General features: G+C 38.0%; 2 protein-coding genes across 3 annotated transcripts in view; one reads left to right on the forward strand and one right to left on the reverse strand.

Annotated features, from left to right (window-relative positions):
* Positions 1–19,375: 19,375 nt before the first annotated feature.
* zmp:0000000881 (CBL-interacting protein kinase 24) lies at positions 19,376–27,261 on the reverse strand. Its single transcript, XM_037676790.1, has 5 exons — positions 27,224–27,261; positions 25,540–25,704; positions 22,979–23,117; positions 21,206–21,313; positions 19,376–20,428 (listed from the first exon to the last, which is right to left on the reverse strand). Exons 2-5 carry the CDS (start codon positions 25,683–25,685, stop codon positions 19,562–19,564), a joined length of 1,260 nt encoding a protein of 419 aa, XP_037532718.1. The 5' UTR covers positions 25,686–25,704; positions 27,224–27,261; the 3' UTR covers positions 19,376–19,561.
* Positions 27,262–59,505: 32,244 nt separating this feature from the next.
* Positions 59,506–72,089, forward strand: part of lsr (lipolysis stimulated lipoprotein receptor) — a 20,555-nt gene continuing 7,971 nt past the window's right edge. The window contains exons 1-7 of one of the 2 annotated variants that reach the window (XM_037676791.1): positions 59,506–59,721; positions 61,823–62,152; positions 65,620–65,739; positions 66,038–66,094; positions 67,953–68,099; positions 69,483–69,653; positions 69,818–69,871. In XM_037676791.1, coding sequence (XP_037532719.1) covers positions 59,682–59,721; positions 61,823–62,152; positions 65,620–65,739; positions 66,038–66,094; positions 67,953–68,099; positions 69,483–69,653; positions 69,818–69,871 — 919 coding nt within the window. In that variant the 5' untranslated portion in view covers positions 59,506–59,681. The remainder of the gene's footprint in view (positions 59,722–61,822; positions 62,153–65,619; positions 65,740–66,037; positions 66,095–67,952; positions 68,100–69,482; positions 69,654–69,817; positions 69,872–72,089) is intronic. The other variant, XM_037676792.1, reaches the window with a different exon arrangement.

Raw genomic sequence — 72,089 nt, forward strand, 5'->3', positions numbered from 1 at the left:
GGGCTCAGATGCATTCACTGTGCATGCAGCGTCTGCAGGATCACATTCAAACTGGTGAACACCAACATCTCTTTGGAACTGGATTTTATTAGTTTTTTACCTTTTGCTCCTACAAGCTGAAAAAGGGTGAGTAGCACAAAAACAATCTGCTCTCTGTCATTTATTATAACTGTTGTTAGTGCAGAAAGACTTTGGACTGCAGCCGCCTGTAGTGCACATGTGCGACTTCACTAGTGGAGCATTTCACACCTCCACTCTGAGACCTGGATTCAGAAACCTTCGGCTTAAGAGAGAGCGAGGGCTGTTGTCTTTAAATGAACGGCCGAACATTTCACATCAAATTAACGGGGTCTCAAACTGGCTGCCCTGTCTGTCAATCAAGTGACACATTTCATAGTGAGAATGGATGATAGGCTGACGTCTAGTTATATTTTTTATGCCATGTGATTTACCCATATTACCTTTGCAATTGACCAGTAGGTCATGATCTACCAGTAGATCGTGATCGACATATTGGGCACCCCTGTCTAAAATGTTTGAAGTAACTGACAAACTAATATTACCATAAAAATGTAAAACATTTAGTTTCCTTCCTATAGCTTTCACACAATAATGAAACTAGAGAGTGTAAACAGGATAGTGAAAACTGGGGAGGGCACTGTATGTTTTACTAATTCAATGCTAAACTAAATATTTGATGAGCTGACAGGCAAATACAATTATTTATAAAAGTTGAATCCATGCCAGTTTTTGCTCCTGAGTAAAACAGTAGAAATATATACACGGCAGATTGCCAACGGCACTGTCACATGTACAACGATAATAATAAAAAAACTGCTCTTGCTGCATGAGAACAGATGGATTTGTTTGGCAGTTTTGATTTATGTAAGTACAAAGACTTTTGTTCCTTAATCTAACTAATGTTTACTTGTGCAATTGTATCTTTTTTTATGTACTTCATGAATAAAATTATACACAAAAACTATTTCTGTCAGTTGGTGTTTAAGTACAAAAAGTTTAAATGTGTCTCAGACCAACTTGAAACTTTTTTTGCTTTACTTTTTTAAAGATTTTACTTGACAAGCTCCAAGTTTTGTTTCAGTTCTTCCCCAAAATGGAATATAAAAGCACTTTGGCTGAGAATAATTTGGGAGCTCCGCCTGGCAGTGCACTACTTGAAGCTACCTGACTGTTTCGTGGTCGGCACGGCATCAGGCTGACAAGGGGAAAGCGGAAGCCTCCATAAACTGGGTCGCAGAGGGTAAAACTGCCTGAGGGTAACTTGGCTGACACCCCACATCTAAATCAGCACGTTAGGCACCAGTGCACGACAAAGAATTATGGGGGGAAAAAATGCAAGAGAGGAGAAACTGCTTGCATTATGTGTTTTAATATTCTGTGTTTGGAGAGTGGATGAGATCAGTGCAGTGGAGCTGAGCCATTTGGCTTCCCTTCAAAGCAACGGACGCATGGAGGGTACTTAACTGCTAAAGTTCAACCAAGAACCGCTTTTTAGATCCCAGAGGAAACCTTACCTGAAGGTCATCAAACTGCTCAACACAAAGTTGAAGTTAAAGAACGACATAAAGCCATTGTTAGTATTTTATTCACTTTGAGCTTCAGATCTCTAATGAATCTGTTGTTTTTAGACGTCCGTTTTTCTCTTTTTATTACTTACAGCCAGTTTATAAGAGGTAGAATGAGATTATTGGCAGGCTCTGTTATTTTTTGTTCATGGTCTTCTGTTTAAGGATTATATTTATGCATGTCTTGTGATTCTTGTGCTTAGTTATATTACTTGTGTTTTCTATTTATCAGTCCTTTGTGTTTTCTTTTCAAGGATTCAAGGTTCTTTCATTGTCATATGCACCATGTGTGATGCAGAGAGTGGTGAAGGCTGCACAGACGACTGTTGGAGTCAGCCTCCCCACCATTGCATACATCTACACCTCCAGATGTAGGAGAAGGGCCACCTGCATCATGAAGGACCCCACTCATCCAGCACGAACATGAGTCTGTGTGAGCAGATGAGTACGAACGGACACAGCAGCATAAAACAGACCAGCAGCTTCATGATGTGATTTTCCACAGTGACTGTTGTGGTCAGAGACCCATGAGTACAATAGCTCCAGGGCAGCAGCCACTTTCTTTGTGCCATCACTCACTCCACCTGTCAATCTGCCATGCCCACTTTTCCCTGTTACCGATCAACATCAGGGAGCGATGGTGCAGATGTTAGAGAAGATGGGCCTGTGATCGGAAAGTTGCAGGTTCAATTTCCTGGACTGACAACATCAAAATGTGGGTGGAAAAGGTGAAACACCCACACCTGCCTCCACCCTCATTTGCCCCACTCTGGGCTCATGAGCAAGGCCCTCAACCCCCACCATCTGCCCCCAAACAGGTCTCTCTTGAAAACGAGTTCTCGTGACTCGGGAGGGAGCATGCCAAAGACACCATCTTAGCACCAACATAACTGGTTTGTTCCACTTTGGAGTAAGCTGTTTGGGGGAAGAATCAGTTTTGTGTTGTGTGTTTCCTTGACTGATGAAGCCTTCTGGATGGAAGGTGAAACATTTCAGCACAAAAAAGAAACTGTCCAGATGACCTGACTGAAATTGTTGTATTCAGTCCAGGTGTTTCCACTTGTTCATCAGATCCTGTAGTTTCATTCTGTTTTCCCTCATCAGCAGAGCATTATTGTTTTTCATGCCACAGTTCAGTTTCCCTTGAGCCTAATTGTGTTTCTTCATGCCTCCTTATATTCATCCAGAGAGTTTCTGCCACATGACTTTTTTTTTGGTTTGGTTTTTAAATAAAGTTTAGTTTTATTCTTGAGCTCTTGGAGTCTGTCTACATTTCTGGGTCCAATCCTCCTGCCACCGTGACAATTATGTTTTATTAAGCTGACATGCTTTCTAGTCAGACTCATTAGTTGTTTGCTCTTCATTATTTTTTTAATTTTCAATTTTCGCTTTGTTAAATGGTTTTTCCTTTTCTTGTAGTAACTGATTGCTTGCCTGTGCTTGTGGCCATAATGCTTCCAACTTCAGTCAACATAATTGTATGATATGAGGTCCTGTATCTATTTTTGTTTTTTTTAGTCTGTTCATCACTTTGTGTGACAAAAGTGTGATTCTATCAAATCGTGTTCTTTTTGATGCCTAGCTTTCTATTTAACTGTGAATTTTGTCAAATTCTGCTGGTTTCTATCACCTCCAACCTTTTGTTTTGCCTGTATTTTATTCTCAAACTCCTGTTTATTATAAGAGAGACACTTTAATAAGTCACAGTTTTTGAGAAGGAAATTAAACAATACAAATAAAATAACTAAAAATGTATTTCAAGAAACTTTTAAATGTTCAAGATAATCCCAAACAAAAACAATTTCATCTAAGATGATACTTGCTGTTTCTTTTATCCTGGCTTGTCTATATGTGCCATCACATCAACGCACCGATGTGTATTTCTGTGGAGAGCTCTTATTTTGTGATAAACTTTTCAAAAGCATTAAACCAGTGTTGAGGTTGTATCTATTTTTTTCCCATTTAAAAAAGTTTAAATGCATTCTAACCTAATTCGCAGAAGAGAAGGAATAAAGTTTTCTTTTGTTTGCCCAAAGACACACAATGACACGAAACACTCCATCAAATTCAGACACGTAAAGGAGCGCAGTGTTTTGAAAATGAGGTCAGTATCAATGTTTCCTGCACATTCCTCTGTCACTGTCTAACCTTTGGAGAATCCTGCTGACACTCAGATTAACTCTCAGTGAGACTAAATCCTGGATGACAGCTAACACACACACTCAGATGTGCACAAAGCACAGTAATACCTCACAGACACACACAAACACAAAGGGTTGATTTCATTCTCAATCTCTTGCATGCGCTCGCACACACACGTAGAATGAAGAATGCATAAAGTTACATCTTACGCAGACACACACCGAGTCAGTCTTTAATTCTCTGGTGAACACACACACACACACACACTGCTGCTTTTAGACAATCGCTTTTCAAATGTGCGTAAGGCCTCTTTAGTTTCTTCGATCCAGCACTAACACACACATATATAGGAATACACACACACACACACAGACCCATCCTGAACTTTTGGGATCTGTGGGTAAAAAGCTGACTTGATGTGATGGGAGGTGTGCAGACTCGGCAGAACTGCTTTTCTGCAGATGGTTGATGTGAACCTGCAGCAGCTGTCAGATCTCTGTCAGAAACTGTCACCATGCTCTTTATTCTACAAGCTCTGCCTCTCCCTGCACCCACCCTCCATCCTGCCTCTCCCCACAGGAGTTTGTCAAACATCAACCTCATCCTCCATGTGGGCCCCAGAAAAAAATGGAAGAAAAACACACAAAAAAATCAGTTTGAGTGCTGAACTAGATCATTTTGCTCTGCAAAGGCATTAAGAGAGAAGACTTTACAAACGTACAACTTATTGGCATCAAAAATAGCTTTAGTCATAATAAGTATGAGATAAAAAAGTATTTTGCAGCTATGAATCCATGGAGTGTTCAACATTTTTTTTAAACTTATTGGGTTTTATTATTGTTATTGTTACTTTTGGTGTTAAGCCCAAACCATTATTTTTTTCAGGGTATTTTTATGTATTAGGTGAATATGTTTCAAAACGACACCGTAAAATATACACTGAGCACAAATATTAGCAGATTATTAACATGAAGGAGCTTGATTTCTGATTCCACTAACTTGACTTGGATTCACCAAATTATAATGTTCTGTTTTTGTTGATATTCTCATATCTAGATTTAAAGTAAACATTGTTTTAAAAATTTGTAAAGTGTGGGGTTTTGTGTTGTTGCGTATAGAAAATGTATGGGTTACATGTTTAAATATCTCTAAAGATATTTTCGATTTTCCTCTGAGCTTTTCTTGACAGTTCATTTGCCTTATGCCACAAATTAAAAGCCACTTGAATGGCTTTATTACTCCATGTCCATCTCCATCCTCTGCTGCTTGTCCCTGGTCAGGTCGTAAGGCAACAGGTGCTGGAGAGAAATCCAGACCTCCCTTTCTCCAGTGACACTGTCCAGCTCCCCCTGGGGGGTTCCAAAGTGTTCCCAGGGCAGAAAAGATATTTAATCCCTCCATTGAGTTGCAGGTCTGGCCTGAGATCTTGTCCCAGTGTGACATGCCCAAAAAAACTCCAAAGGGACGGGAGGTGCCCAGGAGGCCTGGTAATCAGAACTACTTCAACTGACTCCTCTTGATACAGAGGAGCAGTGGCTCTACTCTGAGCTCCCCCTGGATGATGCAGCTTCTCACCCTATCTCTAAGGCTGATCCTGCTTTAAGCTCATTTCAGTCGTTTGTGTATAGGATATCATTCTTTTGATAATAAGCCAAACCTCATCAGCACTGGTGAGAGTTGGAATGTAGGCGGCTCAGTAAAATTGAGGGCTTTGCCTTTCGACGTCTCTTTCTTCACCCTGACGCCCAGATAGTTTAATTTCTCTACCTCAGGTGAAGATTACACCAACCTAGAGGGGGCGTTCCACTTGTTTCTGGTTGAGAAGCATGGCCTCGAACATCCCAGCTTCACACAGAACCATATGATCCACATAGGATACCACACACATGGGGGTAGAACATTAGATGTACTTTTGACTTGTGAGCCACATAGGTGTGAAGTACTTATGTAGTACTTTTGAGGCACGTGAATCATACAACCATGTCTGTTGCTCATGTGTCTTACTATCATTGCAAAGCCCCAACAAGCAAAGTTCCGGACTTGGATTAGGCATATACAAGAAGTACAGATTCCAAAAGCTTTCTTGAATTTTGCAAGGCCTGTAGAATGTGCATGTGCATTACCAAAGCTCTCCACAGCCAGTCTGCAACCTTCAACACACACATACGATGCTCAAGTCTCAAGAACGGGTTTGACAAATGATTCCTTTCAGACCTGCCTGTAGCAGCATAATAATAGTTGGTGATAGGATCAGCAACAGTCATATACTTTTAATTCATAGTTGTTGTTGTTTTAAATATTCAAGACACATCTCAAACGTGTGAAAGTGTGAAACATCTTTAAAGCATTAAAGGGGTTCAAGGTTCAACATTTTAAGATCTCTAATAGTAATTGATTGTGGACTGTATTTGTAATCAGGCAACAACAGTGTCCATGCATATAATTCTGTCCTTGGTAAAATCTCTGGAAGACGTCAACGTGATGTATGAATCATTCATTTACAGGACTCTAAATGTGCATTCTGGTTAGAACTGCCATGGACTGATGACTGACAATAACATTAGGTTTGTTCACATCCTTTGTTCCTCTCAACTTCTCGCTCCATCCTGTTCCACCTGATCATTCCATTTGGTTTCATTTTGCATTCTCATCACAATAAACCAGGTTTTCAGTGTCAGAGTAAAAGGATTTTACAACTCCGACCCCTGCAGAGGAAGACTAGGAACATTTTTATCATTCGAACATACACACTCACACATGCACACACTCATACATCGCAGAAGGTAAATACTATACTAGGGATTTCTCTGCTCAAAATTTGCCAGTAAGACGCGTGCAGCTGCCTTACTAATATACTCACACTCACCACACGCATATACATTTAAAGCACGCATATATTGTGAATAAACACTTACAAAAGGAGATTATTATTTTTATAAACACACACATGTGCAGGGAGCTTAAAAACGAGTTTTTTTTACTCACACATTTGGGTTCACAAATCATGGCATATACAAACACACACTGACACATGACAGGGCTTATAAGTGACTTTTGCACACACATACATATCCCTAATCTGAGGGAAATGGAAGCAGACTGAATATGTTAGGCAGCAGCTGCAAATGGGGATTTACAGCATCTTCTTCCTTTTTCTAAACGGTGTTCTTCATAATACACACAGCAGAAGGTAAACTATGTATGACCGAAATATGGTTCCTCTGCGGAGGAACACAGCTCGGACAAGGACAAGTATTATAAATGGACAGTTTTAAATGCCTTTCACAATTGCAGAATGATTTTATTTCCATTCATCCTTATGATCTAGTTCTGACTGAATTTAGCCAAGTTTAGCTTAATTTCTAGTAGTTGACAGTGTGAAAAATAAATTAACAATGGCATCCCCAAATCAATAAATGCAAAGGAGTTGTAACTCCCTGTGATTAGCAAACACCAGTATCATCATCATCGTTATTGTCTTCTTCTTCTTCTTCTTTTGGATGTTTCAAGTTACATAACACCAATTTTATTTTCTCTCTCTGTCCTCCGGTGCAGCCAGACGTGTTCCATCAGAGGAACATTTACCAGCGAGACTTTAAAAAGGCAGAAACAGCAATTCACAAGTTCTGCCTGACCCAAACTGTGCCCTTGAGGCGGACTTATCTCAACTCCTCCTAGCATGTGTTGAAAATAACAAAGATGCTTTGCCTGTCTCCTCACCCCTCCCTTCTCCAAGGCCGTGGACATGTGACAGAGCCTCATCCGAGCTGATGATAAATGACACCTCTTATCTGGACATTGGCTGAGAGGAGGGGCTCTGGACTATGCTACGACTTTCCTTTAAAAATTCAATGTCTTCACCGCCTATATGTATATGTATAACATCTGTTTATGTTGCTTTGCTGTAGTAGGTTTTTTTTATGCCTCAAATGGTGCCCTGTCTAGGACATGGCGTGAGAGATCTTTATTTTATACTGTCCATCCTCATGTTTCCTTCCCTTTTCTCATCTAAGCACAATATTATTCTGAATAAGAATAAGAGGGCCGCGCATTTTATAGTAGCAGCTTCGTGCACTCCACCCATCTTTCAGATGACTGTACGTACATGTTCTCGTTGAATCTCGGTGCAATGATAATAAAGTTTATTCTGATTCTTAAAGTGGTATCACAGTGATTATCATGGTCAGGGATTTATGAGTCTAACAGCTTCAGGGTAGAAGCTGTTCCTCAGTCTAGTGGTTCTACATTTAATGCGCCACAACCTTCTGCCTGAGGGGAATGGGGCAAAACGTGCGTGTGCTGGATGAGTGGGGTCCTTCATGATGCAGGTGGCCATCTTCCTGCATCTGGAGGTGTAGATGTCTTTGATGGTGGGGAGACTGACTCCAACAGACTTCTGTGCAGCCTTCACCACTCTCTGCAGAGCTTTCCTTTTTGCAGCTGTGCAGCCTCCATGCCACACGTTGATGCTGAAGGATGCTCTCTACTGCACACCTGTAGAAGGAGGTGAGGACTAAGCTTCCCAGTCCAGATCACCCCAGCCACCTGAGGAAGTACAGTTGCTGATGTGCTTTTTGGGGTTGCCACAATGAATTATCTTCGTCCGTCTCACTCTGTCCTCTATCCAGCTACCTCCACGTCCTCTCTGACTGCATCCATATATCTGTGGCCAAGCACAGGATGTCCTGTTAGGCCTTCCTCTTTTTCTTTTCATGGCAGCTGCATTTCTAACATTCTTCTACCATCTCATTCCTAATCTTATCCATCCTTGTCACTCCCAAGCAAAACCTTAACATCTTCATTTCTGCCACTTCCAGTTCTTTCTCTTGTCTTTTTGTCAATGCCACTGTCTCCAGATCCCTCCTGCGTTCCTGTGAATCAAGCATTGTAAATAAACATTTACCTGTTTGTAAAACTATCTGGTCACTTGTGTCTTGGTTGAAGCTCTGGGTATTAAAAACACTAAATGTGATCAACAAAGGATCAAATCCATTCTCTGAGCCTGTTTAGAAAAGAGAAAAATCTGTTATCTTTATCATATTTTACTTCTGTTACTTTATCTTGGTTGCCATATTGAGCCATTACCAATGACAATTTGTTTTATATGAATCATGCAGTTTTCAAACTGTTGTGTTAAGATGCATAAACAGTTACAACTCTTTAGATCAAGCCTTAGCAATAACATTATGTGCATTTTGTATTAATATTCTTATTGTATCATCCTTCATGATCTATTAGTGGTATGAACAAGGTTTGCAAATGACTGTCAGCCGCTTACACACCAAAGTTCAGCTGATTGTCTGTAAAATCCATTGAGGTATTGAGACAGTTTTTATTTAGACTAAAGCTGGTTAGCTGTAGCAATCATCTTGGATTTGGTTGACTTCCAGTGTTAGTTAGTTGTAAACGTACAGTGACAATATTTTAGCTCACTCAAAGCACTCTTGCGCTATAAGTAACACTCACCCCTGAACACACAGCAGTATCAATATCGGAGACAACTTGAGGTTCAAGCAACATTTAAGTCAAATAAATTGTGTGTGCCACAAACAGCATGAAGGTGTGAATCAAACAACTGACCCCTGATCAGTTTGTTCACCCATCTGTCAGTCGGCACTGGTGTAAACATTGAAACTGCAGCTATTTAATAAACAAGCACACGCTAAACTTTAGCCTCTGTTTTTGCAAACAGGCAGCTAGTGCAAGCCAGCTGTGTGTGCATGATTGTGTGTGTGCTTGCTTCAGTGTCACTTATGGACCAGTGTGAGGGATAATACAGCACCGAGTTGTCACAACATTACAGTTTAGGCCTGGTTTAAGTTTTCAAACTATAGTTTAAGCCCTGCTATAATAAGTTGAAGCTGGAGAGATGGAGTTCCTTTTGGTGCTAAAATGATAAGAAGGAGGTAAGGCATTATTACAATGATGGTTCTCGCAAATAAATATGAGTGTGTCTAGTCACGAGCAGCTCTGCGCATCTTGAGATTAAAATTGGTGAATGTTTATTTTGCCATTAAGGCTAGCTTAGCTCCAGAGAGAGAGAGAGAGTGTGTGTGTGTGTCTGGCAGTGTTTTAGTCAGGAAGATTAAATAGCTCCCCCTTCAGACAAGTAGCAGTGAGACAAGAAGTTCAATATTTAGTTTCAAAACAAGGCCAGTTTTTTTATTTTTTTATTTTTTAAATAGAACTGTGAGTGTTTGTTCAGTCATATGAATTGATTATAGTGTATCATTAATGAGCATAATGTGTGATCACTTCACTTCTATACTGTACATGTTACAACAAGTTAGTGTCTTAGACAGTGTTGCCAGATAGAGTCAAGGTTTTCCAGCCCAAAAATCTGTTAAAAAAAAAGCCCAATCACACAAAAACCCGCCCAGTCAATATATTGTTATATTTACTGTTTGAACACACACACACACACATACAGTACCCCCCACCCTCTGTAAAGATATATTGGTGTATATATGTTTATCAGTGTGATTAATCAAAATCTGTTAAATGTGAATGTTAGTGCTCTTTATTCAATAAATCTGCACGTCACATTTCAGGATCTGGTTATTAGACACAGATTAAATGTTCAGTATGAATATTGCTATATTCATCACCACAGTAATAGTGTTATATACGTTAGTAGTTGTAAACACTCTGAATATGTTGGTTTAGTTCTTACCTTTAACCTTAACATTTAAGGAGTAAACATTTTTAACAATCACTTTAAAAGTTATAAATGTTGTCTTTGGTGCCTGTTTGTTTTCCAAATAAATTAGTGAGTGAATGACAGGCATTAACATAAAACACTTTGTAGAACGGCACTTTATAAAGTTCAGTCTATTTCCTTCTAACAGTTGACCGGCAATTCTGCCACATCCAATATGGCGGCCGCTTCGACCTACTGCCGCAACGGGCCAGTCCACACAACGAGGCCTCACCAGTTCTCTGTTGTGAATGTCCAGTCAGATGACAATAGCCAATCAGTGTAGGAGAAAGGTCAGAGGAGCATTGCTATGAAATAATGATGAATGATGTTTGAAATGTGTTTAATAACTTAAAACCGCTGATCTGACTCCAAATCCGCCCAAATTATCCCCACCCGCCCAAAGCAATTTTTACCTGCAAAATCAGAATGAAAACCGCCCAAATGGCGGTAAACAGCCCAATCTGGCAACACTGGTCTTAGAAATCTACTAATATATTCAACAGGCAGTTTTATACCCAATCACAATTATCAGAGAGAGTACCACACTTTCTTCTGCTGTGCATCTCACTAGTAATACCCTTCATGGCAACTTTTTTTTTTTTTTTTTTAAATTCTAGACAAAAAACATGAGCTTCCCCTCTCTGACTCTCGTTGGATAGTGGTAATATCCTATCGCTACAGGCCACGTTACTTAGGTTGAGGTATTAACAATAAACACAAATGATGAAGGCTAACCCTAACCACAGACTGAGTAGAAATTCATAATAAAAATAAACTATCCTGCCTAAACAATAGACTGTGCATTGATAGATTTGTGACATCAACACAGAAGTTCAAGTTCAAGGTTCTTTATTATCATTCGCATCACATGTGGTACATGAGATGGAAGGAAACTGTGTACACAAGGTCCCAGTTACACCCAAAAATAGCAAAATATAAAGTAATAAAAGAAACAGTATATAAGGACCTAAGATATTCACTAAGATATACGGTAAATGGAAGCTAAACAATACGCTAAAAGATCTAAGATATACACTAAACACTAATAATATAAAATAATATGTTGAATTAAACAGCAGCCCGAACATGAGTCTGTAGTGAGTAGATAGGAAGGAATACAGCAGCATGGATGATCTGTTAATAATAAATTAAATAATCATAATATATAATCAATAATAATAATAATAGCCAATTAAAGTGGCATTGCAGTGATTTTTTTTTCTTTCTTCGTCCTCTTTCATATGATTACAGCGATGATCCTGGTTAGGGATTTGTTGAAGCAGAACACACTTTCCCACATGCTGGTGGCCGTACAAATCTTAACATCCACTCTCTCTGTGTAAAAAAAAAAAAGATTGTCTTTAGTAAAATAAACAACAAAATAAATGATAAACATCTTGGGTAATTTTCTCACGTGTTTAATTTTATTGATTCACACAGTAATGAATATGTATTTTTCTATTAGCTAATGTGAGAATCTGTGTTTTGCTTCATGTTTTTTCTTACTTGTGTTTCCTGCCTCCCCCCGTGTTTCTTCTTTCACGCTGTCAGCTCCTGCTTCACCTGTTTCCAATCCCAATCACCTCAGGTGTTCATCATTGTGTCTCAATGGTGTCCCTTTAAGTCCAGCGTCTTTGTGTTTCCGTCTTGTTTGTGCTTCTCATGTTCTGTCCCTTCGTGTGTTTCCTATCCTGGATTTCAACAAGGCAGAATAGAAATCTATGTTTTAGAGCTTGCTGGTCTGAAGAAAGTCAGTGATCTGAAACATCACACTAATAAATTACACAATGGGAGCTCTTCTGGAGTGCTACAGTCCCACCATCATCAAATCAATTGTAAAAACAATGTTACTTGTTTCACATTAGTGTCAGCAGACCCATACAAAAAAAAAAACTGATGAATATGTGAAGTTTAAAGGACAAGGCAGTTTAAACTTTTCTTTTCTAAGAAAGCTAATATAGGCTATCAATAAAGTTTTTTTTTTTTTTTTTTACTTCGGCCTAGCATTTATTGTTTGTATATTGAGCCTGCACTGATGAATGACTATGGAGATAAATCAAACATTTCTATAAATTAGATTTTTTTTCTCTCTATTTTAATATTTTGATATTTGTGTGAAAGAAGCAAATATAACTACATTCTTGATTTAAACCAAATATATTGCATAGGACACTGTAGCAAAATATTGACTGACCAACAGACACCCATACAAAATGTGATTTTTCAACATAAATTAACATTACCCTGCAGGTAGATATGAAAACACACATCTAGTGTTTTTACACAAGCTTCACCTAAAGCCAGATGTTGGAGACAGACGGTAAAGAATCTGTGAGCAGAAAAGTCAGATCTGTTCAATGAGAGGAGACAGACTGCCGGCGAGCAACTCGCACAGACACACAGTGATGTGACAGAACTGCACACGCATCGCACATTCCTCACTTCCACACATTTGTCACATTGAGCATCTGAAGCACATGCATGATCGCCTAACTGTGCACGGATGTGAAAGTGCGGCGAATGAACTTCGATTTGACACTTTCAGGCATGAAACGGCCAAATCTGACAGAAATGTGTCCAATCAGCTGGGACTTGTGTGTGTATGTGTAGCATGACGTTGTGACAACAGCTTGTTAATTTAGCTTATTCTGCATTTATTTTAGAAAAAAAAAAAGTCATTGAAAACATAACTTTCAAGCTAGAACTTATATATATTTTTTTTAATTAATGTTGGGAATTAATGTATACATTTAAACATATTTCCCATTTTTATACTTAATTTGTACTTTGATAATAATATTGCCTAAATTTAATTTTATGATGGTTGTTATGATAATTTGTTTAAGAATATGTTGAACTTAGGAGGTATGACTGTAGATATTTTTGCATGTTTATATGTATCATTGGAATCTGCGATTGTCATTTATTCTGTTAGTGTGTTCACTTGTTCTGTATGTTCAATTGTTCAATAATAAAAATAAAAATAAACTTACCTGCCATTTCTTTTATATTCTGTACATGCAACTTCTTACCAGTAGAGGGCACTCTCGTGACACTGTGGGTCTGCCAGGGAGGCTGCGCAGCTCAGAATAAATCAATCAATCAACCTTTATTTAGACAGGTAAATCCCATTGAGCCTCGAGGACTCATTTACAAGAGAGACCTGATTTCAACAAAGAAAGATGACAACAATGGACAACAGCAACAACAATAAACGATTATAAAAAGTCATACTGCAGGTTTTTTTTTTTTTTTTTTTTTTTTACAAACAGGATGGCTAAAAGAAAAAGGTAACAACAAAAAAAAAAAAACAGCAAGATTCTAAGGCGAATGTAGTAAACTAAAAACAGGAACATGTCTGCATTGGTCTGCAAATGAGCTCTGGCCTGGATAACGTGTAAGAACCGTCTCCTCTCTGTGATCCACAGTGTACTGGTTACACAGTGCTCTTCAACCTGTGTATCACTTGCTGCTGGTCTAGATTCCCCTAGGTCTGGTGCCGGTAACTTTTGGCTTTGTGTGATTTTTTTTAAAAATCTTTTTGAATAGCAGTAACGTGCATGAACGGTGCACTGAACTACTGAAGCTGCTACTTTATGATGCCATGCAGACCATACATTAGCCAGATTAGTGACAACAGCATCAGAAGAGAAACGGAACATGCTGATGCAAAGTGGGTCACTGGAACAAGGTATTTATGGACAGAAGTAGAATATATTTGACCCCAGGTGCAGATTGAACAAAACTGCTGCCAACACGGTCGACACAATGTGCAGCCGCAGGGTATAAGACGCAGGTCAGCCTGCCAAACATGGAACAACATACCCAGGTGAGTTCCGTTCTTGTTTCTGTCTCAACTTAATTCGTCATCTTCATGTCAAATTTATGGCACATATCAAGTGTATTATTTACTAAAAGTACAAATGTATGAGCACTGAAGAACCCTTGTTACTATTCTGCAAAAATATTTGTCCTGTACTTTGTCTTGCACCTTTGAAAGAAAAAAAACATATAGCTTTTCCATTTTTTTGGAATAGTGTGCTATGACTTTCACTAGTGTAATGTGGCAATCTGATCTGGCCCCGCACCCTATCCGGATCCACTCATTAAGTGGCCCGGATCCATTTTGGATCCATTCGTAGAACACATCATCCGGCCCGGATCCGGTTTTGACCCATTTATGATACTCATATCGGAGGTGGCCTCATTTGGTTCAGAACCTTTATTTATCATGATTTAATTAACAAAAGTAGATACAGATAAAACTTGGCTTACCAGCTACACAAGACTTCTTAAAAATCCCACCAGTTTAATCTTAAACACATGGAAATGATTTGTGAAGCTGCAAAAGACTAAACTTGGGTTATTCTGAATAAATTTAGTTTTGAGGCGGCACAGTGGTGCAGGTGGTTGAACTGTTGCAGGTGTTAGAATCCCAGCCAGTGGTCTTTCTGCATGTGGTTTGCATGTTGAATGAATGTTCTCCCTGTAAACTGTAAACACAAATAAGTTTCCAGAACTCAAACATTTTGAGGCAATCAATTGCCACAAAATGTTTGAGTTGAGTTTTTTTTTTCTTTCAAAACTTAAATTTCGTTTAATGCTACTTCTACATTTTGATTCCATCCATCCATCCATTGACTCCATCCATCCATCCATTGACTCCATCCATCCATCCATCCATTGACTCCATCCATCCATTGACTCCATCCATCCATCCATCCATTGACTCCATCCATCCATCCATCCATTGACTCCATCCATCCATCCATCCATCCATTATCTCCATCCATCCATCCATCCATCCATCCATCCATCCATCCATCCATCCATCCATCCATCCATCCATCCATCCATCCATTATCTCCATCCATCCATCCATCCATCCATCCATCCATTATCTTTACCCGCTTATTCCATTTTGGGTCATGGGGGTCGCCGGTGCCCACATCCAACATTCACTATGCAAGGGGTGAGGTACACCCTGAACAGGTAGGGACACATAGAGACAACCATTCACTCTCTCACTCACACCTAGGGACAATTTAGAGTTACTAATCAGCCTAACATGCATGTTTTTGGTCTGTGGGAGGAAACTGGAGTACCCGGAGAAAACCCACACATGCACAGAGAGAACATGCAAACCCCACCCAGAAAGGCCCCTGGGCCAGGATTGTGACTATCAGAGTCTTTTGTTGCTCATATATAGTTTTAGATTTTTTTTTAAATAATCTGACTTAATTTTTACACAGCAACTTTTGGTTTACGTCAATCTTATTTTCGACCTGGATTTCTTTCTGCCAATTATTATCTTAGAAGTCAGGGAGTGAGAGACACAGGTGTGTGGTTACCATGGTCTTTGACAGAAGTTTAACATTTCTCTGATTTGGGGTCTACTTGTGCACTTTAGACAGCAAAATGCAAACATTTTATTTCAGCTTAGATTATTACAAAGCATGTTGGAATTTCGGGTAGTATTTATAAATCTTTATTTAACCAGGCAAATCCCACTGAGATTACGGATCTAATTTACAAGGGAGGCCTGGGCCTGACGGCAGCCTAACATGCATGTTTTTGGTCTGTTGAAGGAAACCGGAGTATCCGGAGAAAACCCACGCAGGCACAAGAAGAACCCTCCACACAGAAAGACCCCAAGTTCAACCGGGAATTGAACCCAGGACCTTCTTGCTGTGAGGCAACAGTGCTAACCACTGATCCATCGTGCTGCCACTGTAGCTGTATTGGTGTCTTTCAAAAAAAAATTCAGGAACTTTAATGTATTTATTTATTATTTTCTCCAGACCTTACATGTATGGGCAGACAGCTTAACTTTATACTGACATGCATTTCAATTATTTAAAAAAATTACCAACATAGAAGAGCACCAGCTGTTAAATATTCTTTTATTTATTTATTTTTTTGCATTTGCTCATCTCATTCTACTTACTTACCGTCCTCAGCACCACTGGAGTGTGTTAACTGTAAACTGGGCTGAATTGTGGAAAAAGCTGCAGCTTTTAAACGCTTGCTAACATGACTCCAAAAGGAAAAAACGTTAAAAAATTAATGTTTGACTTTTCCAGAAAGAGCTTCTCAAACCTTGAAACAAGAGCCATCTGTCATATATCATTCCAAGTAGGAGGTTATCTGTGAGCACATGCACATCTTATATTTACAGAAGTTGTGAGTACAACATGCATACATGCATAAATTGATGTGACTGTGCGTGTGTTCAAAAGTTTGTGTTTGTTGACACAGAAAAAAAGTGAAAATGCCTGAATCGGAGCATAACGGTGTGTTTGTGTGTTGTTCCACATCAGGCTCATCGCCCATCACACCTGGTGATGGTCACACAGCCGAATGAGCGACTGGCGCAACCTTACTGAACGCTGCATTTGAAGATGATGCAACTCGATGGCTGATCCTGGTTCAGTTTTAGGAGAAGTAAATCCATTATTCTTTCATTTTTCTTTGTTAAAGCTCGTGGCCTGTCACGCCGCACGACAGACTCAAGCTTAAACGGAGAACATGAGAAGACGAGCAAAAGTGGAGAAGCAACATGATAAATGACAGAAGATAGAATCATCTGGATACAAACTGAAAGCAGTGACGGGTCAGAGATCAGACATGACACCAGGCGGTGAGACGGACAATATGACAGAGTGATGAGAAACAGTAAATCATCAGTATGAGTAGACTGAGAGTGGTGACAGCTGAGACTAATGAATACAAGGAGCAGGTGTGAGTAATAAGGGCAAGAATGAAAGCAACGTACAGTCGTCACTGTGAGACACAGAAAAAAACCATAATACAAGGAAACAAAACAAATCACAGAAATGTGTCCAAAAGTAAACACATACAGAATCAAAATCAAAACAACAACCAAAAAAAAAAAAACATTGATTTTGACAGAAATTAGAGACTCAAGGTTCCAGATTTACCATTTATTAAAATACAAAGTTATTTAATGTTGCAAAGTGCTGGAAAATATTTCAAAGAATACAACAACCACCTGTACTGTACATCTATTTCACTAAGATGTTAAAAAAAAACACACACACACACTAGAAATAAAGCCCCTAAAATAGTTTGTTCATTTAAAGGCTGAAAGTGCCACTTGACTAAAGTTTTAACCCATCTACAAATCAAAAAGTGGAAGAAAAAAAAATCCATTTCCCTGGCTACACGTCTATATTTATTTCTATTATTTAACCCAACTCTTTGTCACATGAACAGTACAATAGCACTTCCTGCTGACAAACTTGAGGCGTCACAGATTTCTGCAGCAAAGACATAAAGGATTCACAGCTTCAAAGATGACACTTGGCTAAATAACCCACAACAGGCATGTGAATATTACAGTTTTTATCTTATATCACCTTTATTATATACAAAATGTCCTTCATGGCATCAGCACACTTTGGCAGTCACTTCTTACACCATGCCTCACTAAAAAAGCAGCAGGAGCATCCTTTGATGTGCATCATTTCAATAGAGTCATCAACAAAATAATTACTATTCATCAGCAAATCTGTTATGACTTAATACAATTTCAAATATATAATAACTTTATGTGCAATATCTTGCATAGTGAAGTCAAGCTCAGAGAACATATTGTGAATGACTCTCAGCGGCTAACATATTAGAGTCAGAGGTTTTATTGTCATTTCAACTATGTACAAGTACATGCTGAAATGAAACAGCATTCCTCCAGAATATCAAATTTTAGGTGTACCGTATTTTATGCCGTAAACGTGGCTCCGCCGTATAAGTTGCATCAGTCCAAAAAAGTTTAATAAAGTGGAAATAACATAAAAAATGAACTTGGTCATATAAGTCACATTTATTATGAGTCACTGCTAATGACCCGGACACGTGGGCCGGTGTTGTGCCAAAAATCGATTGGCTGGAGGCGTGCACGGGAGGATTTTAACAGGAATTTAACAAGATTAACACTTAAAAACAATTATTTGTTTGCTCGAAATTATAGTAAAGGTGTGCCTCAGTTTACTTGTCCTTAATAAATGCACTCTAATGGTCAAAACAGCTTCATTTTGTCAAAATGGGCTTATAAATAATGGGAAAAAACATATTAGTCGCTTCGATGTATAAGTCGCAGGACTTGCAAATTATACAAAAAGGTGCAATTTATACGCTGGAAAATACGGTAGTTATTATATGTATGTTTGCTTTCTACAAGTTTCCCCAAAATTCCAGTATATGAGAGGTTTTGGTAACAGAAGTGAACACAGACACAGACACAGGTGAAAACATCACTTTGGCAGCGGGTGATAATGAATGTGTCAAGATTTTAGAATAAATTTTGAATTTTGACTTAACAGTTCATTCTGAATCATACATTTGTGAAGCTCTTATAATAATGTTTATTATGAATCAATGTTATCTGAAAACACATATGTTTTAGTTAAATTTAGTTTTTATTTTATTTTACTCTTGCATACTGGTTGTTTGACGTTTGCTCAAAGACTTGGAATTAAAACTTAAAAAAAAAATTAAAAAGAATTAAAACTTGTGTTTTAATTAAAGAATAAGTCTTTAATTTAAATGCATACATTTAGTGACACACTAAACAATTTAGCTCTGAAAAGAAGGGGAAAACGTAAATAACAATAAACACACAAAAAGTCACAGGCAAAAAAAAAAAAAAAAGATTGACCCTTTGCCTTTGATGACAGCGATGATATGAAGAGCTGTAGGTTGTACGAGTATCAGAAAATGAGAAATTCATTAAAAATGTGAAAACCTACATACTGTAATCAGTTTAAAAAGGGCTAAATGTGGGTTTAGATTTTATTTAAACACAAAAAGATAAAATCAGAATGAGGACTGCAGTGTTTTTTACATTAAGTGATTTTAACATTTTTTTCATATTTGTCCGATTTCTTTGATCTCATTAAGTTCAAATTCTCCACAAATCTATAACATGTCTAAACACAAAGGCGTAGCCTATTTAAAGCAATACATTTACACAGCTTATAAATTTTCTCCCTTTTCTCTCCCTCGATTGTAAAACAAATAAAAAAAAAAACCAATGAAGTATACTCCTACTCTACCTTTTTAATTGCTCGGCTGCTTGTTCAAGTAGCACTTTACTTGCTTTGCCTGCCAGATCTTACTTGGTATCAAGCTTAAACTCGTTGAACTTGGTGATCTTTCCATCACAAGTCACCACCTCTTTCTGCTCCCATCTATCACACTTCCCATCTCTCGCCTCAAAGCTTCGGACCATCACCCTCCCAGTGGTTGGCAGGTTGAACGGAAGGTCCTTAGTAATTTCTTGGTGCAACCTCATTTTCATGACTTCACTGGTGAGATCTGCGTTACCAACCGGGACCAGTTCCTGTTTTTTTTTTCTGTCTTCTGCTCTCTCGGCAGCAGCAGAAATGGGCACTCTAATCTGGCGACTCACATTTTTTATTTCTGGTCTAGGTTTGCTCTCCTTATTCTGCAATGGTGAAGATGTGTTTATGTTACCAGGTGATGGATCTCTATTCCTTACTAACTGATCCCTGGCCAGCAGATTTGCACCTCCATTGATTGGTGATGGGGACTGCTCTCTATTAGTTATATAAGTTGCAGGTGGCTTCATGAGTTCCCTTTGAATAGGGGTGTCTGTGACAAATCCTGCTCCTCCGGCTCTTCGTATTTCACTCATAATTCCGGCCATGGAGGCCCTCACAGACGGGTTTGGCTCCACCATCCTACACACAGCTTTACAATATGGCTGATCCTTCAGCGTCTCCTTGATCTTTTCAGGACAGACGCACGTTGTTGGAAGCCGCACCCGAGCACAGAGCTCAGCAATGATTTTCCCCATGGCCCAGACATCAGAGCTGTGATTCCTTTGAGCGACCCTTTGCAGAATCTCGGGGGCAGCGTAAGCAGGGTTCCCATCATCTACTGCAGAGTTTAACCCATGTCTGAAAAACTTAGCCAGTCCCAGGTCAATGATTACAGCTCTGTTTGTGGTATGTTCCACCTGAAGGAAAATTAAAAAAACTATTTAACAAACCTCAGTTAAAAAAAAAAAAAAAAAAGATTATTTTTACACTGTGCCTCATTCGTTGTTGAACTAAGACAGAAAACTAACAGACGTCGTAAAGTTCTAAACAGCATTCAAGATATTCAGGTATCATTTAATTTTAATTTCAAACTTTGTCAGGTAAAGAGGGAAAAATGCACATTTCTCAAATAGAATCTTTCACAAAAAATAAAACAGGCAAAACTAAAAAATAAATAAAAATCCCATCTAGTATTTGGTTAAAGGCTTTGAGACTCTAATGAAGCTTTAATTTTATTATTATTATAAGGCCTAATTACTCTACTGCCCTTTTCTGGCTCAAATCAGAAACCTTTCAGCCACAAGCTGCTCAAAAGAGAATCCTTTCTGTGTTTTTTAATAAACATTTGAAGATTTTACATTTGTTAACACTAGTTTAGCTAATAACTTGCTGGATTCAATACTACTGATTCATCTGTTTCTCATCTTGCTGAGTTTTAATGAAAATATTCATAAATTCTAGAGTTTCAGAGGTATTTCATAGTTTTATTGTCAGGTAAAACACCTGGCAATGAGATTTTGGAAAAAAATAACAACTCCATAAATATTGTAATTTTTTTTAAACATTATTACAGTTATATAATCTACATTTCAGTAGGCTTCAAAACAAAGCCCAAACCTTTTGTGAATTCTACTGTATTTCTTGTCATTTACAATTAAAAAAAAAAAAATGTGCGTTTAAACTTTTGAACTCACCATGATGTTGTCAGGCTTGAGGTCCTGATGAACGATGTCTTTGCTGTGAAGGTGACGCAGTCCGTCACACATGCCGATAATGATTGTAGCTTTATTTGAAGGAGTCAACTGTAAGAAAAAAACAAAGCACAAAGAGATTAAAACATTAGGCTATGTGGTTGAACAGGTTTTTATAAACGGTTTCTCTCTAAATACAAAGTAAATGAAACGAGTAAATTTCCTTATATGTAATTAGGTGATTCCAGTAAAGCACCCATGATTCTTTAAAACAGGGTTATTCAACTAAACTGCTCAGGGGGGCACAGTTACTGAAAGCCAGCAGGTCAGGGGCCGAACATCCAGCAAATAGAGTTATTATGAAAATAAACCAATTATTAAAATGATCTGTTACCTTTGAAATTTGTTTATTTTTGTTGCATTGAATCTTAAATGCAAAAAACAAAACCAAAACCCAGAATCCTCCCCAAAATAATATGTATATATATATATATATATATATATATATATATATATATATATATATTATTATTATTATTGTTTTTATTTTTTTTATGAACTCTGTTGGACCGAACTGAAGTCACGCGTGGGCCGATAGTGGCCTGCAGGCCACTAATTGAATAGCTTTGCCTTAAAACCTTAACCCGTTATGACCTGATGCAGGAAGTCTGTACTTTAACACAAGATCTGAAGCAACAAACGTCTCAAACAATAATAGGCCTGTCGCAATAACAAATTTTGCTGGGCAATTGTCTCAGAAATTATTGTGATAAAGGATAATATTGTTTGAAATTTGACAATAATTAGTAATTATTGTCAAATTTAAGAAGAAATGTGGGTTCATTTTTGTATGTAGTGTCTTTTTTGACCACTGGACGGCAGTATAAGACAGTTTGAACCTAAGGATGGATAGTGAGGGAGCGAGCAGCGTGTCACTTTAAGAAAAATGGGAGGGAGGCCCCTTGATGTGACATGGGCTGTCTCTCCTTTCTGTTTTTTGTTCTCAAAATGGCGGACGCTCTGTGTGGTTTGAGCTCTTTAGCATAGCATTTGTCACACAAAGCTTTTAATTAAAAAAAAAAAATCAGTAAACAAGTTCTCAGCTTCTTTTTGCAGAGATAAACAACTTTTTAGACGAAGGCACGGGTTTCAACCGTGAATTTTGGAGCTTCGACAAGATGGATGTTTTTCCCCGAGGTCGGCCTGTTAGCTTACCTTGTAGCTTAGCTTCTCAGCTTAGCTGCTTTTAACGATCCAAAAATAGGATTTTGGATGATTAAAATGGATTTTAAAGAGAAAAAAGAAAGGGAGGGGTCAGTGAAGAACACCAGAGTTGAGCCTTTTGTCATCCGGTGTCTTCAGTGGAAAAAGAGAGTCATGAAGAAACGATAAAGCCGGTAAATGAAAATGAGGTCGATAATTTTCATGTATCGTGAGTTTAATTGATTTATTGTTTATCGCAACAGGCCTACACTAGCTCTTCTTATAATCTTAAAATCTTAATAATATTTATGCTGGCAGCATGAGTAATTTATAACAAAAGCAGAAACTGTCAAAGTTTTTTTTGTTTCTCTTTTTAGAGGACGGTAAAAACCGAAACCATGTTTTAAAGAAAATCTTTAGGTTTTCCAGTAAATTTTAGGATGACCTTTATTCATAATGGGTTTGGGGATGGTCAAGCTAAGAAAAGTAGTTTTTTATGGTATAAAAATGTGTAAATCAACTGTATAAAACAGTTAGGCAATCACATTTTTCCCTTTTTCATAGTAACCTTACATTTATCTTGGATTTTGATGCTTTGAAAATTGTTGTCTCCAAATCTTCTCCAAAGATAAACTCTAGTGGAATAATCCATTTCCCGTCTTTGACAGACACTTTACCCAGAAGCTTCACAATGTTGGGATGTTCTGCCTTCCTGCAGATGACAATAAAAATAAAAAATAAACTGTAATGTTATTTTTCATGAAACCATTTTAATTATGTGACAATAAAAATTTCAGTTAATGTTTAGGTTAAATTTGACTCCAGTCACACACATTTCATATTACACATTTTCTAAAACCGGCACAATATTTGTTTGATTTCTTTTCTGATATTTGGATTCCAGTGCTTCATAGCAGAACTAGTAAGAGTTGTTAAGCAATACTATAATTTCTACAAGCAGTGTATCAAAAACTATATAGAAACCATAAACAACTATGAAGCCTTAGCATGTACATCGTATTGCTCTTTCCTTTAATAGTTTTTCACAAACTTATATTGCTTTACTAATATAAATAGTACAAACATGTTTGTTCTCATGAGTATATGTTACCTTTTATGACAAATAAGGCAAATGTATGAAAATCCCCTTAGGCCGTAATATATTATTGCTTTCACATGCTGTCTGATATCCAACAAACTGATCTACTGAACATAGCAAAATTATATTTAGATTACCAGTTCCTTTTTTTATATGCAATTAAAAACTACTAAGTTTGAATCTACTTACAAAGTATAATTTCTTCATATCTTGGTTCAGGGGAGCCTCACATTCTTGTAATTTTAGAATGGTCTTAAACACAGATATTCAGAATTTCTTTCAGTTATTGTTTGAATTTTGACTACTTTTACACTCATTTTCATTCCACTTCTACTACCTGACTATAAGAGCATATTGCATGTTATAGTGTGCTTAAACTTTATCTATAGTCGCTGAGGAGCGTCAGGAAAAAGAAAAGTTTATTAAAGACATAGGAAAACATCCAGCAAAGATTTTACAAAGGACCCAAAAGATACATGCAGCTGATCTTTACTTGTTTCCCTCATTTTCAGCTATTAGATAATTGAGAATGCCCTCATGAGTAAGGACAGTGTGACCTGGATGGGCGTGATTGGGAGGAATGTCCTCTCTGATCTAAACCTGAGCGGTGTTCTGTTGTTTGACTTTTGTTCTACTCATGGTTTGTCCATCACAAACACCATGTTCGAACATAAGGGTGTCCATAAGTGCACTTGGAAACAGGATGTAAATCGATGATTGAATTTGTAGTCCTGTCATTTGATTTGTGGCCATTTGTTTAGGACACTCCGGTGAAGAGAGGATTTTAGCAGTCAACTGATCACCACCTGGTAGTGTGTTGGATCAGATGATGGGGGAAGATGATAGACAGTCCTGGTAGAATCAAAGATGATGCGGAAAAGGGTGGATTGCTGTCTTGGGGTCAATGATGAGGTTCTGCTGCTTCAAGTGGAAACGTTTAAGTATCGTGGGGTTTTATTCCCGTGTGAGGGAAGAATGGAGCGTGAGACTGAAGGACAGATTGATGGGGCCTCTGCAGTATTGCAGACTCTGTGTCGGTCCGTTGTGGTGAAGAGGGAGCTGAGCTATAAAGTGAAATTCTCTGTTCACCGGTCAGTCTATTTCCTACCCTCACATGTGGCCACAAACTCTGGGTAGTGGCCAAAAGAATGAGATATCAGATAGAGGTGGTTGAAATGCTTCCTCCGTAGGGTAACTGGACTCACCCTTATAGATAGGGTGAGAACAGAAGTTCAGTAATCTGGGAGAGACTTGGAGTAGAACTGCAGCCCCTCCAGATCAAGAGGAACCAGTTGGGGTGGTTCGGTCATCTGGTAAGGATGCTCCCTGGGCGCCTTCCTAGGGAGGTGCTTTGGGCACGTTTGACTGAGAGGAGATGCTGGAGAAGACCCAGGACACACTAGAGAGACTATGACTGGGATTGGCCTGGGAATGCCTTGTTCCTCTCAGAAGAGCTGAAAGAAGTGGTTGTGGAAAGAGATGTCTGGGACCTCCTGCTCAGTCTGCTGCCCCCATGACCCAACTTCGGAACAAACAGAAGATAATGGATAGATGAATGGATGGAAGATAATAGAGAATAATCCTGTTGGTTCTGAAATACTATTTTCTGTCTGTGAGTAAATGTTCTAGTTTTTCACAGATTCAGCTAGGGCCACTAATTATGTCATTATGACAGGTTTCTACAATGTGCCTAACATATTGGAAAATGTTATTTGCCTATTTATATGCCAAGTGGCTTTTATGTATGTGAATGTTTCTGTAAAGTGCCCTGAGATAACTTTGTTGTGATTTGGCGCTATATAAATAAACTGAATTACAATTGAAATTGAAGTACAGACACAACACTGAACCTTTTTGTAGCTACAGTATGAAATTCATTGGTCAGTGTTATTTAACAATAAAAACAACAACTGAAAAATAATCAAAGTTCTAAGAACACAGAAAGACCTTGAAAATGTCTGAAGTAAAGCTTCTTTGCTTTAATATCTGCATATGAGTGAGCTGTTTCCAAGTCAAATACAGTACTTGTGCTTACTTGTACACTTCACATTCTCTTTCCAGGTCCTTCCCATTGATGAGAGTTGTGGGTACTTTTTTTACTGCAGCCCAGGTGTCATTGTACTTCTCCTTGTATACCTTCCCAAAGCAGCCCTGTGCAAGTGTGGCAGTGGAATACGCCATCAAGGAGGCTCTGTTTGTTCTGGAGAGAAAATGCGGGGTCACTTTTAGAGTTAGGTTCAACTAAGATAAAACAAAAGTAATTACAAAAGAAGATTACATGCAAATTACTTGAATTCCACCCTGACTTCTTGGTATTCATGCTCAGGCTTGTGCTGCTTTCCCCATAATTTCCAGTTTTTTCTCAGTGGAATCAGGTCCAAGGCAGAAGTTGCATTCCTGTCCTGGGAGCTGCAACTTTGGGTACTTTTCTTCTATTTTTTTAATGTGCATATTTTACCAGAATTTAACCATAGTAAAGTTTAAAAGGTACAGTACTTTTGTTTCATTAAAACATTATACAAATTTAGTTTGCATATACTTCAACTTCAGTGCTAATAAACTTTAATCAAGTTTAGAAATTGTTGTTGTTTTACTTTCTGCTTCTTCCTTTCTGCAGGGGTTGCCACAGCGAGCAAACTCACACGAAAGATTTGTCTATTGTTTTATGCCAAATGGCCTTGATGATACAAATCTGCAGCCTTGGGATTACAAGACAGTGCCACTGACCACCAAGCTACCACAGACTTGAAGTTTGGAGATTAAGTTTTAAAATACAATTTAAGAGTAGGTAATGAAATGTTGGTCGCTATAAAGTAAACAAATGCAATAAGTTTTATACATGAGTAACTCAGCAAAGAACTGCACCTTATCTTCCTGAAACATTTGACTAAAATCTGAAAACTCTAAGGGATGACAAAATGCTGAATATTATCTTTATCTTTAGATTATCTTTTTTCTTGTGTCACTCAAAAAGTGCGTCACACTTTTTCAACTGAAAGATGACACACCCTTCGAGAGAAAGGTAGGAGTTTCTGATGAAAAACAGAGCGTGCCAAATGCTAATAATCTACGTTAACTTCCTTGTGAATGTGTTGAACTAAAGGGTCATTGTTTTCATTGGTTAATAAACTTAAAATACCCTTTAGTCATATGTTAGGAACTATTGAAAACAATTCCATAGTATTTAGAAGAAATCTAAAAATTAAATGTAAGCAAGCTGCTCATCTGAGTTAATGCACTTTAAATATACCTGGTACACGAAGAACTACTCTGATATAAAGACAGTTTTTTTCAAATATATAAATTTAACATTAAACTGACTTCAGGTCAGCATTTTTCAGCCCAGTTAGCACAGACAGTTGATGATGACAAAAAAACTGACAAACTGGTAAGTGTAGTCAGGACAATTTTCTTTTTAGACCAGCTGTTACAAGTACTATGTGGTTTGTAATAAACAATAGTATTTTTTTTTGTCATGATTACCATAATTTAGTGGCATAAAGAAGTTACTAGTCATAACGTCTTATGTTACAGAAGTTCATAGAAACATATTTAACTGAGGGTTTGTGAACATAAAACATTAATCTCTTTTGTAAGTACTGTACACCTTTGAAGAAATAATGAGCCTTTTACTCGATCCAAATCCAAATATCTTTATGTATTACATAACAGTTTTTCTAAGGAAGCACAATTTTAGTTTGTACATACAAATCTCTTACCTTTTTGATGTTGAAGGAAGGCAGTTCTGTCAGGTGTGAGCAAGAGGTGGCACGGCTGTCCATCTTTATAGCTGCTCCACACCTTTTTTTTTTTGTAATCCTTAGCCCGGAGCAAGAAATAGAAAAAGCAGCCTGGCTGATGAACACCTTGATGTGTGTTTGACTCAGTCAAGTTTGGATATTCCCACTAAGATGGTCTCATGGAAAGTACTGACGGACAAAAAAAACAAAAAAAAAACAACAACAATGTAATGTAAATAATGTAAAACAATTCCCAAACAGTTATTTAATTAAAACATGTTTTAACTGTCTGGGTGCTGTTTCACAAAACCAACAAAAATGATATGAGATTTTTGCTAATTTATTAAAAATAGAAAACTAATAATTCACTTTTATATAAATATTCACAGACTTTGCTTAATACTTGGCCGATCCACTAATTGAAAAAAAAAACAAAAAAAAAAACTGTAGTATGCTTTTTTTATAACTGTTTATTGTTGTTGCTGTTGTCCATTGTTGTCATCTTTCTTTGTTGAAATCAGGTCTCTCTTGTAAATGAGTCCTCGAGGCTCAATGGGATTTACCTGTATAAATAAAGGTTGATTGATAATTACAGCCTCGAGTCTTTTTGAATATGATGCCAAGCTTAGCACACTGATCTTTAGGCAGTTTTTCCTCAATCTTCTTTGCATACTTCTCAAATTCCATCAGGTTGGGTAATGTCTGCTCACAGCCATTTTCAGATATCTCCAGTGATGTTCAATCAGATTCAAGCTTGAACTCTGGCTTGACCTCTCCAGGACGTTAACAGATTGGTCCTGAAGCAACTCCTTTGAGATCTTGGCCATGTGCTTTGGGTCGTTGTCCTGCTGAAAAATGAACCGTCTGCCCAGTCTGAGGTCAACAGCGCTCTGGAGCAGGTTTTCATCCAGGATGTCTCTGTACATTGCTGCATTCATCGCTCCCTCTATCCTGACTAGTCTGCCAGTTCCTGCTGCTGAAAAAACATCCCCATAGCATGATGCTGCCACCACCATGCATGGTGTTGGCCTGGTGATGAGCGGTGCCTGGTTTCCTCCAAACATGAAGCCTGGCATTCACACCAAAGTGTTCAATCTTTGTCTCATAAGACCAAATAATTTTGTTTCTCATGATCTGACAGTCCTTCTGGTGCCTTTTGGTAAACTCTAGACGGGCTGCCTTGTTCCTTTCGAAGTGGTTTTTGACTGGCCACTCTATCACACAGTCCTGATTGGTTGATTGCTGCAGAGATGGTTGTCCTTCTAGAAGGTTCTCCTCTCTCCACAGAGGAATGCTGGAGCTCTGACGGAGTGACCATCAAGTTCTTGGTCACCTCCCTGATGAAGGCCTTTCTCCCCCCACTCACTCAATTTAGATGCCAGCCAGCTTTATAGAGCCCTGGTGGTTCCAAACGTCTTCCATTTTCAAATGATAGAGGTCGCTGGGCTCATTGGGACTTTCATAGCCACAGAAATTTTCCTGTATCCTTCCCCAGATTTGTGCCTCAACACAATCCTGTCTCAGAGGTCTACAAATAATTCCTTTGGCTTCATGCTTGGTGTATGCACTCTGACATGCACTGTCAGCTGTAGGACTTTATATAGACAGATTTGCATCTTTCCAAATCAAGTCCAATCAATTGAATTTACCACAGGTGGACTCAATTTAAATTGTAGAAACATCTCAAGGATGATCAGTGGAAACATTTCAGCTCAAGTTTGATCAAAGGCTGTGAATACTAAATGTGATTTTTGTTTTTGTTTTGTTGTTTTCTGCCCTGTCATGCCCTGATCTCAAGCCTTGCCTTCCAGCCACACCTACTCTGCACCTCTCCCTAATCAAGCTCATGCCACACACCTGTGCCCTGCTCTACTTAAGAGCCCTTGCCACCCTTACTTTCTGCCAGATTATCAAACCCGTTGTGGAAGTAGATGTCCAGCGTTCAAGTCACAGCTCTCTCTGATCATCTTGTCTTGACCCCATGCCTATCCTTTATATGACCGACCTGCCTGCCCCTTCCCTGTCACCCTGCCCAGCTCCTTCAGGTGATGTTCCTCTTACTCGCATAAGAGGATCTAACCTCCACCAGCAGCTATTTTCTAAATAACTTTTAAACCATTCCTGTTCACTGTTTTGCTTGAATCCAAAAATCAATGTCTGTTTTTAAATGATTTACAAAAAACTAAAATATTCTATTTCATATAGGCTTCGCCCTTTAAGGCCTTTTCTATTGGGTTTATCCCGTCATGCAAAGCATATCACTGAAAAGCTTAGTCCACACCCACCTGTTGTGTGGGCCCCACCCAGTCCGTATAAATTACGTTAAGAGTGGGTAATCGGCTCCCATTTTTCTTCAGTGAGTGATTAGCACTGACCTTCAACATTGAGATATCTAGCACCAACACCATTCGCCTGTCTCCGTCCTGCAAGACCGGCCATCTCTTCCTGTCATGAAGGTTTTGGGGACAGAACAGCTTTTAATCATCCGCTGATGAAGCGTTTTTTAAAAGGTGTACAGAGACGCATGCCTGTTTCACGCCCACTTGCTCCACAGTGGGATTTAATGCTGCTTCTGTGAGCCATGATCAAAGCTCCATTTGAGCCACTGAATCAGGTTCCAATTAAATTCTTGTCTCTTAAAACAGCCCTGCTGTTGTTTTTAACATGCGCTAAGAGGGTGAGTGATTTATCTGCCCTCTCTGTCGCTCTGTCATGTCTCAGAATTCAGGCTGACGGCAGCTCAGCTGATCTGAGACCTAACCCAGCGTTTATGCCTAAAAACATCACGAGCTCTTTTAAATCAAGAGTGATATCGTTGGAGGGGTTTCTCCACCCCCCCACCCCCCCCCCCACAAATCAGAAGAAGAAGCATCTTTCCATCTTCTCTGTCCTGTGCGTGCGTTGACGTTCTACATAGCATGCACGGCCGCACTGCGTCAGACTCAACATTTGTTTGTGCATTATAGAGATGCATCTGCAGGTTGCCCGTTATCCACCCAGCGCCTGTCACACTGGCTGTGTGAGGCCATTTCTGAAGCCTACAGAGCATCAGATTTAGAGTCTCCTGATAACTTCAGGGCACGCTCGACCAGAGGTATTGTATCTTCGACTGCTTTGCATAATGGTATGACAATGCAGGATATTTGCACTGCGGCCCCGTGGTCAACACCCTGTTCATTTATTCGCTTTTATTTACGTGATGTGTCGACTCGTTCCATGACGCATTCTGTCCTTAGTGCCTTTACAGAATAAATATTATTGTTTCATGGAATCTCGTTTAAACTCACATCTGACTGCATGCATTACAGTGTGAGATGTTGTTATCCGTCACAAGTTGTGACTATCGTTCTTGTTCTATTGTCACTTATCAGTTCATGACTATTGTTACCAATCAGTTAATTTGATTAATAATCAGTTCACTTGTTATTATTAATCTGTTCATATTGATCAACCGTGGATCTGCTTGGTTCACGGCCTTTTTCAGCCTCTTCCTTTTCCCCGTTGAAAACTTTTCCGGGGCGTTCATGCACCCAGAACGCATAACTACGCAGCACGCATCTGTGCATGGTACGCGTAATTACGCAACACGCAATTACGCACATGGAGAGCTGAGTGACAAGACATTTTTTGGGCAAGCTGGCGCTTCATATGGTGTTCGAATGGATCCAGTGAGACGAGGACTACATCATGCTTCGCCTTTTAACCCAATAGTGAAGGCCTTAAAGGGCGAAGCCTATACGAAATAGAACTTTGGTTACGTACTGTAACCCCAGATTCTATGAGCATAGGCGTAGCCCTTTAAGCGCCGGGCCTCACTGGCTCCTAAATGGCTGAAGAAAAAGCTATTTGGGAGCCGATTACTCGCTCTTAACGTAATTTATACGGACCGGGTGGGGCCCACACAACAGGTGGGCTAAACTTTTCAGTGTGATGCTTTGCATGTTGGGATAAACCCACCAGCGACAGCCTTAAAGGGCTATGCCTATACTCATAGAATCTGGGGTTACAGTACGTAACCAATGTTTTTTCACATTGTCATAATGAGTACATTGTGTATAGAATTTTGAGGAAAGAGAAATTTAATACAGTTTGGAATAAGGATGTAACAAATGTGGAAAAAGTGAAGCGCTGTGAATACCGGTACTTTCCGTATGAACTGTAATTTGTGACAGCTGAGACTAATGAATATAAGGAGCAGGTAATAAAATAAGGTCAAGAATAAGAAAATTACCAATGCTCACTGAGACACAGGAAAACGATACAAGGAAACAAAACAAAAAAACAGGAATGTATCAAAGTAAATGTATGCCTCACCAAAAGCAAAACTGAACAACCACAACCAAAAAAACATTGATTATGACAGAAATTAGAGACTGAAGGTTTCAGATTTGGGGCAGCACGGTGGCGTATCTGGTAGAGCTGCTGCCTCTCAGCGAGCAGGTCCTTGGTTCAAACCCCGGTCCAGAGGCCTTTCTGGGTGGAGTTTGCATGTTCTCTCCGTGCATGCGTGGGCTTTCTCCGGGTACTCCGGTCTCCTCCCACAGACCAAAAACATGCATGTTAGGCTGATTGGTAACTCTAAATTGTCCCTAGGTGTGAGTGAGAGAGTGAATGGTTGTTTGTCTCGTTTGTCTCTATGTGTCCCTGTGATGGACTTGCGACCCGTCCAGGGTGTACCCCACCCCTCGCACAGTGATTGCTAGACATGGGCACCAGCGACCCCCGTGACCCAAAATGGAATAAGCGGGTAAAGATAATGGATGGATGGGTTTCAGATTTGCCATTTATTAAAGTACAAAGTTATTTAATGTCTCAAAGTGCTGGAAAATATGTCAAAGAATACATCAACCACACGTATTGATCTATTTGAATAAAGATAAGATAGAACTTTATTGATCCCGCAGCAAATTGTTGTGCCAGAGTTTCAGTACAAAGGAACATACACAAGGAATCACACAAAATATGAAAAACAACATAGAATATAAAAAATGTAATAAAAAAAAACAACAACATCAGCAACCACATGTATAGATCTCTTTGAATAAAGATGTAAAAAAAATACTAGACATAAAACCCTTAAAATAGTTTGAATTACAGCCTGAAGGTGACGTTTGACTAGACTTTTAGCCCATCGTCAAATTAAAAGAGAGAAAACATTTCGCTCTAAGCAGTCTTTTCTATATTTGTTTCTGTTACGTAACCCAACTCTTTGTCACACAAACTGTACAATAGCACTTCCTGCTGACAAACTTGAGGCATCACAGATTCCTCCAGTAAAGATGTAAATGATTTACAGCAACAAAGATGACACTTGGCTAAATAGCCCACAACAGGCATGTAAATATTACAGTTTTTGTCATATATTACCTGTCTACACATTATTATAGCCAAAATGTCATTTGTGGCATCAGAAACCTGTGGCAGTCACTTCTTACACCATGCCTCGCTAAAAAAGTTGCAATATATTTCCTGTGATGTACAACATTTCTAGGGAGTCATCAACAACAAAATAATTATTCGTCAGGAAATCTGTTGATATGACTGAATAAAGTTTCAAATACAAAAGCGTCTTGAGCAAGAGTTCAAGTATCTTGGAGTTAGGGGGTTTTTGGTAATGGATGTTTTTATTACTAGGGCTGAGAATCTTAACTCTGTCCATGACTCATATGTTTGAGTTCGCAGCGAGAGTTGCACGAGGAGCTGAGTGAGGCTGCAGCTGGCAGCCAAGGATGCCTCTTGGCTGTGGCTGAGTGGTTATAGAAGTCGTCCTCCAATGCAAGAGTTGGGGGTTTGATTCCACCAGCAGTCACATGCTGAAGTGTCCCTAGGCAAGACAGTGAACCCCTTCATTGCCTCTGTTGTGTCCCATCGGTGTATGAATGGGTAAATGAGGGCACAGTTTGTAGTGTAAAGCACTTTGAGTATCTTGATAAGAGAAAGGTGCTATATAAGTACAGTCCATTTACCATTTGCATAGACTACTGCTCAAATTGAAGATGTCCAGTTGCTTTGGCTACAGAAAACCTGTAAAGACCCTTTTTGTCACATGACAAGTGTGTAGATGAACAGATGCTGGGATATTTTCATCGTTTAACGCGAGTTCCTCATTTTTCTGGACTGAATAAAACGTGCACTGAATTTAAGGAAATGCAAAGTGAGACGTCATTTAAATTTGACCCATCAAAATGAATGCGGTCATTTATTTACAGAATCAAATTTAACATCAAACATTTACATTAATTTGGCAAATTATGAAAATAACAACAAAGCAATCAATCAGGAAAAATCATACGGCCATGATTTTTCCGTTGCTGCACCAACAGACATTTATAACTGTACAACTATGATCTTTTACCCTCATGAATGTGGGTAAGCACTTTACACAGACATTTCTAAATATCTGGGAGAATTTCTACTTGATAGAAAAGTTTAAGATGAAAGATGAAGTTTAAAGGGGAGAAAGATGGTGTTTGAGGTAGAGTGTTGAACAGAACGGCACTCTCCGGGCTTTCTTCAGCTTTTCCTCACAGTACACTTAGGTGGTGAAAACGACTCTTTTACCTGGAGATGTCTCAGGCGAGATTCCGTTTAACGCACCCTTTCAGCGTCTCCGTAGGATGCTGTTACTCGTCCGGAGTAGCTGCGAGGTTCTGTCAGCCACAGCTCACCTCAGTGGAAAATGTTATAATCCCATGGAACTCGGAAGAGCTTCGTTGTCATGTCAGGAACTCCAACAGCACTCCATCAGAACTCCAGAACTCTAGAAGTCTGACAACTCTCCAACTCTGAGTACCTGTGTGTCTCTCCGTGTCCCTGTGAGTCTGTGTAAACCAGGAAGTACTGACATTTTAAAGGCTCTTTCCCGGTTCACTTTTTGGGATTTTTCATTGGTCAGAAACGACCAGAAGGGGTGTGTTTTTGTGACGTAAGAGGTTAGAGACAGCGAGAATTGTTATGAGACAGCTCAGAAATGTTCTCACAGACCGAGAGGGTTCTGTTTTGGCGTGCCTTAAGAAACAGGTGCAAAACATCTCTATTTACGTCTGAGAGGATTCTAAAACATGACAGTTTTAACATAACAACTTGTTTTTCGTTTGACTGTAACCTTGTAAACGCACACACTTGCTCATTCAAAAGCAGAAATCAGAAAAATGCATAAACTCTGCACAGCTTTTAACATGAGAATAAAATCATTACTCAGTTAATAAAATTGATTAGTTCACTGCAACATCTAAAATGGTTTGAACTAAGACACTTTGATTATCAACATTTGTAAGATAGTAATGATAATAAAAAGAGAGTGTTCTTTTTACTTGAATCTTCAAGAAAGAAAGTCTCAGGATGGGTGAACCTGTATTTATGGAGTCAAATACATGAAATGACAGCTTCTGTCCCACAAGGTTCTAAAGGTCAAGAGTTTTGACCTTAGACTGGGTTTCGACGTAGGCTTAGTCCACTACAAGTGTCAACATATGCCAAATTAAGGTAAGACTACATCATTCAAATCGAATGTGTGGCTGTCTTCATTTTTGGTTAAGTACAAATGAAATGACATATTATAAGCAAGTTAAACAAGAGGGTTCTCCCTCAGGAGACATAGTTTTATCATCTTTGAAGAATCTTTATGTCATTGCCACTAGGTGGAGGTTTTGTCATACAAAACGAAAATGTTGAGGCTGTGAGGTCATAACAGGAAATAGCTCTTAGCGGCAAGACAGAACATTAAATCCTCTTCGTTTTAACTCTAATCCTGAAGAAATATTGACACTTACCTTATCAAAGTGCAGATAATGACTTTCAAAATGAAAGAGTGTATCAACCCACAGCCAGAAAGTAAGTTCTTTTTATGTTTTTTTTGCAAGAAGCTCTTTTTTTTCTTAAGGCCTTGCACTCGCCAGGGCCTTTAGGCAGAACTACCCTATTTTTCTGTAACTTATTTCCTCAAGATTAAATGTGTGTAGAAATTAGACACAGAAATGGATTTACCACTGCAGGATGATGCATAATTAACTTTTAATGTCTATAATGATAACAAATAACTAAAGATAAACTTAAAAAAAAAAAAAAATTCCAAATTAAATGTTTGAAGTTTGTATTAGATAGGAATTACATTAGATAGTGGTTTATGATTATCCATCCATCCATTTTCTTTACCCGTTTATTCCATTTTGGGTCACGGGGGTCGCTGGTGCCCATGTCCAGCAATCACTGTGCGAGGGGCGGGGTACACCCTGGACGGGTCGCAAGTCCATCACAGGGCCACATAGAGACAAACGAGACAAACAACCATTCACTCTCTCACTCACACCTAGGGACAATTTAGAGTTACCAATCAGCCTAACATGCATGTTTTTGGACTGTGGGAGGAAACCGGAGTACCCGGAGAAAACCCACGCATGCACGGAGAGAACATGCAAACTCCACCCAGAAAGGCCCCTGGACCGGGGTTTGAACCAGGGACCTGCTCGCTGAGAGGCAGCAGCTCTACCGTTTATGATTATTTTTAAAGCAATTGTTTCCAATGCTTTGCTACGTTTTTGTCATATAATTTAGCATTCAAACACTTAACTTTTACTAAACCATTTTGAAATTAAACTATCTAAACCTTTAACACACTGTTACACTGCTGCTTTATTTATCAACACTATCGATGATTTATTCACCCATTTAAGCACTTTTTCTGACAACAAAGCTCAATAATCTTAACTTTTATGCTGCTTTTTTTACTTCACATGAAGTAAATAAAAAACGTGACTGAAAGTTTTCTGCTTCCCTGTTATCAGTAGTTTGATTTTTTTTAACTGGCCATAAAGTGAGAACAGCTGAGTTTGTGACAGAAAGGCTGGTTCTGGATTTAAATATTGTAACTGATTAAAATAAATCTTATATTTCTAAGTATTCTTATGTAATTAAAACTAGGGTACATTAGTATTTTATTGTCTTTAAGCATTAAGTGTGTGCGTCAGTAAACTGCAAATGTCACATTTAAAAGGATTTCCAAATATGAGAAACAATATTTAATATTTTGTATGTGTACTCATTGCAAACTATGAAAACAAGCATTAACACTTCCCTGAACTATATAAAGGTGTAGTTTGAAGGTTTTCTCCAGTATTTTAAATAATTTTTGGTGGATAATTGCTCTTAGACACCGCATTAGCACTAATACAGACATGGAACTACAGATGTACTATCACAGCAACATGCTGCAGTATTTTCCACTGACTTCACACTTTTGTTTGTTATAAATACTGTATATATAATTTTCAGGTTAGAAGGTAAACCTAGGTTTTGTAAGCATAAAATAATCTGCTTGTATGTGTTTCTTCTTAAAGGTGGTCAAGGCTCATACACCCAGGAGAGCGGGTACGTTTATCTGTATTAAATCTTTTACTGTCCTTCTAAAACATTTGTAAAGGTTAATTTGATGCTCAGATGATGCCAGGAGCCCCTTTTGATTAGAACAGTTTCATATAATCGCAAAAATACTAATGTTTTTGCCAGTGTGTGTGTGTTCATGTATCCTTTGATTAAATATCACTGGATAAATGTTTATGAAACTTGCAGAAATAAATCAGTGGCTGTGCATCTACAACGGTTTACGTTTGGAGTCAGCATGATTCAAGATAGCTGCCACTGCCAACTGATATTAAAAGCCCAAAAAGTAGCTTTAATTTAGTTAATTTTACAGATATTGAGCTAAAATGCCACGTGGTAGAAGCTGAGCCATTCACAGCACATCCTCTGAGCATGTTGTCTCAATGATAATGCATGAGAGTGTGTGTCTAACAATTCATTCAAGATATAAACAAAACAGCTCAACCTGCAATTTTTCATCATAAAATGATCTTTGTCTTAAACTATTAAAGGAATGGCAGAGAGTGATATGCATTACTTTAAGAAATTTATTTGTTTTTATTTAAAAAGTCCATGCTCAATAATCCAGGTATACAATCCAACAATTTTTCAGTCAGGTCATCTGGACAGTTTCTTTTTTTGCTGAAACGTTTCACCTTCCATCCAGAAGGCTTCATCAGTCAAGGAAACACACAACACAAAACTGAGTCTCCCCCAAACAGCTTACTCCAGCACGGCCCCTCCTCTGTTGCCAGCCCTCTTCCTCATCGACAGTCATGTCAAACTGTTTCAAAACCAAAAAAGACGACCTGACTGAAAAATTGTTGGATTGTTTACCTGGATTATTGAGCATGGATTTTTTTGGGTTTTGAACCAGTTTGACACATGACTGTCGACGAGGAAGAGGGCCAGCACTGGAGGAGGGGGCGTGCCAAAGACACCATCTTAGCACCAACATAACTGGTTTGTTCCACCTTGGAGTAAGCTGTTGGGGGAATAATCAGTTTTGTTGTGCGTTTCCTTGACTGATGAAGCCTTCCGGATGGAAGGTGAAACGTTTCAGCAAAAAAAGAAACTGTCCAGATGACCTGACTGAAAAATTGTTGTAATCCATTCAACCTTTTATTTAGACAGGTTGATCCCATTGAGCCTCAGGGACTCATTTACAAGAGAGACCTGATTTCTTTAACAAAGAGTGATGACAACAGTAGACAACAACGGCAACAATAGACAGTCACAAAAGGGGCATACAAATTTTAATTTATTTTCTTTTTTTTAACAAATCAAAACAAAATAGCAACCAAAAGGACAGTCAAAAGGAAAAGTAGTGAAAAGAAAGAAAAAAAACTAGATTATAAGGTGATGTAGAAAAATAAAAACAGGAACATGTCTGCATTGGTTCTTGCCAGGAACTTAACAGATGTTTAAAGTCACTTAGAGAGGTCAAGGTCGAGAGCTTCAGATATTTTTACAAAATATTCCAGGAAACAGGAGTGGAGTAGGGGAAGGCCTTTTTGCCAAGTTCAGTCCGCACTGAGGGGACGCTGCATGTAATAATGTCCTGGGAGCGCATGCTGTAGCTGCAATAACTTAGCAGTAATAACTTGTTTTGAGTCATTTCACATTTATTGTGATGCAATAAAAGCATGTTTTAATAAAAATTAGGATTATTTTGCCACAAAAATGCGACGTTTATGCTCTGTAAAAAATGTGTTTATTTATTTGTTACAGTGAAGAACAGTTCTCTGCCGACTTGACCCACTGCTTCACTGAAAATTATGATGGAATCCTGACTACATCTGAACCTAAGCAACACAGCTCTGTGACGCTCATTCGAAATGACGAAACTGAAATGGCTGATCTCCCACTAAAAGACGAGAAAGTGCCACACTCAGAATGCTTCGAGACCGAGTCACAGAAAGTCTCATCTGGGGAAGACAAGGTCAGTTTAGATGTGCCACAAAACCCCACCCCTTCACCAAACGCCCCGTCAATGCAGGAAGAGGAAGCAGTCAAGCCATCAACAGGAATATCAACCATTATAAACATTGAGGAGGGAGAAAATACATCTGAGAAAGAAGCTATGGTCCCAGAGAAAGGAAGAAATGGAACGCAAAAAAAAAAGACTACAAACAAAACCACCGGTAAGATGAAACGTACATGTATTTTATACGTCAAATATTATTGCTGATCAAAACATTTTCATGAAAGTAAATACACTTTTTTTTCTCTTGTCAGTATTTGCAATGACAAAAAAGAAAAAAGTGCTTTTGGGATTTGGACTGACTGCTGCCATTGTAGTCATTGTTGTTGGACCTGTTGGTAAGTTGTTAAAAATAATGCTATTTTCATTTTTATTCAGTGTTTTATTTAAATTTGAGCTAAGATTGGTTAAGGTTGCTAGATGGTAATTACTTTTACTTTATCGTTTTGAACATCAGCTAAGATTATTTGTCACGCCTGAAGTTTAAACTTCTGTCATTGTTTACAGCACATGCACAGCAGCAGAATCCTGGCTCCGAGAACACTCAACCTAATGTTTGCAGTATGTATGCTAAACTTACTGAGCACTTTAAGGACAAAAGGTGTATCTGTGACCCCCCAACTTAAAAAAATGCCTGAACTTCAAAAAAATATATAATTTTTTTAGATTATTTCTATTGCATGTTGGTAGTTATCACCTACATGTACATATCTACACAATGTAGAAATGGAAATGATTTTAGAAGTAAGTAGATGTGGTGAGAGGTTTGAAAGCTCAATCATCCAAGTAGATAAATCACATAAACACTAAAAAAAAGTTAAACCAGGTCATCTGGACAGTTTCTTTTTGGGAGAAATGTTCCATCTTCCATCCAAAAGACTTCATCAGTCTGCGGCCTGCCAACCCAGATCTGTTTTATAAATAGACGTGGTTCGGTTTTTACATATGAAATGGTGTTTCAACCTGGTGGATTCATTAGATGACAAACCTCAGCAATGAAGAGATGCAAATTGCTGCAGAAGGGGAAACTTATTTAAGTACTAAGAGTGTAGTAATGTCATGAGTGTCTTCATTGAAGGTGGTTTACTAAATTAGCCACAATCCAGTCACATTCAAACTGGTTGTGTAGGTCATAGAAAGCATAGCAAGGTCATAATCATGTGTAAAGACAGTCCAGTCTGGGGCTGTCATTACATCATTATGACCTTGAACCAACCAGATGTACTGAGTGAGAGCGAGAACGATATAGGGAAAAGAAAGGACAGCAAAGTCATGAAAAACCATTTGGTTATTTTGCCGACCCTCACTCCAAAGATTTGGATTTATTTTTTCAATACCACTCAAATCAGACCAGTCAAACAATAATTCTCAACGTATTCAACTCAAAACATGGCACAAAGAAAATGGCTGACATGCAATGAAACTAATCACTTCCTGTTCAGTATGCCGTGTGTTTTCAAAGCCTCCTGCTACAGACAGTGCGTTTGTCAAAGGAGGCGTGAATGCTTTGAAACATCGGCAAATTCAAGAGCGTGAGAAATGTAATGGTCACATAGAAAGCGCAGACGCCTTTTTTTGTTTAACATAGAGAATAAACTGGTACATCTGCAGTGCACCACCTGTGTACCTCTCTTTTGTTGTAAGATTCAACAGTTGATTGTCAAATTCCTCCATCCATCCATCCATTTTCTTTACCCGCATATTCCATTTTGGGTCACGGGGGTCGCTGGTGCCCATGTCCAGCAATCACTGTGCGAGGGGCGGGGTACACCCTGGATGGGTCGCAAGTCCATCACAGGGACACATAGAGACAAACGAGACAAACAACCATTCACTCTCTCACTCACACCTAGGGACAATTTAGAGTTACCAATCAGCCTAACATGCATGTTTTTGGTCTGTGGGAGGAAACCGGAGTACCCGGAGAAAACCCACGCATGCACGGAGAGAACATGCAAACTCCACCCAGAAAGGCCCCTGGACCGGGGTTTGAACCAAGGACCTGCTCGCTGAGAGGCAGCAGCTCTACCAGTTGCGCCACCGTGCTGCCCTGTCAAATTCCTAATGAGTTTAAAAGGGTATATACATAGCATAATGCAGATGAACATAATTTCAGTTTATGTGATTTGAGTGCAGATAATTGCACCACAGCAGAAAAGTGGATTTTGTAGGTATTCCGTTGATGATGTGTGCAGATGGCATACATTCTAAAGTGCACTCAACTTAACTCATTCTTGGTAGTTTGCATTAACTGACTGGCAGTGGCCTGGGATGGTATCAAATTCATGGACTGGATTATTGTCCCTGTTAGACTGTGACATTAGGGTGAGAAATAATAAGCTTTTATAGAAATCATCCATAGCACATTTTCTCTTTGAAGATAGGGATGGCTGTAGTCTAATCATCAGCAAGTGTTGTTTGCATTATGAAGAGTTGTGTGAGTAAATAGCTTTCTCTCAGCTCTTTTCACAGTTTCACTCATCTGTCTCTGTTTTCAGAAGGGAATTGCTTCACATGCATGGACAAAGGCAAATGTCTGAATATGACTGCAATATTCAGGGATCACGATGCAGAATGTCCCATTTACCAGAAAACCAAGACCCAAGCATTTCCCAAATGTTCAGAAATAGTGACACCAGAACACAACAACTGCTCCGTGTGCTTCGACCGAGACGACATTCGTATCTGCTGCTCAAAGGACGTAACTGACATCGTGGCAGAGGAAAGAAGCGGGAATGAAATTGAAAATATCCCTAAAGGGTGTATGTATGACTGTTTAGAATCTCACTGCTTGAAAATATTGGTCTTTTTTGAAAAAGTTTGGTTGAAAAGCCACTCTGCATAAAATTGTTTTAATATTTACCGTATTTTCCACACTATACGTCACAACACGTATATGTCGCATCAGTCAAAAAATGCATCATGAAGAGGAAAAAACATACATATAAGTCGCTTCAGAGTATAAGTTGCATTTATTTAGAAGTGTATTTCACAAAGTTCAAGAACAGACATTTAATCTGAAATAATAACACACAGGGGCTGACTGACCATCGGGATCGCCGGGACATTTCCCGGTGGCCTGGCCGCTCAGTGGTCGCTGAGGAAATACGATACCTGACAGGATACACGCACACATGGAACTTCCTGCCACCCCGTTTTCAAACAGGAACACTTTTGTTATTAATTTTCCCAAGTTAAGGCCTGATGATGTTTTACTTTATAAAAGTGTGATTTCATAAACAAAATAAAAAGTTATTATTGATGTAATTCGGATTTTCCCTTTTTCTTTAGGTCAGTTTTGACACATTCCTGGGCCAGAATGAAATGGAGCAACTTTTTCTGGCAGTAAGTTTATTTACAACTCACCTGATTAATTAACCTAAAAATAAAAAAAAGCTAAATATTTTGTCAAGACAAACAAATTAAATTAAAATGATACATTTAAGGCAAAGGCCAACCATGTTTTAAAATACATAATACATATTTATAAATATAAAAATAAAATGTAATCTGTAACACGCAAACATATGTAAGTCGTATTTAAATAATCACAGTTCCAAAACTTTTTATTTTCCGATACATCTGAATGGTCCAGGTCAATTCATCTCTTTAGGTGTTTTATTTTTTATTATCATTTTTGTTTCCTTACGATTGTTTTACTCACTCATATCTTAACTGTTGTGAAATTTAGTTACAAATAGTGGTCATTTTTAAAAGTATAAATTGTAAACTATTTTAGGGCCCATATTTCTAAATAAAACAAAAACTTTTCTATTTCTAAATCTTTTTATTTCTGTTTTGATCTAGGATTGAAGACGTGCTCAAGATCAACAAAACCTCGAAGAGGATTTTCGCTTCTGCTTTTATTATTTTAAACCTGCTTTTTGTTTGAAGAAAACAAAAACATTTCCTGATTTTTAAAAACGATTTATTTATTTTTTACGCAGCAAAAACTTAAATTCATATATTCTAGTTTGTTCTGGATGTTTTCATTTTCTAAATGAACTAATTTACTTCTAACTAACTAACTTCTTCTGGAAACAGGGTTTGTAGCTTTATTTGATGTTTTTCTTTCGGCTAGTCTCTTCTGCATGTGTCGCCACAGTGAGTGAACTTGTATAAAAGATTTGGCAATCCGGTGCAACCTTGGTTCAAAACTTGGGCCTGAGGATCACAAGACCACGGCGCTGACCACTGAGCTACCGTAGCCCCTGGCTTTAATAATTGTACTGTATAGTGATGATTCAAACATTTCTGTAAACCCAATAAATCACAGTTGATTATTTTTTTATGACTGCATAATGTCACTGTAGTGCTTGTCTTTTTAGCCTAATCTCGCCGATGCCATCACTGCAAAATAAACAGAAAGACCTAAATCAGAATAAAATACCTCCTGGTAAAAGATTTATGGTGTGCTTTACTTCTGAGACATTTTCAAGAACACATTTTTTTATTTCCATATTAAGTCCAATATTATATATATATATAGATGCTTATTGAAGGGGTTTAAAACATTTGATAATGTCAATGGAAAACTCAAGGCAGATATGTTCTTGTTTTTACATTTCACCCTGATTTATTGTTTTATACACGACTCTTATTGTAACTGCATTTTTTACTGTAGTTTATTGTTGTCATTTTTTACTGGTATTGTTGTCTGGACTTTATATGTTCTGTCTGGAACAGGTCCCTCTTGGAAATGAGTCCCTGTGGCTCAATGAGACTAGCTTGTATAAATAAAGGTTAAATTATTATTATTGTTTTTTTAATAAATAGAGACCACTTCTTCCTAGTTTTTCCAAAACAGCTGATAATCACACTGCTGGCAGTATAGAATGGGATGTTATCTGGATTTTTAATCCTACAGTGTATTCTTTTTCCTTTATTTGCAAATTTTAGACTTTTTTTCTTCAATTTTTTTGCATTTACTGATGACTAAAAAACAAGAATAGTAATTGTATTTTTTGTCAGTTCCTTCCTGCCTTCTTTGCTTTAAGGTTGTGAGATGAAAACAAAGGTTGGCACAGTATACCACATGGTTCTGTCAGAACAAACATATTGATCAGTACATTGTGAACCAAATTCAGCCCATACATGGACGGTGGAATTTTACCCCGTTCCTCTGTACAGAACAGCTTCAACTCTGGGATGTTTGGGGGTTTCCTCACATTAACTGCTGCTTTATGTTCTTCCACAACATCTGGATTGGATTAAGGTCAGGACTTTGACTTGGTCATTCCAAAACATGAACTTTATTCTTCTGTAACCATTCTTTGGTAGAACCACTTGTGTGTTTAGAGTCATTGTGTTGCTGCATGACCCACCTTCTCTTGAGATTCAGTTCATGGATGTCCTGACATTTTCCTTTAGACTTCTCTGATATAATTCAGAATTCATTGTTCCATCAATGATGGTGAGCCGTCATGGCCCAGATGCAGCAAAACAGACCCAAACCATGATACTACCACCACCATGTTTCACAGATGGGATAAGGTTCTTATGCAGGAATGCAGTTTTCCTTTCTCCAAACATGACACTTTTCATTTAAACCAAAGAGTTTTATTTTGTTCTTATCCGTCCACAAAACATTCTTCCAGCAGCCTTCTGGTTTGTCCACGTGCTGTTTAACAAACTGCAGACGAGCAGCCATGTTCTTTTTGGAGAGCAGTGGCTTCCTCCTTCAACCCTGCCAGGCACACCATTGTTGTTCGGTGTCTCCTGATGGTGGACTCATGAACATTAATGTGAGGGAGGCCTTCACTTAATTAGAAGTTACCCTGGGGGTCCTTTGTGACCTCCCTGACTATTACACACCTTGATCTTGGTGTGATCTTTGTTGGTCCATCACTGGGGAGGGGAACAATGGTCTTGAATTTCCTCCATTTGTCCACAATCTGTCTTACTGTGGATTGGTGGAGTCCAAACTCAACATCAACAACTCTTTTTCTGAGGTTCTCAGAAATCGTCTTTGTTCGTGCCATGATCCACTTCCACAAACATGTTGTGAAGAGCAGACGATGATAGATCCCTGTTCTTTAAATCAAACAGGGTGCCCATTCACACCTGATCACCATCACATTGATTGAAAACACCTGACTGTAATATTAACAGCTTATCCTAGAGGTGCACATACTTTTACCCCTCACAAATATGTTATATTGGATCATTTTCCTCAATAAATAAATGACCAAATATAATATTTTAGTTTCATTTGTTTAATTGGGTTCTCTTTATCTACCTTTAGGACTTGTGTGAAAATCTGATGATGGTTTAGTTCATTTATGCAGAAATAATATAAAATTCTAAAGAGTTCACAAACTTTCAAGCACAATTCTTAAAGAGAGGTTCTTTTCTGAAAAAAACAGAACAGTGAAGGTAGAATAAAACATATTTCACATGATTTCATTATAACGAGTGCAAACAATAATTAACATTCATGTTCACACGTCATAATTTAATAAAACAAACTTAATTAACAATTTGGATTTTTCTTTCTTAAAAGCATAAAAGAAAAGAGTAAACATTAGTCAGACTGTAGATGACAGTGAATATGTGAAAATAGACATTATTCAAGTCAAAAGTAACTTTAAAGAAAACAGCTCATGTTGAATCTGGTAGACAACCCAAGGGTCAGAGGTCATAGGGGAGCACATCTTCATGCCACAATATTATGTTGACTTGATTTAAATAAACACATTTACCATGTAAATATTCATTTGAACTCTGTTCATACATACACAAATGGTTTGAAAAATGGACTGTAAAACAACATATCTGCTTCTAACTTTACTTTCTTTCTTTTTTTTCTGTTTTAATTTCAGTAATGCCAAGTGCCTTTTCCCAGATGTTAATATTAAATGTGTTAAAATCACTTTATCTTTTTTTCTGTTAGTAACATTTTGTTAAACCAACAATACCACACCAGGTGGAGACACATATCAGAAAGTCTCAGACTGTGGTAAAGACACATTCATTGCGGCTCATTTCCTGTTTATGCAACATATCGGCTTCTCAAAGTGACGCAGGTCCTGCAACAACAGATCGCATGATGAAAGTCTTTACCGATCCACAACCACCTGGTAAGTTTATGTGATTTATTTGCTTTGATTTGTAACTTCATGGTTTTAATCAGCCTGTAAGAATTTGTTTGTGTTTCTGTTTTTATGCATGCGGTTCAATGAGGGCCTTTCATTCATTCATACAATGTTACCATTCAAGACGACCTCTGAGGTTAAAACTTCCTCATCTTTTGACCAAACCACATATTATCTTTAGTTACAACAAAACTGTTAACTTGTTTTGATTGTTTTGATGGAAAACTAAAAAAAGTAATGCACGAGAAATGCATGTAGCTGGTAAACTGCAATATTTATATCTCACAGCAGCTCATGCTGCTACATGTTAGTACTTTTTGTTGTATTAATTTAATTGAGATATTTAAGGCCAACATCCTATGTTTGGATATCACAGTCTTATAATTATGAAATAATTTGTTAATAAATAAAACATGTACATAGTTAGAATATTTTTATTCCAGCACAAAAGTTGGCAACTGCGTGGATGTCATCCACATCTGAACCCCCGAGGCTTCTCTCTGCCACTTAAGCCAGAACTGAACTTTTCATTTCCTCACTCCAAACTTGTTTTTTCAACTCTTCAGGCGTGGTCAATAGTTATTTTTAGTAACATTTTTTTTAAGTTATGTACTAGCACATTTTTTTCCATCCAGATGATCCTACTGAAGGAAGTTAATGAAAAGCACAGTGTTGCTGTTTATATAGTATACACATATATATATATATATTTTTTTTTTCTTCAAATACAATGTGGACGTTTGTGTCTTTTCAGCATTTTTGTACCTTTGCTGTTTGCTAGTTCCAAAATTGGTTGCTGTCAATTTTGCATGTACAGGTAAGTTGTTAAAGGTTTATAACTGTTTGCATTTATTTAAGTTTTGTTGTCTAATAAAAGCAAATATTACATTTCACTTGGTACTGATCCTTTGGCTGTAACAATTAGCATATTTTAGACTAAGGCCAATATTTTTTTTTTCTTTAAATGAGCTGTAATAAACTTAATCATGTACTAAAGTTTTTTTTTAATTATTGAACAGATACAAACTGTTGGACCTGCAAGGATGTAGGGGATTGCCCCAAATTAATTAAAATATTTAGAAGTGATGACACCCTACTATATGAGAGACACCCTCAACAAAAATTTCCAGAATGCCCAGAAACCGCTCCACCAGTAAGGAACTGCTCAGAGTGTCGTGCCCAATCAAACGTAACCATCATCTGTCCAAAGATCATCACTATAATTGAAGCAGAGATTGAAGGATCCGATCTATCCATTGAAATCATCCCTATAAGATGTAAGTCATCAAACTCCAAAGGCACAACAGATTATGTCACACAAATGTTCCTTGAATGTCCCTGCTCATCATTTTGTATATATATTTTTGATTAGGTGAACAACAGAACCTTGAACGTAATGACGGACCAACCAGTGGTGGAAGTATGTATACCCATTCATTGCAAACACAACACAAATACTGTGACTACGGCCTTTGAATAGCTAAGAATCAAACAATGAAATAATAGAATCCCTTGAAAGAATTCATATTCTTGTATAGGTGTATGGCGGCTGCTTGTATTTGTATTAACCTTTATTTAACCAGGCAAATCCCATTGAGATCACAGATCTCTTTTACAAGGGAGGCCTGGGCCTGAACATGCATGTTTTTTTACTGGGGGAGGAAACTGGAGTACCCGGAGAAAACCTACGCAAGCATGAGAAGAACATGCAAACTCCACACAGAAGGATCTCAGGTCCAACTGGGGATTGAACCCAAAACCGTCTTGCTGTGAGGCAGCAGTGCTAACCACTGAGCCGTCGTGCTGCCAAACTGCATACCCAAGTTTTAAACAGAGACCTATTAGCCCTTTAAGCTTCGAATGGAAGCACCAAATTTTAGATTAGTATTTTAGTATTAGGCTGATTAGCTGTAGCAGTGATTCTTTTTCTCTTTTCATTCATTCAACCTTTATTTATACAAGTTAATCCCATTGAGCCTCGGGGACTCATTTACAAGAGAGACCTGATTCTAACAAAGAGCGATGTCAACAGTGGACAACAAAGACAACGGACAGTAGACAATTATAAAAGAAGCATACAAATTGAGAAGAACAAGTGAAAGAAAATGGCATTAAAAAAATGAAACCAAAAAAACTAGCTAAGTTGTAAAGCGATGTAAAAAACTAAAAACAGGAACAAGTCTGCATTGTTTTTTGCCAGGACCTTAGCAGATGTTTGAAGCCACTTAGAGGGGTCAAGGTCGAAAGCTTTGGATCTTTTTGCAAACAGGTGCAGAGTAGGAGACGGCCCTTTTGCCTAGTTCAGTCCTCACCGAGGGAACACTGCGGGTAATACTGTCCTGAGAGTGCACGCTGTAGCTGCACTCACGTAGTGACATGTAGGAGGAGATGTATGAAGACAGCAGACCAAGAAGTGATTTAAAGATGAAAATCTTTGTGATAGACAGTGTCCAACATCTGCAGGGTGCTTGTAGGGGCCTTCATGTAAATAATGTCACCGGAGGGAAGGAAAGTCGCAGTTACAAGGCGTTTCCTAGTATTCAGAGTTAGACAGGATCCGTTTCTGAAAAAGAAACCCAGTTTAATTTTTAGTTTCTTTACCAAGTTTTCCACGTTCCACGTGAGATCCAGCTGTGATTCTGAATCCGGTTGACTCAGAAAGTTAATCAGATGTAGATCTACATCCAATAATTACTTTCTGAGGTTTTTGTTAAATTCAGTATTTTAAAAGAGAGAAAAATAATAAAACACACACACACACGCACATACACACACAGAGGCAGTTACACTATCACCCTCACAGTGGGCATAAAACATAAGTTTGAGGAGAATTGATATTTTTCCCACCACAGCTTGTTTCCTGTTCTTGGAAAATAGTGTCAGACATTATATTGCTGTAAATAATAAAGGTTTCTAAGAATTTTGCATATTGCATCTTAACTGTTTATATTTGTAAAGAATTTTAGAAAGATCAGTTTTAGAGAACACGCCACTTTTATGAATACAATTTTTTTTTTTTTTTACATGAAAATTAAAATATATGAACATTTTGTTCCTTATGTTGTTTATTTTTTGCTCTTGTAGGTCGGGGACATGCACATATAGGATTAATTTCAATTGTTGGTACGTACGTCCATGTATGTCAATTGATTTCTGTTCGTGGTAATAACAAAATGAATGTAGTGACTTTCACAAAACCAAAACGTGTTTTCCTTTGACTCAACATGGTTGATAGATGTTTTCATTTTACAGTCGTCTGTTTGATCGTTCTTGGCCAGCGATGATCTACACTGTAAGTGTCTGAACACACAACTTTTAAAATGTTTAAATGAGAAACACCATTTTATAACAACACTACTACAATATTTGGTTTCTTTGTGAATGTCTAATATTATTTTATGTTATGCATCAACAAGAAAAAATTGTAAAAATCTTAAAACTGTTTTAGGAAAAGTAAATAATATATGTTTTTGTGCAGTGGTGCTATAATAACAAAGCTCCTACATTTCAAAGAAGTCACTAATTCTATTCAATTTAATTAAATTGTTTGATTTGTTCTTTGCAGTTGAATTTGATGTGCAGCTGTGGGAGCATAAACAATTAACAGTCATTCAACGTCCAGCAAAGAAGACAACGATTCATACAAAATACGAGAGTTAATAAATATAAACACAACAGTCAAGTTAAAAAGTTAGGAAAAATTCATCTTAAAAATATATATTTTAAACTTTTAAATAGACAACATTTTCCTCCTGGGGTTTGACAAGTAGATGGTAAATGGTAAGAAAGAATCAAACAAATTCAGGTTCTCTGGATGGTTTCTTTTTGTTAAAACGTTTCATCTTTCATCCAGAACACTTCTTCAGTCCACGGAGCTGCAACAAACTGGTTGACCCACCATGTGTAGGAGCTATTTACAAAACTGAGTTTGTTGCGGCTACTCGGACTGATGAAGTATTTTGGATGAAAGACGAAACGTTTCAACAAAAAGAAACCATCCAGAGGACCTGGCTTACTGTATTTTTACTGTACTTTACTGTAGATTTTCCAGACTATAAGTCGCTCTGGAGTTCAGGTCACATCAGTCAAAAAATGCCCCATGAAGAAGAAAAATTCATATTTACGTCGCATTTATTTAGAAGTGCATTTCACAAATTGCATGAACAGATATTTAATATGAAATAACAATAACGCAGAGAACAGACCTGGGATCATGAACAGGCTTAATTAACACAACAAGCCAAAGAGTCCAACAAGCAAGTTACTGGTAAAATCACCAGTCTCATTCCACATCACTTTTGGGGGCATTTTACTTGCGTTACGTTTTTCTCAGTTGTCTCTAAGTAAATGTTTGGGGGTGGGGGGGGTTAGCGGTAGAGGTACAACATATAGTCAAAAGCCTAGAGGACCCTCTCGGCGCTGCAGATAGCAATGCTTACTTTTTGGTTCATGTCAGTATGAATGAACATTTAACACGTTAGTCAACAATTACATCATGAATAGGGAAAAAAAAAGTATATTAATTGTATATCGCAGGACTGGTCAAACTATGAAAAAAAGTGTGACTTATAGTCTGGAAAATACGGTAAATTTGTTGGATTGTTTGGATTATTGCGCAAGAATCAGGATAGTAAGAAAAAATGTTTATGTAACTTAACAAATGTTGGGAATGCAACTTTATGATTTTGCTGAGTTTGAGCCTTTTCTTGTAAATCATGTCGGTAATAATCTTCTTAAATATTAGCTTATTGGCTAATATAGTACCTACTTGGATGACAGCTAGTTCCACATTCTGTCCGTCTGTCTCTGCTGTCAGGAGAGAGCTGGAATCTTCTAAAATCAATGCACGTCCTTCATCTTGGACACGTTCAGATGGCTGTTTACATAATGTGCATTTTGAGTGAAACCGCAGCTTTTCCTCTGCGGTCCGGCCGTTCATTTATACGACACCAGCCCCCGCCCTCTCTGAATCCAGAGGTTTTTGAACCCAACTGCATGACAACAGAGCCGCACAGCCGATGACTGCAAAACTGTTGAATTGAACCTGGCTCCTGAGATGCAACGTGCCGAAATAAACATTCCTGTTTCATTTTGCTTTAAAATAATACAAAATAAAAAAAATAAAAAAAACTATCATGACTAGAAAGAGCAGAAGTTTAGAACATTAAGAACGAGATGATGTGTCTAAAGTAATTTTATGGGCATAAAAAACGATCAAAATAAGGTCAAATAAACATTAAATCAAAACCTAAAGAAGTTCAGTTTTACACAAAGGCTGCTAGTTATGATGCAGATGTTTTATGAGGGCCTGGGCCTGTACGCTGTAGCAGCGTGAGGCTGACCAACAGACTCGATCAGGAAGGCAGGCCTTGTTGTCGCTGCATTGATTTATTATGCATTATTGATCGCCACCACCCCTGTCCCCAACACACAAACATACAAACACACACAGACCACAGTGCCTGAAAGTTTAACATTGTTGTCTTTGTTTCTACAGAGACTCGTCATCATGAAGACACACAAATCATTTCAAGTGATTTGAATTCAGTGGACTCATGACCACAGTGGTGTTCAAATATGCACCTTTTTGTTTTAAACACATCTGTATTTTATTAACAGATTGCACAATTATTATTCAACTGCTTTCTTTGTATTATTGTTAGATTTTATTTTAACTTTTTGTTTGATTATTAGATCGGTTGTTCTTAACATTTTACTAATTCTTTAAACCGTGCATGTGTTAAATTATTTGTAAGGTCATGATGTTTCAATAAAGAATCTGACTGCAAAAGTATTAAAATCTAATTAAATGACTGATGGGTCTTTCTACACATTTATTTTTTTTACCCAGTAACTTATGTACTCTATTATTGTTGTTGTTATTATTATTACCATCTGATTGTACTAAATACAACTGCATTGTCTTATTTGATTGTTCCTGGGTGTGCTTGTCCATTTGAATCCACTTGCTTTTGTCTTTTATTTTGTTAAATCTGACCAATAAATGTACATTATGGCGGTGTTACAAATTGTGCTAAATAAGCTATACCGTAAGTTAAATCTCATCTGTAATTAACCAGAGTCAGTGGCAGATCTTTTTTTTTCTTTAGGTGGCAAAAGTGGGGCATGAGGTTCCAGAAGGGGAGCAGAGTTTCTTGTACCCATGAGACCAGTTTAATTCATCTGTTCAGATTGTTCGTCTGCACCTGAAATACACAAATTATATATAATAACACAATCATGCTAGTCAGCATCTACCTTTATGTAATTAGGTGCACAGAAGTTTAACTCAATTTTCACATGGGGCCAAAATTTTAAATTGTATCTTGTTTGTGGGTCAGCCTCAGTCAAGTGTTATATATATACATTTATCAGTTTGTCTAAGTCCTGGAAACTCGAGTAAAGTTGTGCTTCAGGGGAAGAAAAGCATCAATAGCTGACAATCAGGAGGTCTTGAAATCATTTCCATCTTTGTGCATTAGAGCTGGTTGGTTACTGACCCACCCGGGTTAATGATCCAAATTCTCACACTGAATCAGGTCTCGATTAACCCTGATCCTACATGTCCTCAGCAAGATGGCCACCTGGTCCCAGAGCTAGAGGACTAGGAATTTCCTGATCCAGTTGAGCGGGGAAACCATTTTGGCATTAAGAGGGGTGTTTAGATACATTCTGTGCAGATGGGAACGATATTCATTTTTGCACAAAATGTAATTATAAATGGCATATTGGTTAGATTAGTACACTACTTTTCATTTGAATTGCTTTTTATTGTTTTGTATTATTATTGTCCGTACAGTCTGTCTAAAACAGGTCTCTCTTGAAAATGAGTCCTCGTGACTCAATGAGACTATAACCTGTATAAATAAAGGTTGAATGAATGAATGAATTGTGTTAACTGGCCTACAAATAACGTGAGAAGATATTTTGGCACTAGCCACTCCATGCCACCCCCTTGAACCGCCACTGACCAGAGCATCAAATGTTCCACTTTATTCAGGATCATTTTTGATAACTATGTTCAGGCTACGCTTTGGAAATTACAGCTGTTTAGTAAAGGTATATTCTATTTGTTGCCCTTGATCTATGATCTAAGTATTAAGGTCACATCGCTCCAGCCTTGCTTTAGGCTTTTTTTTAACGCAAGTTTTAACAGAAGATAGTTAGTTACATGACAGAAACCTGATGGATACAAGCCAAGGTAAGTTTATTTTTCTATTAAAAAAATTGATAACTACAAAATCAATAATGAACATGGGATTTTAAAACAGGGTCGAAAGATATACAAATTAATTTCTAAAATAGCATGAAACAATATGAAAAGTCCTTCAGGCGAAGGTAAGACCCCCTTTTCAGAGTCTTTACAACACAGTTTCTTCTTCTTCTTCTTCTTCTAGTACTGTTTTATGGCGGTTGGCATACCAACTGTTAGGTGCATTACCGCCACCTACTGAGCTGAAGTGTGAGCAGGAGATATACACGCAAAAAAAAAAAAAAAAAAAAAAAAATTCTGTGAAATAATATTAATAATAATAATGTCATCACAATGTCAGCACTGTATGTTTCCATACAATAGCGAAATTAGTCTCTGCAATTAACCCATCCACCACCAGGTGGTGCAGTGGGCAGCTATTGAAGGCGCCCAGGGGGCATTTTGGGGATGAGGTGTGCTGCCCAGAGACACCATGTGATATGCAGTGACTGGGGATCGAACCTGGGACTTTCAGGTCCCAAGCCAGCTGCCCTGCCTCTACACCATATCGGCCCCCATTTTTAACCTTTATACCTCATCTAAATTCTATCTATTAAATTAGTTTGTTTCAAGAAAATAATAATTTGATTTTTGACTTTATTATCATCGCTACTAAAAATGTTATTAATTGTAAATTTTATATTCATTTTATTCATTTCTTTTTGGAAACTTCTTCTTTCGAATTCATATCCAGTACATTCCATAAAAACATGTTGTACTGTTTCAGGGAGATTACATTTGTCGCATAGTCCCGTTGCATGTTTTCCTATAACTTTAAGTGATTTATTGAGACCTGTATGTCCTATTCTGATACGGGTCATTATTGTTTCTAGTTTCTTATTCCTTCCTGCTTTCTTTGTACATCCTACCTTTTTCTGAATGTTATATAAATGTCGTCCTGTATCGTTTATGTCCCAATTTTCCTGCCAGACCTTCCCAACATATCTATTTATTATCATTTTACATTCAGCTTTACTTAATGGAATTTTATAGTTTATATTTTTAGATTTTAACGCCTGTTTTGCAAGAATGTCTGCACCTTCATTGCCTTCCACTCCCACATGTGCTGGGATCCAAACGAAATCTACTGATATTTCCCTCAAGTGAAGTTTATATAGAATGTGGTAAATTCTGTCAATTATGTCTTGTCTTTCTGATTTACTTGATTTGATGCTTAATAAGGCTGCCATACTATCAGACGCAATTACATATTTTTGATCATTATATTTTCCAATCCATTCTAATCCCATGATTATTGCTAATAATTCTGCTGTATAGACTGACAAGTTATTTGTTGTTCTTTTCTTCATCTCTATGTTGTGGTTTGGGATGTATACTGCTGCTCCTGTTAGTCCTGATTCTGGATCTTTTGATCCATCTGTAAATACTACAAGTTTATCCATATATTGTTTATGAAAAAATTGATGCACTAAGAAGTTTTCTGACATATTTTTCCCTTTATTTTTTATTAACTTATGCAATGATAAATCGACAGAAGGATAAATATATAACCAGTGAGGAATACACGAGTGATTAACTGTTGGACTCAAGTCTATTTCATGTAACCCTGCATATTGAGCTTTTATATTACCTATCCAGCCAAAACTATAAATATTTGTTTTTTGATGTTCCCAACATTCTTGCAATATACTATTTACTGGGTGCGTTTGGTCATGTCCTTTAATATTAATCCAGTACACTAACGTTTGTTTTAATCTTCTTATTCGTAAAGGCATTTCCCCCATTTCAACTTGAAGAGCTGAAACTGGTGATGTTCTAAATGCTCCACTGCATATTCTAAGTGCTTTTGATTGTTCTATATCCAGAAGCTTCAAATTAGTTTCTGCTGCTGCCAAATAGCTGATGCTGCCATAGTCCATTGTGGATCTCATAAGTGATTGATATATATTAACTAATGCTTTTCTACTTGCTCCCCATTCCCTTCCTGTTAAACAACGCAATATATTATTGACATTTTTACATTTTACTTTTTCTATATGTTGTTTCCATGTAAGTTTTTCATCGAATATCATGCCTAAAAATGTTATATCTTTAACCTGTTCAAGATTTTGACCATATAATTTTAAGGAGATAGATTTGTGTTTTTTAGAAAAGCAGATAACCTGAGATTTTGTTGTTGAAAGTTTAAAACCCCATTTATTGGACCATATTTCAACTTCATTGATTGCCTTTTGCATTTTATTCTTAATATATTCTAGATTACGACCACGAATCCATAAAGCTCCATCATCCGCAAATAAAGATTTACCAATTCCAGGATCTACTTTTTCAAATATATCGTTGATCATTATCAAGAATAATACTGGGCTACAAACACTACCTTGAAGAGTACCATTCTCCACACTACATTTATTCGAAAATTCCTTTCCCACTTGCACTTCTATTGTTCTTTCAAATAAAAAAATATTTATATAATTAAATAGCTTTCCTTTTACCCCAAGTCTTTCCAGTTTTATTAATAAACCTTCTTTCCAAACAGTATCATAAGCTTTTTCAATATCAAAAAAGACTGCAATAACTGATTCTTTATTAGCTTGTGCTTTCCTTATCTCAGATTCGAGGCATAACACAGAATCCAGTGTATTTCTCCCTTTCCTAAATCCACTTTGATTTGGTGTTAAAAGTTGATTAAGTTCTAAATAACAATATAGCCTTTCAGTTATTATTTTTTCCATTGTTTTCCCCAATTGTGAGTTTAAAGCAATTGGTCTATAGTTTGAAGGATTTGAAAGATCTTTACCAGGTTTTAATAATGGAATTATTATTGAATTTTTCCATATAGCTGGTATTTTACCACTGTCCCAAATTAAATTAAATAAGGTTAATATTGCTTTAGTAGACTTATCACCCATATGTTTTAACATATCATAACAAATATGATCTTTTCCAGGGGATGATTGTTTTGTATTACTAAGAGCTCTTTTAAATTCAAATAAAGTTATAGATAGGTCCATCTTCCCTTCATTGACTGGTTTTCTGTTGACTATATTTGGATGGTTTTTTGATATATTGCCCCTCAACTCCCTAACATTCTCTGAAATATTATCAGAACTATGTATTTTAACCAGTGTTTTAACTAATAATTCTGCTTTATCTAAATTGTTTATTGCAACAGTGTTTTCTTGTTTGATTATTGGGATTTCATATTTTCTAGTTATCCCATTCATCTTCCTTATCATCCCCCACACATCTGATAATTTTGTTTCTCTCCCTATGGTAGAGCAGTATTTTTGCCAGTATTCTCTCTTTGCCTTTCTTATTGTTCTCCTAACGATTGCTTATTTCCTTTTATAACATATTAACTTTTCAACTGTATGCTGAACTTTAAGTTGTTTAAATCCTTTATTCCTTTCTTTAATAGCTTTTTTTGCAATCCTCATTCCACCATGGAACATTCTTTTTAATTCTACTTCCTGTACTTTTAGGTATTGTTTTATGTGCAGTCTGTTCAATTATCGATGTTAATTTTCCATTAAATTCTTCAACATCTTTAATACTTTCTTTAATAATTTCTCCACATTTTGCTTCTGTCTGATCTTGAAAACGTGTCCAGTTTGCTTTACTAAATTGCCACCTAGGTACTTGAAATGGTTTTCCTTTAAGAGCATCCATTCCTATTTTAATTATTATTGGATAATGGTCACTGCCAAGTGTTGTTTTGTTTATTACTTCCCACTGTGTAATTCCTGCAATGTTATTTGAGGTAAATGTTAAATCTATTGCTGTTTCTGTGTTCTTTGTGATATTATATCTTGTCCCTGTTCCATTATTTATGCACACCAGTCTGTTATCTTCAATGAATTCCTCTACGTTTCTACCATTTATGTCTGTGTGATCACTTCCCCAAAGATTACTGTGAGCATTGAAATCTCCACACCGTACAATTTTCCCCTTCTCCTGTCCTCGTACTATATTCAATGTTTCAGTTTTCAATTCTTTACATGGATTATAATAATTAATAATGATTATTTCATCCTTACCTGTCCATATTTTAATAGTAATGTATTCATGATCTTTCCCTATATTGATTATACTGTAACCTATATTATTTTGTACAAATGTCATTATTCCTCCACCCCTTCCACTATCTCTATCTCTCCTGATTGCAGTGTATCCATGTAGAACATAATCTAATTCTGGTTTTAACCAGGTTTCTTGAATACAGATAATATGAGGTTTCTCTTGTAGTTGTGATATGTAATGTTTAAAATCTTGTCCATTTGAGATGAGACTTCTTGCGTTCCATTGAAATATTTTCATGATCATGTAGAAGTACCACCTTCTGACTGCACTGGTGTTACTCCTTTACCTATCATATTTTCTACTGCTTCCCAACCAAGGTCTTTCACATCTAGATATTTTTCTGCAGCCCTCACTATAATTTTAATCTTTTCAGTTTTCTTTACTGTCTGAGCTGAACAATTAACTTCCACCATAAACAGCACAACATCCTTTTTGTTCACTATCATTGAATCATTAGCTATTTTAGAGCATCCATCACACACCTTTGGTTTTATGTTTGGTGTCACAGTTCGTTTTGGTCTCTCTGCTTGATTTGGGATTCTTTTCACGGCTTCAGCGTAAGTAATCCCTTGAGCTAGTTTTACTTTTTGGATTTCCTCTGCTCTTTTACTGACTTGATATCCACGGTAAGCAGCAGTGTGTTCTCCCCCACAGTTACAACATTTAATTTTTGCTTCTTTTTCACATTTCCCATATTCATGTTCACCCGCACATCTTCCACATCGTTGTTTTCCTTTACAGGTCGCTGCTACGTGTCCAAATTTCTGGCATTTAAAACACCTTAATGGAGGAGGAATGTATTGTTTTACATCATAGCTCATATAACCTATGAAAATTTTACTTGGTAAACATTCTCCTTCAAATGTGATCAAGACTGATAAGCTATCACATCTTTCTCCATTTCTTGTTGTTTTCAGACGTTTAATTTCTCTCACTTTTGCTCCACGTATATTTTCTTGTATTTCTTCATTGGAGATTTTTAAAAGGGACTCCACTAATGACTCCTCTACTCATTTTTTTGTTTTCAACAGAACTGCACTGAACTTTCTTCCCTTCCATTTTGTTAATCTTAATTGCCTTTCTTTGTTGAATGCTGGGGCAGCACGGTGGCGCAACTGGTAGAGCTGCTGCCTCTCAGCGAGCAGGTCCTTGGTTCAAACCCCGGTCCAGGGGCCTTTCGGGGTGGAGTTTGCATGTTCTCTCCGTGCATGCGTGGGTTTTCTCCGGGTACTCCGGTTTCCTCCCACAGACCAAAAACATGCATGTTAGGCTGATTGGTAACTCTAAATTGTCCCTAGGTGTGAGTGAGAGTGTGAATGGTTGTTTGTCTCGTTTGTCTCTATGTGGTCCTGTGATGGACTTGCGACCCGTCCAGGGTGTACCCCGCCCCTCGCACAGTGACTGCTGTACATGGGCACCAGCGACCCCCGTGACCCAAAATGGAATAAACGGGTAAAGATAATGGATGGATGGATGTTGAATGCTGTCTCTGCAATGAACAAGAAGCGCACCACTTCGCAAAACCTTAGCACTTCGGTCTTCACCTATTAGTTTGCTTATTAATTTGGTTAGTTGAATTGGGTTCCACTCACCAAAAGATTCTCCCTCTTGATTTAATTTAATAATAGCTTTATACTCATCTTTTTGTTTCTCAGTTACTACTTCATTTTCCTCATCATTTTCTGGGTTTGACATATCTTCCGCTGATGTCTGCTTTTTCCTGCTTTTTGGAGCGGCTACCTTACTCCAATCTTCTACATTTCCACCACTATCTTCTTCCATTTCTTCAAACTCACTTCCTGATCCAAAATTACCCTCACATTCATTGTAGTAAGTGGAGGGACAATCAGCTCTCCTTCCCGTGTTTTATGAACGAATTCAAGTTGTACTATTCTTCAATAAGTAGATTAAAAAACTGGAAAACTGCTAGAACCATTTCACAACAGATATCAAAAAACTTGTTGTTTTAAGTTTCTCATATTGTTTTGCTCCTTTTTGTTTCTTATGTTTATTCTTTTCATTTAATGTTTTTTTTATATATGTATTACTCAATTTTTATCATTTTGTAACCCCCCCCTAGCTTGTAAACTGTAGTTCTGACACCCTTCACGAGTGTTTGTATATATCTTTCTCTTTTGTAGTGTTTTGTAGTTCTGTGTGTTATTAATAAAAAATAAATAAATAAAAAAAACTCCTGCTCATTCACAGCCCAGATCGCTGACTCATCTGTCTCCATTTCCTGTTCAAACCTCTGACTGAGCTGAGAGGATCTTTTCAACCCAGTGTAATATTAACAGAGTTTTGAATCAGGCCCGGATCATACCAACTGACGGGTGAGACAACGCACCAAAATAATTTAAAATCACCTCTTTGCAAATATGTGGGTAAAACTCTAGTTTAAAAAGTTTTAGTTTGCCAAAACTAAGCCATTGTGATTAAGTTAAATCACGTTTAATCTTAAAGAAAGAGTTAAGTTCCCCCCCGTGTTTCATAACCTGTTCCAGAAACTTACCTGTTAGCGTGAGGCGTTCAGGTGCTCCTCTCTGGCTCACAACTAACAAAGACATAAAATGGAGTTGCCTCTACCTGGTTGAGAACATATTGTGCTTCGATCAGTATTATGCGATCACTTTTATTTTATTTTTAAGGTCGTTTGATAAATATTTGTTAATTAAGTCGGCAGAGGCACAAGAAAAGCGATTAAAAATGTTTTGGACGATAATCGTCGGAGTTTTAATGGCGACAGGTAAGTTGACCTGGTTGTTTTTGGGTGGGCCCTTTCGCTTAAACTCCTGTTTTGATCTTTAAGTTGACTTCGTCTTTATTTAGACTAAAGTAGGCCATTCTGTGTTTTGGTAATGTATTTTAAGCAGAAAGTACTTTTTAGCAGAAGAAACGTGAATTTGTTGTCTAAAAACGGGCGAGGCGTGGGTTCAGAGGTTTAAAATAAATAAATAAAATCGTGTCTTACACATGACTGGACACAAACTTGTACTAACATGTAAACAACATAATAAGTGAATAAGTAACTGTCCACCATCTGAACTTAAATATACAAATCTCGAATATATATATTTTTTTCCAACGCATGTTTTCTGGCATTGCATTGAAAATATCGTAAATATTAACATTTCCAATTAACCAAATAAATAAGTAAATCCTAATGTGATATAAGAAGCCATTTCTCCTTATTTATATTTTTATTGTGGCAATAGCTCATTCTGAACAAACTGTACTCCCCCCCCCCCCCCCCCCCATTATTATTATAATATATTTTAAACTGACATGCTCCATTTGCAAGCTACACATTTTTAAGTTTAGTTTAAATAAATTAAGGAAGTTGAGTCTTCACAGAACTTACAAATGAATAATTTCTATTAAACTCGCATAAAAACAGTCATAATTAAATGAACTTGTGAGGCAGATGGAAACATGGAATGATATTTAGTAGTCTCTCATGAGTAGCAATTTTTAAAACCCATAAATAAGATAAGATATAAGATATTTAATTGGATTTTAGAAGTTTTTCTTAAACTAAATGTAATGTTTTGAAGTCTGTGCGACATCATCCGTCACTTGGTGTCAAACCGCCATTTTTGGTTTTGGGGAAATACATTGTGTGGTGGAAAACTGAAAAAGTGAAGTAGATTATTTCATTTTTTAAATTTTTTTTTAATCCCTTATATTCCTTCAAGCATACGCAAAAATGTTGTAAGGATATGGATGCCGATATAAACTCCTGACAGATACTTGACTAAATGACCCGACAGGTTTGCCCGAGTTGAACTACAAAGATGCGTACACTTTATACAAAGAGTCCACGTAAGACTTATTTTCTAAGCTTTTGATTAAATGTTAATATTCAATATATTTGGCGTCCTGCTGTTTATATTAAGATGACAAAACGAAGACTGTCAATTGACACTAAACAGTTATGCCGTCTAATTTATCTTCTAGCACATATTAAACAATTTAAGATAAACATAAAATAACATATAAAATAATTATATAAATGGCATCAAGAATCGTAAGAACAGAGAAAAAACTAGTATGGTTACGTAAAATGCTTTGTCCACTCGCTCCATCCCTGTTTTCAGCACTATGTATTTCTAACGGTTCGTTTTGTATATTTCAGGTTTATATTCACTTGAGGCAATGGAAACATGTGGATCTCTAGATGATAATTGCAAATTTACATAAAGTAACAAAAAATACAGATTATTAAAATGTGCCAAACAAGACGTATGTGTGCGTGCTACGTGGTGACCAAAGTGTGTCTACAGCAGCTTTCCATTTTTCCCTTCTCGGTCTTGCAAATGGAAAAATAAACATAAATGTTTCTTCTTAGAAAGAAGGTTGTTAGATGTGCAATCACCAGCACAGCAATGCGTCACTACTTTGTCAAATTTCCCCCAGACCAATATGTCCGCCTCCTTGTACAGTATGTTCACGTGACCACATACGCCTAAAGCACAGCACACTCTTGTCACTCTTTGTATCCTGTAAACATATTTCCTAACACATTTATGTGCAGTACCGGTAGTAAGAAGTTGTTTTTATCCCACTGCAAACCTCATTTTGCACGCGGCTGTTTCAGGTTGAAAGAATGCAGTAACTTGGAAGTGACTCATCTTAACCTCTTTCAGTGATACTAACAGTGAAGAAACTCTGTTGATTTTGTGCCACACCTTAATTGTTGCAGACTACAGTACTGAGAAACTTTGTTGCAATATGTTGCAAAATATTTTTCTGCATTAATAATGATATTCAATAATATTAATAATATTCTTCAATAATATTTCATCCACTATTTCGATTAATATGCAAATATTTTTAATCTGTTCTAGAGACCACCCTGGCCATCTCAGTCCAATGTCCCACCAAGAAGTACGTCGTCATCCTCTTTCAGCCAGTCACCCTCAACTGTCAGTTCCAAACATCTTTCCCTCAGTCTGCTATCCTCACATGGAAGTACAAATCATACTGCAAGGACCCAATCCAGGCTGCTCTCAGTCCCAGCAGTGCAGATAATGCCTTGGCGCAAAATAATCCGAACTATAACCCCAGCATCGAGTGTGCGGACAGCCAGAGAACAGTCCGCAACGTGGCCTCCAAGCAAGGCACCTCCGTCACTCTGAGCAAGGACTACCAGGGTCGCAAGATCAGCATCATGAATGGTGAGTTGGTGACAGCTTAAATGGTGAAATGTGCATTTACATGTTCAAAAATGAATTTAGTTTTAATTGGTTGGTAAAGTAGGTTTAAAAAGATAAAAGTACATAGAAAACATAAATTGTACTCATTCTTGTTGCTAAAATGTATAATTTTTATTATCAGAGTCGAGAGTTTCTTTATTGTCATTCGCACCTCATGTGCTACATTTGGTGGAGCGAAATTATGTACACAGGGTCCCAGTTACATCCAACAATAAAATGTCTAAGAAAAACAGTAATAACATCTAAGATATGAACTAAGAAAAACATCAACTAAATATACACTGAGCACTCATAACATAAAAACATTGAACATCAGCACAAACATGAACATGAGTCTGTGAGCAGATGAGCACGCATGAACACGTCAACATTGAAACAGATCAGCAGCAACATGAAACAGATCAGCAGCAACATGAAACAGATCAGCAGCAACATGATGTGATTTTTCACAGTGATTATTCTAGTTAGAGATTCATGAGTCTAACAGCCTCAGGGTAGAAGCTGTTCCTCAGTCTAGTGGTTCTACACTTAATGCTCCTCAACCTCCTTCCTGAGGGGAGTGGGGCAAAAAGTGTTTGTGCTGGGTGAGTGAGGTCCTTCATGATGCAGGTAGCCCTCTTCCTGCATCTAGAGGTGTAGATGTCTGTGATGGTGGGGAGACTGACTCCGACAGACTTCTGTGCAGCCTTCACCACTCTCTGCAAAGCTTTTCTTTCTGCAGCTGTGCAGCCTCCATGCCACACGTTGATGCTGGAGCACAGGATGCTCTCCACTGCACACCTGTAGAAGGAGGTGAGGACTGAGCTTCCCAGACCAGCTCGTCTCAGCCGCCTGAGGAAGTAGAGTCTCTGATGAGCTTTCTTGATCAGGCTGGTGGTGTTGTTGCTCCAGCTGAGGTTGTCATTCATGTGTACACCCAAGTACTTGTAGCTGGAGACCACTTCCACCACAGATCCTTTTATGTTCAGGGGGGTGTAGATGTTTTTGTTCCTTCTGAAGTCCACAATCATCTCCTTTGTCTTCTTCACATTGATGTGAAGGTTATTCTCTCTGCACCAGCTCTCCAGGTGTTCCACCTCTTGCCTGTAGCTGGACTCATCATTGTTTGTGATGCATCCCACCACCGCTGTATCGTCTGCAAACTTTACAATGTGACAGCCTGGATGGGTAGCTGCACAATCATACGTGAGCAGAGTAAACAGGAGGGGGCTCAACACACATCCCTGAGGAGAGCCAGTGCTGAGAGTTATGGTGGAGGAGGAGAAGTTGTGAATCCTCACAAACTTATAGTTTGATTTACTGACATTAGGGCTGGGTGATATGGACCAAAATTAATATCTTGATATTTTTACAAAAATCGCAATATACGATGTATATCTCGATATTTTTTCTTTCCATAAAGTAATAACAAAAATATATTTGAGTCAAAGTTTTGTCCCAGTTGTCACACAGGCACATTTATGAACAGCTGTAACTGTACAAAATAAATGCCTAAAAAATAAACTATTTACTGTACTGTATTTATTTACACGGAGAGGAAGCGCAACATTAATAAATCAGCAGTTTATCATATCGCGATATGATAAACTGCTGATTTATTAATGTCGCACTTCCTCAGTCTTCCTCTAAAAGGCACACACACAGCATGGCTAAATGAATTCTGAACCGTGGTTTGCTTCAAGGAAGGAGACAGGTCTGTCGAAGCTGGTAGCTTCACACACGCTCAGCTGCTGTGTCAAATTCTGCTAAACGTCTCCTCTCCTCCTGCCCGCCCACCTCCTGGAGAAGAAGGAAGGGGCGAGGGAGCGCAGCTGAGGGCTGTGTGTTTGTGTTTGAGGAGGTAGAAGGAGGGGGGCCACCTGGGAGAAAGAAGACTGCAGGATGTCCAAGTTTAAAACTATATTGTTTTATATAGAGATAGTCTCAACTTGTATCTCAAAAAAATTATCTTGATATTTTAAAATATTGAGATATCACCCAGTCTTAACTGACATCATTAAGTTAGGGGCAGTAGCTGACATTCACTAGGTCACTCATTTTTATCACACACATGCACACAATTAATTTCTGTTTAGCAAGTGTTTGATTTGGGGCTAATTTGGATGATAAGAGAGTTTGTAGAAAAAACAACCAACCATACCATCATCAATTCTCATCAGATAACATACTTGTTAAAAAAATACCACTGCTGCCTGTTATGTCTGTTTTTATCTGGTATAAAGCATTTTATATGGCAGGCAGGATGGAGTGGATGGAGAAAAGTTTCAGGAATGATTTTCGACAAAAGGGTGTCTTCAAAGGCCAAATGAAAAGTTTACAAGACACTTGTGAGACCAGCTATGTTGTATGGTCTGGAGACAGAGACATGGGCAAAAAGACAAGAGAAAGAACTGGAAGTGGTGGAAATAAAGAGTTCTCCTTAGGAGTGACAACGATGAATAAGATTAGGAATGAGATCATCAGAGGTACAGCACAGGTTGAACAACTGGGAGATAAAGTTGGAGAGTTGGTTTGGACATGTCCAGAGGGGGGGCAGTGGGTATATTGGTAGAAAGATGTTAGAAATGCAGCTTCCAGGAAAAAGACCAAGAGGAAAAATCTGGATGCAGTTAAAGAGGACATGAAGGTAGTTGGAGCGAGGATGGAGGATGCAGAGGACAGAGTGAGATGGAGGAGGATGACTCGCTGTGGAGACCCCTGAAGAGGGAAAAGCTGAAAGAAGAAGAAGTAAAGAATTTTGTATATGAAAGGCTGTTTAAATTTTAAGTTTATCATCATCATTGGTCAGTCTATCAGTGTAAGGGAAGTTGGTATACAGGATCATCAACAGTAACTGGATCTGGATCATGTAAACTGAACTAGCATCTCACTGGAGTGCAACTATCGTAGAATAGTTGGTGACTCAGGATATTGTAAGAATTAAACTGCAAACCCGTATCCTTGGTCATGCTCATTTACAATGTACACAAATTAAAGTGATAAGGGTTTGGGATTCCTGCAACTATTTTGAGAGGAAACTTTTGGCAAAGTTTGTATTTATTTATTTGGCTAAAATAAATTCAAGCTACAATAATGTGTGCTTTTATGATTGGCAAGGAAATTGAGTATACCAGCAAAAATTTGAGACATTTTAGAGACTCCCTCATAAATGCCGTATGCCAACTAATTTCCTACAATTGCAACCCAGTAAGATTCTAGATTTACTAAGACTTTGCATGCTAGAACTAAGTACCGGTATATACCGTAAGTTTTTCTAAATAATGAAAGCAATGAGGCCTCAGAAAAGAAGCATCCACACACATTTTCAGTGAGTTCAAATATCTTGATTTGCTTGTTTTGAAATGTCAAAATATTACTACCAAATGGTTATAATAAGAATTTAATCTGATATTTTAATAACTAAGAAAATTGAAAATTGTTACTCATAGATGCAGAGCTGAACATCGCGCAAACAGCGTGGGGGGACAGCGGTGTGTACATCTGCTCTGTGGTTTCATCCCAGGATCTGACAGGAACTGGTGAAGATTACGTTGAACTCATTGTACTTGGTGAGTCTTTTTTAATATTTGATGAACATTCCTTGCTCTGACTGTTCTCCTCACTTCCCTTTTTTTTTTTTCTATGAAGCTTTTTTTCTTATTCAAATATGTGAGGGGGGAAAATGCGCCAAAAAGAACCACAACTCTGGGTTTTATTGCACAAGTGACTGAACTACTAGGGGACTTCTATTCACGAGAGAGGACGTTTGCCACAAACTGAGTTCTCTATTTGGAGTCATAAATTGTACGCATCAAAGTTAGACGGATATCACCTTAAAGTAATTGTGACTTTATCTTTCTTTCACAGAGAGAAAGTCAAATACTACTGACCTCCTGCCTGGCATTGACTTACTGGTTATGGAAGGTAGTACGAGCCCCTTTATTTAGTTGATCTAGTCCCTTAATAAAAGTGAATAGGGTTATTACCCGTAGAATCTGTTGTCAAAGTGGGATTCCTTGATGCTATACCTGCTTTAGAGGCCACTCGGCTTGTATTTGTTTTAAGATTCAGTCCCTAAATTCTTCTAAACAATTTGAACAGTTACGATAAAATGAGGTAATTCAGTCTGTAAATACACTGTTCTAAAGTTTGTGGCAAATATGAGTCATTATAAGAACAGGCTTTATTCCTCAGCAACAATCATCGGCCTTGGGGTTAAAACTAAAACTAGTGAATGACTCCTCTGTTGTGCTTTTTTTCTACTTTTGTTTTTGTACTGCATTTTGCTGTTGTAGACTCTTGGTTTCCTGGGTCAAGTTGAATCTAAGGAAACTACCATAATTTCTGGACTATTGAGCGCACCCGAATATAAGCCGCGCTCATTAGATAGAATAAAAAAAAAAAAACTTTGTACATATATAGGCCACGGTTGTCTATAAGCCACGGGTGTCCACGTTGTAACATGAGATATGTACACAGAAAGATTAAAAAAAACCTTTTAATTAAATGCGTACAGGTAACGTAGACAAATACGTACAGTAGATGGTTTTCTTTTTTCTGCACAGTGCCTGTAACACGGCAGGTTTAAAAAATTAAATAAATAAATAAAAACTTAATCTTCCTCCTGCACAAGCTTGTGTTTTCCTCCTGATCCACTGTCAGGATCCACTGGCAAAACTGAGCAAAAGTTGCTCTGTGTATGTAGGGGAGTCCCCCTCTCCCGTTCTCTCCTCCCCTCCCTGTTTCATTGGTCCACTGTGACCTGTTCATTTCATTGGTCAAATTAATTAATTTATTTATTAACCTTTTATCTGTACAGGTAATCTCATTGAGTCACGAGGACCCACCCCCAAAGAGAGACGTGTATTGAGCAGCTATATGAGCGCCCGGGCGTGACGAGCTAAATGTTTTGGCATGAACGTGGCATGAAGCTCGTTAGCCCGTCAAAATAAAATAAAAAAAAAAAACCATAAATGAGCTACAGCGTTGTATAAGCCACAGTGTTTCAAAGCTTGTGAAAAAAGTAGCAGCTTATAGTCCAGAAATTACGGTAGACGTTTTAGTTGTAAAACGTTTATTTTGCGTTTCATCCAAGGAGCTGTCTCTTTACAGTTGAAGTTAACTGTGAACAGCTGTAGATGAGAAATTATTTCATTCCAAGAAATAGAGTGCCTTTATTTCACCTTGCTAGATTTCACACATGTGCAATGTGTGTCTCTTTAATGTGGCTTTTGGTTTCATCTTGCATTTCAGTGCTGAGCAGTAAAATGATTCAGCACACATTTCCTTGTCTGGTTATATGCATGTTTAAATTGTGTTGTAGTTGAATGTTTAGAACAAGCGTGGCTTTACCCCGTCTGTGTTACGGTCTGCCTGAACTGACTTGCAGTGTGAACTGGATTTTCTAGTTGGACAAAACTTGGGAAATAAGGGTATCAACGGTGGGGCTAACATGTTATCTCAGAAAATTGGCTAGTTGTAACACAGACTTCTGCTTTCTTCTCAACTTCTACAGATCAGCAGCATATTATACATATCAACTCTTCCTGTTTGATTAAACGCAATCACAAGATTGGTCTCTTTCTACTTTGATTCTTCTTCTTTCAGTGTTACGTCTCCTAAACGATTCACTATAGAAAGCAAGTTAAATGGATAAAACAATCAACATTACCTGTATTTCTGAGTTAAAAAGTAATCTAACATGTCTGTCCCTTAGTTGAATTCCTGAATGCTGGCAAACTGTAAAGCTTTAACACAAATGACCTCTTTTTGGTCTGTGCAGACTGGCTCCTGGTGCTTTTGGTGGTTTTGGGCTTTTTGTTACTGCTCATGCTGATCGGGATCTGTTGGTGCCAGTGTTGTCCTCACACCTGCTGCTGCTACGTCAGCTGTCCCTGCTGTCCTGAACGGTGCTGCTGCCCACGAGCACGTGAGTATCAAATAGAATAATTGTAAAAAGTTGTACAAATTGTACAAAGTTTTCCTCAACAGCACATCTGCCATGTTTAAGGCCCACGGGCCACATCTGTCCTTCATTAAATTTGATCTTAAATGTTTTAAACTGGTCTGCTAAACTGTGACAGATCAACTATCAGTTCTTTTTTTTGCTACAAACTTCCTACACACGCCAACTTTAAAGCCTGAAAAATTGAATATAAAATGTTCAGTAATACGTTGCCCTCCAATGTAATTAAGTTAGACACTCCTGTTTACATTCATCAAGCAAACAACACAATATCAGAAACGGTTAAGACTATAGCTTAACTAGTGTTGTACATGACTTTCTGCATTATCATGGCATACCTGCTAGAGTTTATTTATTTGTTTTGTTTCTTGTTAAAATACTTTTTTTTTCTTCCCAGAAATACATGTCAATGTAAATCATTTCGTTATATATCAGTTGATAAGGTTTGCATGCATCTGGAGTGTTGTATCTAAGTCAAACTTTTCCAGGCCTTATTCTTAAACAATGTTTATTTGAACAGTAACTATTTAAAGTTAAGAACAATGTTAAAAAGAAATTACCGTAGTCCCTCGTTTATCGCGGGGCTTAGGGGACCACGCCCCCCACAATAAGTGAAAAACCGCAAAGCAGTGATACAGTAGTCCCAAGTTCAAGTTTCACTCCCAATCTCCCTCTTTCTGTGTAAATAAACAATTTAAATTTAAATACTGCAATATTTTAAATAAACAATCCTACTGCATGGATTGTTTATTTAAAATGTTAGTATTTAAATTTAAATTGTAGAGAAGAGAAGTTCAGCAGGACAGCAAAGGGTTAACCCTTCACGCAACTGATGCAGCACTGAGCAGAAATGTGTGTGTGGCAGCGAGCCGCAGGTGGCAGCGAGCCGCAGGTGGCAGAGAGCCGCAGGTGGCAGAGAGCCGCAGGTGGCAGAGAGCCGCAGGTGGCAGAGAGGAGATCATGACAGGCTGCAGAGGGAGCTTCTCCCTGCACTGTGTGCTGCACAAAGGTGCAACAGGTGCTAAATCATTTAAAATAATGTATCTTAAATAAACAATCCATGCTGCTCGTGTGGCTCATCCATCAATCAGCCAATTGTGTGTCATGTCCGCTCTTACTTTGAAAAACCGTGAAAGAGAGAGCCCGCAAAAGTCGAACCGCGCAGTAGCGAGGGACTACTGTAATATGTAAATATCAGAATATACTATTTCCAAGTTTAACCTGGTATTGTAATGAAATTGTCTGTTTACATCACTTGTGTGGGTGTGTATCTATTAACTTATGATGTATGAAGAATCTTAAATTGTAAAATAAAGTATTTTCCTATATATGCAACTTTTTTTGCAGTGTACGAAGCAGGAAAAGCAGTAAAGAAAGGCATACCCAGTCAGTACGCCCCCACCCTCTTTGCTCCCAGTATGTATAGCCAGCCCATGTCTGCCATACAGCTTCAACCTATGCCCAATGGCATGGCTCCTCAGAATGGTTACGGACGTGACTATGATGGTGCCAGCTCAGGTAGGCACTGCTCACTTTAAAACTACATGTTTTGTCTTTAAATTAAAAAAGTTTTTCTGATTCAATTCACACAACGAAGTGAACAAAGTCAGACACCCAAAAAAGAAAGTTTCATATTGACGGTGCGTTGGTGAACTTAATTGCATTTTTGTCACTGTGTCCAGTGGGGCAGGGATCACAGATACCACTGCTGCATGATCAAGATGGTGGAGACAACAGTAAGTAAATGGAAAACAAAACATTCACAAACAAATGACCGTTGTAGTAGTGAGATTTCTGTAGGCGGGGTGTTCTTGGCTTGTTGGCTAAACTGCAATGATCATTTAATTAGAGGACTATCCTCATTAACAATGTTATTGATATTCATATGTAATGTTTCAAATGGCTTTTTGTGCCAGTAACATAAAATAAAGTAGGAGTTGAATTAAATTTCCTCACCCAAGCAAGAAGAGAAAATATTCAACAAATGACCCATTCAAACATTAATTCTTACTCGGTTAATGTGTTTATGTAAGTATAATATGTTGAACACTTGTTTCCCCTCAGTGTTGTACTAAAATAAAACATTTTATTAACATTTCTAGATTTTTTTTAACACCTCAAAATGTAAAATGTTTGACATAAGTATTCAACATTGCCACGAACCTTTACAAAGTTGAAACTTTTAATGTGGTTTGTAGGTGGCTAGAAAGTGAGGACTCAAATGGAGGAAGAAAAAAAAAAAACGTTAAAAAAAAAAAACTATACATCTATTTGTTGTTTCCGTTTAAAATTATGACGTAAAATTATAATTCTGGAAAAGGCTGACCAGGAGGCTAAATGGAAACATTCAGTCATGGCTCATTTATACTAGCAAACTTCAGCTGTTTACAATCATAAAATTTAGATTGCTCGAGTTTCTCTAATGCCACATTATGAACTGAAAACACTTTTAGAGGTTATTCTGTAATTTAAACATATAGAATTTTATATTGTGCTCAGTTAGTAGCATTTGTCTGACTTGGATTCTTGTTGAAAACAAATGGGTTTTGAAAGGATTACTACCAAACCTCGAGGTTTTTGAACGGTTTTCAGTGTGTCTCCTAATTTACTTGCCTTGGCAGGGCACTCCTATCTTCTGTGATTTTTGTTGGATGTAGGGGTGGGGGACGGGAGGCACGTCTGTGTTGTGCGCTGTTTGTATCGACAGCTTTCGAGCAGGGAGATGGCTCAGTGCGAGAGAAACGGAGCGCTACCTCTCTGTAGCTTTTTAGCTAGCACGTCTGTATTGGTTAGTTGGGGTGCATTAGTTCTAGAATTGCGCCGCTCAAGGTGGCTGCATGTTGGAGCAGCTCTGTTACTTTCATTCTGAGATTTTGCTTTTGGAAACTTTAATTCCTCTTTTTCTGGATGTAAGTCACATTTTTTGGATGATTGTTTCCTCTGGTATCGGATGCTGTGCAGCTGGAAGGATTTTTACTGAAACTTTTTTAGTTTTGGACATTTTGTTATAATGTGTAACCATGGGGGCAGCACGGTGGCACAACTGGTAGAGCTGCTGCCTCTCAGCGAGCAGGTCCCTGGTTCAAACCCCGGTCCAGGGGCCTTTCTGGGTGGAGTTTGCATGTTCTCTCCGTGCATGCGTGGGTTTTCGCCGGGTACTCCGGTTTCCTCCCACAGACCAAAAACATGCATGTTAGGCTGATTGGTAACTCTAAATTGTCCCTAGGTGTGAGTGAGAGAGTGAATGGTTGTTTGTCTCGTTTGTCTCTATGTGGCCCTGTGATGGACTTGCGACCCGTCCAGGGTGTACCCCGCCCCTCGCACAGTGATTGTTGGACATGGGCACCAGCGACCCCCGTGACCCAAAATGGAACAAACGGGTAAAGATAATGGATGGATGGATGGGTGTAACCATGGAAACAATGCAGTTTTCTACAACAGCAGCTGATTAACATCTCAAAAGGTCAAATAATATTTCAACTACAGCCCCAAATCTCAAATGAGTTGAAAAGGATGTTCTGTGGATGTATTCCCATCTACCTGCCAGCTGTGCCCGAGTGCCTGACCACTGAAATCCTGGAACTAGCAGGAAACACGGCTCATGACAGTGGAAGGACAGGATCGTCCCTCGGCACCTACAGTTGGCTGTCCGCAGAAACGAGGAGCTCAGTAGACTGCTGGGAGGAGTGGCCATCGCTCTGGGAGGAGTTCTGCCCGGCATTCGGGCAGTCCTGCAGCCCGGGGGAACCGAGAGGCCTGCTGAGTCTGGGTGGACGGATCGGACGGCATCTGCAGCCAGTTTCTTAGGAGCCACTGTGAGATGGACCTTTACAAGAGATCCTTCCTGTCTACAGCCATCAGTGTCTATAACATCTCTTAATGAAATGAGGATAACGAGTTGCAGCAACAAATAATTTCCCTTTGGGATTAATAAAGTATTTTTGAATTGAATTG

This window comes from Nematolebias whitei, chromosome 5, assembly GCF_014905685.2.
Source record: "Nematolebias whitei isolate Nwh7 chromosome 5, NemWhi1, whole genome shotgun sequence".
NCBI classification, from domain to species: domain Eukaryota; kingdom Metazoa; phylum Chordata; class Actinopteri; order Cyprinodontiformes; family Rivulidae; genus Nematolebias; species Nematolebias whitei.

Bases quoted from the DNA above. Each gene is read 5' to 3' on its own strand.
- zmp:0000000881 (XM_037676790.1), bottom strand. From the start codon at position 25,685: ATGGCGTATTCCACTGCCACACTTGCACAGGGCTGCTTTGGGAAGGTA. The intron at 23,118-25,539 runs GTAAGCACAAGT...TGTCATCTGCAG, and splicing joins AGAGAATGTGAAGTGTACAA to GAAGGCAGAACATCCCAACA. The intron at 20,429-21,205 runs GTGAGTTCAAAA...ATTTTCCTTCAG, and splicing joins TCAAGCCTGACAACATCATG to GTGGAACATACCACAAACAG.